This window comes from Oncorhynchus kisutch, linkage group LG14, assembly GCF_002021735.2.
Source record: "Oncorhynchus kisutch isolate 150728-3 linkage group LG14, Okis_V2, whole genome shotgun sequence".
In the NCBI taxonomy this organism is placed as follows: domain Eukaryota; kingdom Metazoa; phylum Chordata; class Actinopteri; order Salmoniformes; family Salmonidae; genus Oncorhynchus; species Oncorhynchus kisutch.
Genome location: NC_034187.2, coordinates 31,992,324 through 32,047,847, shown reverse-complemented (window position 1 = coordinate 32,047,847; position 55,524 = coordinate 31,992,324). Strand labels below are relative to the sequence as shown.

The window sequence follows — 55,524 nt, the reverse complement described above, 5'->3', positions numbered from 1 at the left end:
GTTTGTGAGTCTGTCTCGGCAGTTTAACTGGAGTTATACATCAGACATCCCACTATAAGTAATAAGAAGGGTTCTGGTCATGGTACACAATAGCCACGGGAACGTCTGCCCACACTGGATATCCCGTTTTTGTTTGAAAGGCAAATTGACCCCTTCACTGTGAAATAAGACTCACCGACAATCTGTCCTAGAGATAGGCGCGTGCTGTGTGTAATCACTGCCCGAGCGCGCCCAATGTTGCTCTGTCTGGAATGTGATATGGATGTCACGTGCAACGATAAAACATTTTTATGTCTGTAAAAATATCCTTTTACAAACTGTTCTTGTTTGATAAGGTTACGTTCTTGTTGGAAACAAATCCATGCATCTGTATCCTACTATTACTCATTTTGTGAAATATTAGTTGGTTTTCAAAGTTTTACTCTGAAGTTTACATTTGGAATTAATATATCGTCTACCTTCAAATCAAGATTGGTTTGATGTTTTTAATTTAGGCACTTTAAGTTGCATGTAGGCTATTATAAAACACTTTCAGAAAATCAGAAATCTTGCATGGTTCAATTATTTGAAAATGTTTTTCCAAAGGATATGTAAATTGAACATTTTCCTACTGTGTTTTGTAGTCAGGGTTATTTCTGATAATTTATTGTCAGTTTTGTGCATACATTACATTTAAATGTAGGCCTATACAATGTTACAGCCATCAAGTTTAGAGAGTACGCTATATGCTTACAAGATCGATCATCTAGGATTATTTTTGTCTAGTAGGCCTAGAGTTATGGTTGCCTGCGTTTTATAATAATATCTTCAGATGAGCGTGCATGCATCACTTGGCAGAGCGTGCTTTCTTTTTCTCTACGTGGGGAAGCAAGGCAAGAATAATCGGGGAGGCCTATTGTTCTCCTAATTTGCATAAAGCTGCTGTATGACCAAGTCAAATAATTACACCATCTTTAGTTGAAACATGCGCCTTTTGAATGGGTGGCTCTGTTCTGATGCGCTTTCGCTTGTTTGAATGCAAACCGTTAGCTTTGTGCAATTCACATTTTGTCTCTCTTAAATTATACATATATAGCAACGTCTTTCTACGTTTAACGTTTTACATTAACAAGTTTAAAAACTAGTTTTCTCCCCTTATCAGGCCATAGTGTTGTAAAAATGTGAAATAGTCAACAATATCTAGGTCTAGGCTAAAGGCCAGTCACATTATAGGCCCACGTAGGCCTACAACCGTTCATGAATCGGCCCTTATACATTTGAAGTCGGAAGTTTACATACACCATAGCCAAATACATTTAAACTCAGTTTTTCACAATTGCTGACATAAAATAAAAAAAATCCTGTCTTAGGTCAGTTAGGATAACCACTTTATTTTAAGAATGTGAAATGTCAGAATAATAGTAGAGATAATGATTTCTTTCAGCTTTTATTTCTTTCATCACATTCCCAGTGGGTCAGAAGTTTACATACACTCAATTAGTATTTGGTAGCATTGCCTTTAAATTGATTAAATTGGGTCAAACGTTTTGGGTAGCCTTCCACAAGCTTCCCACAATAAGTTGGGTGAATTTTGGCCCATTCCTCCTGACAGAGCTGGTGTAACTGAGTCAGGTTTGCCTCCTTGCTCGCACACGCTTTTTCAGTTCTGCCCATACATTTTCTATGGGATTGAGGTCAGGGCTTTGTGATGGCCACTCCAATACCTTGACTTTGTTGTCCTTAAGCCATTTTGCCACAACTTTGGAAGTATGCGTGGGGTCATTGTCCATTTGGAAGACCCATTTGTGACCAAGCTTTAACTTGACTGGTGTCTTGAGATGTTGCTTCAATATATTCACGTCATTTTCCTCCCTCATGATGCCATCTATTTTGTGAAGTGCACCAGTCCCTCCTGCAGCTAAGCACACCCACAACATGATGCTGCCACCCCCGTGCTTCACAGTTGGGATGGTGTTCTTCGGCATGCAAGCCTCCCCCTTTCTCCTCCAAACATAACGATGGTCATTATGGCCAAACAGTTCTATTTTTGTTTCATCAGACCAGAGGACATTTCTCCAAAAAGTACAATCTTTGTCCCCATGTGCAGTTGCAAACCATAGTCTGGCTTTTTTATGTTGGCTTTGGAGCAGTGGCTTCTTCCTTGCTGAGGGGCCTTTCAGGTTATGTCAATATAGGACTCGTTTTACTGTGGATATAGATACTTTTGTACCTGTTTCCTCCAGCATCTTCACAAGGTCCATTGCAGTTCTGAGATTGATTTACACTTTTCGCACCAAAGTACATTCATCTCTAGGAGACAGAACGTGTCTCCTTCCTGAGCGGTATGTTGGCTGCGTGGTCCCATGGTGTTTATACTAGCGTACTATTGTTTGTACAGATGAACATGGTACCTTCAGGTGTTTGGAAATTGCTCCCAAGGATGAACCAGACTTGTGAAGGTCTACAATTTGTTTCCTGAGGTCTTGGCTGATTTCTTTTGATTTTCCCATGATGTCAAGCAAAGGGTCACTGAGTTTGAAGGTAGGCCTTGAAATACATCCACAGGTACACCTCCAATTGACTCAAATGATGTCAATTAGCCTATCAGAAACTTCTAAAGCCTTGACATCATTTTTTGAAAATTTCCAGGCTGTTTAAAGGCACAGTCAACTTAATGTATGTCAACTTCTGACCCACTGGAATTGTGATACAGTGAATTATAAGTGAAATAATCTGGAAAATTACTTGTGTCATGCACAAAATAGATGTCCTGACCAACTTGCCAAAACTATAGTTTGTTAACAAGAAATTTGCTGCGTGGTTGAAAAACGAGTTTGAATGACTATAACCTAAGTGTACGACTTCAACTGAATATGTTTTGGCTATAGTCCGTGTTTGTTCCGCAACGTTTTTGCTGGCAGTTATATTATTACTGTTTCGTGGAGCTACACGCTTTGATGGCATTTTAAGGAGTTCCTCTCCACCCTGTGATCAATTCTAAGAGCGCGTGGGCCTGTATGTTGGGGTTTCAGCGGATGCGTGTGCGTGTTTGCTCAGTGGCGCGTGCTGCCCTGCAAGAGTGGAAGCACTGAAGGATCGGCGCATCATTAGCATACAGCTGCCTTTCCATCCATACATAAAGTCATCTTAATCCGCCCCTAAATAGACTATATATTTGGAGCCCTGAGCCCTATGCCACAACATCACTCGGCCTGGTTTAATGTTGGAAAGGGGGTCTTCTCTCTAAATGTCAGATAATGTTTAGTGATGTGGGGAACCATTCATGTCCAGAGTTTCTGCTTGTTAATGCTGCTCTCTTGATTGACTGATGTAGGCCTATTTAACAAAACATAATTCCCTAATGTGCTGCAAGTGGCAACTTTTAATAAATTACACTAAAGTTAAATATCAAACATTGTATGCCACTTTTGTACAGCATGATGATACAGGCCTACAGCATTTACCCAGAATGAACCTCTTTCTGTGTTCATTAAATTCAGACTCAGCTCACAGTCTGCCTATTTTATAGCACCACCTACAGGTGAAATTAGGATGCAGAAATTGAAGCAAGGGGGATCACCCTGAATAACTGTTGGCTCCCTTTCTGGTGGAATCCTTTTGGGTTGCGAGATATGAAACATAATTTAAAAATATCGCAAAAACTATCAAACTATATTTCTCTTTATGATAAATAACACCCTCTTAGGCCTCACTCCCCCCTATCTGAGATATCTACTGCAGCCCTCATCTTCCACATACAGCACCCGTTTTGCCAGTAACATTCTGTTAAAGGTCCACAAAGCACACACATCCCTGGGTCGCTCCTCTTTTCAGTTCGCTGCAGCTAGCAACTGGAACGAGCTGCAACAAACACTCAAACTGGAAAGTTTTATCTCAATCTCTTCATTCAAAGACTCAATCATGGACACTCTTACTGACAGCTGTGGCTGCTTTGTGTGATGTGTTGTTGTCTCTACCTTATTGCCCTTTGTGCTGTTGTCTGTGCCAAATAATGTTTTGTGATGCTAGCATGTTGTGTTGCTTCCATGCAGTGTTGTCATGTGTTGCTGCCTTGCTATGTTGTTGTCTTATGTAGTGTTTTGTTGTCTCTCTTGTTGGGATGTGTGTTTTGTCCTATATTTATATTGTATTTATTTATTATTTTTTATCCCAGACTCCCGTCCCCACAGGAGGCCTTTTGCCTTTTGGTAGGCCGTCATTGTAAATAAGAATTTGTTCTTAACTGACTTGCCTAGTTAAATATAAAATAAATAAATGATCCCCGAGATATCCATTTCACCTATTCCGTTCGCCCACTGTCTGAATCTCACCCACCCCCATCCTGTTAGAATGCTCAAAGGACGTCACTGTAATTTACGCTCATCATGACATGGGCTCCATGAATGGCATTGTCAATCAATGATTGTCATGGATGAGCTGTAGGGCCATTGTGCTTGTGTGTAATCTGCTAGGGAGAATCCATTCAGCATTAAGGACAAGGCCAGTGAGGAATCTAGATTTAATCAGGGACTTGGGGGTTTCTAAGAACCAGGGCAGAAAGACTTATAGACTTTGTCTCCTTGCAGGTGGACAACATGTCTCTCCGACATTTCACCTATTAGATCCTGAAACAATATTTAGGAAAACATTGTTTTTTCTACAATATTTTACGATATACAGTACCAGTCAAAAGTTTGGACACAACAACTCATTCAAGTGTTTATCTTTATTTGTACAATTTTTTCAACATTGTAGAATAATAGTGAAGACATCAAAACTATGAAATAACACATATGGAATCATGTAGTAACCCAATTTTTTTTTTAACAAATCCAGATGTATTTTATTTTAAAAAGTAGTCACCCTTTGCCTTGATGACAGCTTTGCACACTCTTAGCATTCTCTCAACTAGCTTCACCTGGAATGCTTTTCCAACAGTCTTGAAGGAGTTCTCACATGTGCTGAGCACTTGTTGGCTGTTTTTCATTCACTCTGCGGTCCAAACCATTTCAATTGGGTTGAGGCCAGTTGATTGTGGAGGCCAGGTCATCTGATGCAGCACTCCATCACTCTCCTTCTTGGTCAAATAGCCCTTACACAGCCTGTAGGTGTGTTGGGTCATTGTGCTGTTGAAAAACAAATGATAACCCCACTAAGCTCAATCCAGATGGGATGGCGTATCACTGCAGAGTGCTGTGGTAGCCATGCTGGTTAAGTGTGCCTTGAATTCTAAATAAATCACAGACAGTGTAACCAGCAAAGCACCCCACACCATCACACCTCCTCCTCCATGCTTCACGGTGGGAACCACACATGTGGAGGTCATCCGTTCACCTACTATGCGTCTCACAAACACATGGCGGTTATTACCAAAAATCTCCAATTTGGACATCAGACCAAAGGACATATTTTCACCGCTCTAATGCCCTTCGCTCGTGTTTCTTGGCCCAAGCAAGTCTCTTATTATTATTATTTATGTCCTTTAGTAGTGGTTTCTTTGCAGCAATTCAACCATGAAGGCCTGATTCACGCAGTCTCCTCTGAACAGTTGATGTTGAGATGTGTCTGTTACTTGAACTCTGTGAAGTATTTATTTGGGCTGCAATCTGAGGTGCAGTTAACTCGAATGAACTTATCCTCTGCAGCAGAGGTAACTCTGGGTCTTCCTCTCCTGTGGCGGTCCTCATGAGAGACAGTTTCATCATAGTGCTTGATGGTTTTTGCGACTGCACTTTAAGAAACTTTTAAAGTTCTTGCCATTTTCCAGATTGACTGACCTTCATATCTTAAAGTAATGATGGACTGTCATTTCTCTTTGCTTATTTGAGATGTTCTTGTCATAATATGGACTTGGTATTTTACCAAATAGGACTATCTTCTGTATACCACGCCTACCTTGTCACAACACAACTGATTGGCTCAAATGCATTAAGAAGGAAAGAAATTCCATAAATTAACTTTAACAAGGCACACCTGTTAATTGAAATGCATTCCAGGTGACTACCTCATGAAGCTGGTTGAGAGAATGCCAAGAGTGTGCAAAGCTGTCATCAAGGTAAAGGGTGGCTACTTTGAAGAATATATTTTGATTTGTATAAAACCTTTTGGTTACTACATGATTCCATGTGTTATTTCATAGTTTTGATGTTTTCAATATTATTCTATAATGTAGAAATTAGTACAAATAAATAAAAAACCCTTGAATGAGTAGGTGTGTCCAAACTTTTGACTGGTACTGTACAATGATTTCCTAAATAACATCTTCCAAATATTGAGTTTTGCCTTCAGAACATTCTCAATTCGATGGGGCAGCATCCCTCAATTCGTTGGGGCCCATCCCAACATGGGCCAGCATCCCTGTGGAACGCTTTCAACACCTTGTAGACTCTACAAGGTGTTGAAAGCATGTCGACTCCAATCAAGTTGGCTGGATGTCCGTTGAGTGGTGGACCATTCTTGATACACACAGGAAATTGTTGAGCGTGAAAAACCCAGCAGCGTTGCAGTTCTCGACACACTCAAACCAGAGCGCCTGGCACTTACTACTATACCTCGTTCAAAGGCACTTATATCTTTTGTCTTGCCCATTCACCCCCAGAATGGCACACATACACAATCCATGTCTCAATTGTCAAGGCTTAAAAATCCTTCTGTAACCTCTCCTCCCCTTAGCTAGCATATGGAAATGGTTCCCGGAAACATGATGTCTCCTAGCCCTGGGGCATAAATTAAATCATCTGAAACTTCCGAGAGCTGCTCAGAAATCTCTCCAGTCCGTTGGTTGTGTTCCACCAGAGCCTCCTGTCACCAAGCCCTGGAATGTTAAATTGTTAAACGCTAATTCACCTCAGAGCCATGTAGGTGGATCAAGTGATTGTTCTATCTGGGCTGGTTAAAATGTGATGCCCTGTCTCTCTCCTCAGGGTTCACCTCTGTCATTCCACACATTCCTTTTCTATATTCATGAGCAAACCACAAAGAGCAAGCGGTGCGACTGCTGTGTTACAGATAATAAGGACAGCAGGCGCCAAGCTCCCCACTGCAGGTTTTCTCTCTGCTACAGCTCATTCAATTATCTGACAAGAGTTCTTTGAGACAGAGCTGCACTATGGGGGTGCAGAGAGGGAAATTGAGGTACATACGGGTGGAGACACACACACACACACACACACACACACACAATCCAACCATTCTCCAAATGCATTTTGAAACAACAAACGCGCAGGTTTTCTTCCCTGGTGGATTCTATTAACAGATGTTTACTCATGACTGTAGATATTATTGTCTGTAGTGCGGCAGCATGGTGACCTAGTGTTTTTTTTGTGTTTTTTTTATGGCTGTGTATTTCTTTTCCTTTAAGATCAGAACGTACTGTGATGTCCATTTATACACCCCAGGTCATGAACAACCAACCATAATGACCGTAGTGACTCAATGTACAGAAATGAAACTGGAAACATCGCTCATATGGATTCTTTTTTGAGGTCACCATTATCTTGATGAAACTGCTGAAGACAGAGGCATCATCAAGAAAAAGCAAGAAAGATGGCCGCTCAGAAACCTAATGAGCCACATCCTCCCTCGATTGACAAATGGAGCCCTCAGCACTTCATCTTACATTCTCTATTTTCCTGTGAACCATACATCAACCACCATCCCCTTTCATAACCTGCCAGAGAATCAGGTCACAGCTTACCTACCCCACTGAAGTTCAAGTTTAAAATAGTTAAGGTAAAGGTTAAGGTTAGGGTTGGAGTTAGGGTTAGAGTAGGGGTTCAGGTTAGGGGTTAGGGTTTAGGTATTTTGACCAATCACATCAGAACGCAGCCTATAAGTATGAATGTAGGCCTATTCAAATCAAATTGTATTGGTCACATACACATATTTAGCAGATGTTATTGCAGGTGTAGCGAAATGCTTGTGTTCCTAGCTCCAACAGTACAGTAGTATCTAACAAATCACACAAATCTAGAAGTAAAAGAATGGAATTAAGAAATATATTAATATTATATAGAGAAATGTTAGACTGGCATTGACTAAAATACAGTAGAATAGAATACAGTATATACATATCAAATGAGTAAAACAGAATGTCAACATTATTAAAGTGACTAGTGTTCCATTATTAAAGTGACCAGTGATTCCATATCTATTTAAATGGGGCAGCAGCCTCTAAGGTGCAGGGTTGAGTACCCGGGTTGTAGCTGGCTAGTCTCAGTCCCAGCTTTGATGCACCTGTACTGACCTCGCCTTCTGGAAAATAGCGGGGTGAACAAGCCGTGGCTCGGGTGGTTGATGTCCTTGATGATCTTTTTGGCCTTCCTGTGACATCGGGTACTGTAGGTATCCTGGAGGGCAGGCAGTGTGCCCCCAGTGATGCGTTGGGCAGACTGCACCACCCTTTGGAGAACCCTGTGGCATATTCACCTATGACTTGTTTGCAATGTTTTGATCGATATCAGAAACTGTTGGTATTAGTTTTAGTGCTTTGACCTGAGACACCCACCAAGCTGTTAAAGGCTAGAGTAAAGGATGTCACTTCAGAACCCTCTGGATGGAGAGTGGCACTGTGGTAGCTGTCCATGGTGCTGTATCTTAACTCGTGACTTAGAATGAGGGTAGATGGGATGAAGACGACATGACTGGTGTGTGTTGTAGGATAACCTTAGGTCAGTCGAATCCATTTAATTTATTCGTAGGTGATTATTAGGCTTACCCTTTTTCTACTCAGAATACTTAGTATTCATTTGTCATTATGATTTACAGAGGGGAAAACCCTGATATCAAAGAAGCCTAAATGACTTCAGCGGCTAAGAAACGGATGAATGTTTCATGTTAATTAAAGTTTGTACTAATGTATCAATGAGATGATTTATTCAGCTGCTTTGTCATGAATCATTTGTATATCTGTTGCAAACTTGTCATCCTTTGTTAATTAATTCATTTTTCCAGTAAGATGTTCTTCAATGCACGAGAAATACAACGATTAGATGGAATAATTTGAGACTCAGACAGTCCTCAAGTATACACAACATATACACACACACAAAAATGACCATGTGTGATGAGTTTTCAATGTCACATTTCCCAAAGCTTGTCCAAAATGGACACACTCCTGATTTAGATGGCATAATTAGCATTCTTCTTTGATTATTAAATGATCCCCCTAATTAGTCACTATAATGGGGTTAATCAGACTCTGCTCATCACACTTATTATTTTCTCCCAGAAAAAAAATACTTAATTAATTATATCAATCTTTTCATCAGCAAGGGCACCATACCTCCCTCCGAAATTAATATCATGTTGTAAATGGAAGTAAGGAGCAGGCCGGATCCAGACAGATGAAAGATTCCTCTCATGTTAATTAAGTCCTAATTATGCAGTGGGAGTTGGGAGCCGTTTGCATAATAAACTAGATGAGATCAGTCATGGAGTGGCCTGTGGAGTTGCTCCGAGACCCCCTCCACCACCTACCCCTACTGCCTCCACCACCTACCCTTACTGCCTCCACCACCTACCCCTACTGCCTCTACCACCCACCCCTACTGCCTCTACCACCTTTCCCTACTGCCTCCACCACCTACCCCTACTGCCTCCACCACCTACCCCTACTGCCTCTACCACCTACCCCTACTGCCTCCACCACCTACCCCTATTGCCTCCACCCCACTACCTCTACCGCCTCCACCACCTACCCCTACTGCCTCCACCCCTCTACCCCTACTGCCTCCACCACCTACCCCTACTGCCTCCACCACCTACCCCTACTGCCTCCACCCTCTACCCCTACTGCCTCCACCCCTCTACCCCTACTGCCTCCACCACCTACCCCTACTGCCTCCACCCCTCTACCCCTACTTCCTCCACCCTCTACCCCTACTGCCTCCACCACCTAACCCTACTGTCTCCACCACCTACCCCTACTGCCTCCACCCCACTACCCCTACCGCCTCCACCACCTACCCCTACTGCCTCCACCCCTCTACCCCTACTGCCTCCACCACCTACCCCTACTGCCTCCACCACCTACCCCTACTGCCTCCACCCCTCTACCCCTACTGCCTCTACCCCTACTGCCTCCACCACCTACCCCTACTGCCTCCACCCTCTACCCCTACTGCCTCCACCCTCTACCCCTACTGCCTCCACCACCTACCCCTACTGCCTCCACCACCTACCCCTACTGCCTCCACCCCTCTACCCCTACTGCCTCCACCACCTACCCCTACTGCCTCCACCACCTACCCATAGTGCCTCCACCCCTCTACCCCTACTGCCTCCACCCCTATACCCCTACTGCCTCCACCCTCTACCCCTACTGCCTCCACCACCTAACCCTACTGTCTCCACCACCTACCCCTACTGCCTCCACCACCTACCCCTACTGCCTCCATCCCTCTACCCCTACTGCCTCCACCCTCTACCCCTACTGCCTCCACCACCTAACCCTACTGTCTCCACCACTTACCCCTACTGCCTCCACCACATACCCCTACTGCCTCCACCACCTACCCCTACTGCCTCCACCACCTACCCCTACTGCCTCCACCCCTCTACCCCTAGTGCCTCCAACCCTCTACCCCCTACTGCCTCCACCCCTCTACCCCTACTGCCTCCACCCCTCTACCCCTACTGCCTCCACCACCTACCCCTACTGCCTCCACCACCTACCCCTACTGCCTCCACCCCTCTACCCCTAGTGCCTCCACCACCTACCCCTACTGCCTCCACCACCTACCCCTACTGCCTCCACCACCTACCCCTACTGCCTCCACCCCTCTACCCCTACTGCCCCCACCACCTACCCCTACTGCCTCCACCCCACTACCCCTACTGCCCCCACCACCTACCCATGTACTCTGTGACCCTGTAGAGAGGCCTGTCAGCCAGCTGGGAGTGATGAAAATGTTAACATGGAGCTTAGCGGTTCAGCTAGTTGGGCTTCTGCTAGTATTAGGTAGGGTCAAAGAATCTGGAGGATATTAATAATGTACATACAGTATATATGTGTTTCAATGTATCTTGAGTGGCTTGAGGTCCTCCTTTAAAACAATGCTCCATTCTGGGTACAGGGTAGTGAACCTTATTGTCCCACCTAATCACAAACAACCTGCATGCATTTGCCAGAGGATTAAAATACCCCAATACTGCCTGCACTGGAGGCCGGCTGTGACTGAAATAAACGCTGTACCTCGTAATTGTGTGGTTAATCACTGCCATTCTGTAGTGTATGGACTTAGGTTCCTTGAGCTGATTTGCTCCATACCCTTAACAATCAAGGGTTGTGTGATTGGAGTCCACAGTCATGCGTTGCCCTCCACGGCCGAGTGGGATTACAAAGAGTATGATTAGTTAATCAAATCAAGATCCCCATTCTCGAGATTTCTGTCCTTTCTATGTTTGTGTGTACACCTTATCTAAATGGAAATTATACTGCGTTGCACTTCAGGGAGGATGAATCTGCATGTGAATGGTGATAGTAGGCAACAGACAGTGGTGAATATATGATAGGATCTTTCACTCTCAATCATAGTGTTATGGCATCATAATCCTATAGTTTAACTGCGCAATTATCCGTGTTATTCACAACTGAGGACTCATTCAATGGTCAAGAAAATCATAATTTACGAGAAAAACTGCACTTCAAATGTATGTAAGGATTCACAAGACAGAAAAGTGCATTACGTGCAATACGTCAAAAGATAGGGCCATTTCTCAGTTTAAGAACATCAAATAGCATGTGAAAGACACAATAGGCTGGCACAGTACTCAGCTCAGGGAAATCATGTTCATTCTATTGTATTGGTGTGTACCCCTGGGGTTCAGGACAGACTGTGGCGCCCAGGAGAACAGGCAGCGATGTCAACAGATAAATGGGGTTCTGTCCGGGGCCTTCTGATATTTCCTTCCAGGGGCAGCTAACTTGACCTGAGCACCATGCCTGGGACCAGCTCAATTATCTACCAATGACAGAAGCCCATTGTGAGAGCGTCTTTACCAAGAAGATACAGGGCCGTGGATGCCCCCATCCATCTCTGTCCCGGGGGCGATTGATTGTGACGTGGGGTAGGGAGGGGATTCCATTCTGATGACTGATGGGAGGACCCCTTTGACTCTCAGCACATGGTGAGTAGAGGCAGGGGTATGATGAGGGGTCAGGGCAGCTGGTGGGGGTAACAGGGGTTGGATAGGGGGTGGGGGTTGCCGGTATCACAAGATCGAGGGGTGCCTGGACAAAGCACCCCAGCCAACCCCCTGAGTCTATCAGCCACCCCATCCATCACCCGCTCGCTTTGTGATTAGCCTAGTGTCTGCTAATCGTTTCATCATCAGAGGGATATAATGGTGATGACAACAGACGCAGGCTGACAGTGAGGCCCTGCTAGGAGTGTCAGTCCACGGGGACCTAAGTGCCCGCAAGGTGCCGTATGCCAGCAGGCCAGCTGTATTAAACGTGTGTTCCTATATGCTTTCTTCCTGGGGTTTCTAGCAACTGAGAGTCAACACTGCAGCCACCACAGAAGGTGTATTCATGACCAGATAGGTCATACTGTATTGTGTTTGAAGAGTGGTTAATGGTTACACAAGGAAGAGGCCGACATAGGTATCTATTGAGTTTGGGTATTCTGAAATGAACACCTGCCTTGTTCAGTAATAACTGCTGAACCATTGCCATGGTGTTTTTGAGTTTCTCGAGAATATAACATTTAATTGAAAATCAATTTCCATACACAAGATTAGGAAAATGAAATAAAGATGATCTCTAAATCTCATTACACCTGAGCAATGTTCCAGCTTGTCTCCTCTTCGTCCTCCAGCGCTCCCAGAAATCTGCCAGTGAGAGTATGATATTAGAGTTAACCAGCGGAGAGAGGATGCCTTTGGAAGGTTGTTAAACACAGCCTCGCTCCACTGGCCTGCTCCAGCAGCTTAGCACCCTAATCAGCCTGAGAGGCCCTTATGACAAGCTCTGGAGCTCCACTCGGAAGACGGTGTTGCTGGAGGGATGTGGGGATACATATGAGATAACCTTGGGCGAGGCTAGGTGTAACCTTGGGCGAGGCTAGGCGAGGCTAGGCAGAAAAAACACTGGGCTCTGGTTCCAAATCAAGTGTCATTCATCTATCTCTAATAGTTGTCTGTAGTTTTGCGCACATAAGAAATATCAACGGACGCAGAGAAGCTCGAGATTGAACTTCACTCAGTTTTCCCCATTAGTTAACACTATCAACATTTCCCTTTACTGTGGGATTTGTGATTGAATCAACACAATATTAATCACTTTCAATACATTTCAAAATGTGAGATATTTGGTTCCAACCGTTGTGTCTTTGTGAGATGCAGAGAAGGTGAACGTGTGATCTCTGCATGTGTGGTTCCACCGTGAAGCATGGAGGAGGAGGTGTAATGGTGTGGGGGTGCTTTTCTGGTGACACTGTCAGTGATTTATTTAGAATTCAAGTCACACTTAACCATCATGGCTACCACAGCATTCTGCAGTGATACACCATCCCATCTGGTTTGCGCTTAGTGGGACTATCATTGGTTTTTCAATAGGACAATGACCAAAAACACACCTCCAGACTGTGTAAGGGCTATTTGACCAAGGAGAGTGATGGAGTGTTGCATCAGATGACCTGGCCTCCACAATCACCCGACCTCAACCCAATTGAAATGGTTTGGGATGAGTTGGACCACATAGTGAAGGAAAAGCAGCCAACAATTGCTCAGCATATGTGAGAACTCCTTCAAGACTGTTGGAAAAGCATTCCTCGTGAAGCTGGTTGAGATAATGCCAAGCGTGTGTAAAGCTGTCATTAAGGCAAAGGGTGGCTACTTTGAAGAATCTCAAATATGAAATATATTTATATTTGTTTAACACTTTTTTGGTTACTAAATGTGTTATTTCATAGTTTTGATGTCTTCAATATTATTCTACATTGTAGAAAATAGTAAAAATAAAGATGAACCCTTGAATGAGTATGTGTGTCCAAACTTTTGACTGGTAATATCTATATATATGTGTGTATATTTTGGGGGGTTGGGGCCCCCCTTGCGGCCGAGGGCCCTAGGCAACCACCTATGTCGCTTATGCCCAGGTCTGGCCCTGGCTGCAAGCTGTAGGTGATCTATTAGACAACTACAGTAATTCAGAGCTCTGAGACTCCCTTCTGTTCTCCCTTACCTGGTTGCCATGCTACCACATTGCAATAAAGTTTATGTACCTTATGTTCACAGTAGATAGTTGTTTGAAACATGAATAAGGAGAATGACTGGACTCGACTGGACTGGAGGGGTTTAACATAGGTTGAAACTATGGAAATAACTTGTTAGTCACCCATTTCTCATAACTATTATATTTACTTGATTCACATAAGATAATTTGTTATAGTTAAAGGGACAACATCCCAGCATGTTAAAAAAATGTGTTTGTTCAATAGGCCTACAAATCAGTTTTTAACATCCAATCATATTCAGATCCATCAAAAAATATAATGGCTTAAATAGTCGATTGGATAACCTTGACAAATCTCATGATCAAACTCTCTTCCCTCTCCTTCCATTATCCCCTAAACAGCACCATATGCCAAATACAGGTTAACAGGCAGAGATGTGACATCTGCTATGTCCTGATTGGCTAATGGTGATATGATATGCCTCTCACCTGTTATCCACACACCAGTGCATGGTAAACACTCCCAGTCCCACCTGTAAGAGAGACCATCTGGCCCAGCGCATTAATACCACCTCTTTAACAATGGCTTCTGGGAAGGGAAAAGGGCAGATTGCACCACAACGCCCAATAAAAAAAAGGCTATGCATGACATTTAGCTCCTAATACAGGGCTTTAGCTCCACACAGGTTGCACTGTACTCTGTGCTCTACCAATAAAAGACAGGGCATTTCAGAGAGTGCAGGTTGCTTTGTGTAAAAGTCTGTTTTAGTCAAGGATGTCATATTTTTCTTTGCAGGGATGGCGGAAGATTATACAATTAAAGGCAGTGATGATTCTCATGTTGCTTTCAAATAAACTTCAGGTGATCTAATAGCCCATAGGTTTTGTTACAAAGGGTGAATATCATTATATTCTTCAATTGGGGTTGACGCATTCTGAAAATAATTAGGCACAAAAAAGTCAAAAAATTACTTTTTGGGTGAAATGTCATGCATTTACCTAGGTGGACAGTGTGTGGTTTGTTGATAACTGAACAGTGAATATTGTGGTCCTATAGGTGGATTGTATGTCAAATAAATGCAATTTTACCATGAAGACATGTCAAGATGTTGCTTTTGCAGAACAGTGCCCTCTTGTGTTAGATTTCACTTCCGAAGATGAAAATGTTCAATGTGTGTAGACGTTGGACAAAAGAATGATCACTGTTTGGTCGGTGTACGTCGTACAATCACATTCTAAATAAAAGCTGAAAATGTGACACAATTCAGCCACATCTCATGGTCAATCTAATCCTAACCCTTTGCACGTAAGCCACCTATGTCCCCTTAGTTATACCCCCCCCCCCCTATACCCACCTTTCTGAGGATTCTGCAAAGTATGGCAATATGAAGATCAACACAGCAACAAAAAAACAAAAAATCAGGTAAGAGAGCAAATTGCATTATAGCCTTGACATTTGTATTTGTGAGCTGCTAAGGTGGGAAGGAGAAATGTTTGAACTAACATCCTTGTGGGTTGCAATACTCTCCGATGAATTGATGTTCTCTGTTATTTTCTCGTAATTTGTGATGTCAGTAGTTGTCATTGTCATAAAATAGATTTAGGACTTAAAGCCATGGGCTGGTTGCCCAGACACAGATTAAAAGTTCTGGACTAAAAAACTGAAGATCCAGTGGTTTTTAGGCCCTATGGGCCCTATGGGCCCTGGTAAAAAGTAGTGCAATACATTGAAAATAGTGTACCATTTGGAGAGCAGCCAGGTTAAATGTGTGTTAGTCCTCAGGTCCTGCAAAGAGAAGACCCTACAGACTGGTTGCTGTCAGCTTTGGGCTGCAGTGTGTTCTGCACGTCACTCTGAACATCTCCTTGAGTCCAATATCTTCTATGTAGGGTGTGATCGCTAGATTGCAAAATGAAGACAAATATATGGCACAATGAAGAAAAAAGAATGTCCGTTTTTAAAATGAAGATACAGATCTGTTGAGCAGGGCTGTAGCGTGGAAATGTCACCTTTCTTTCAGATGTTCTCAAATAACTGATAAATAATAATAACTCACAGCTTATTTCAGGAAACTCAACCACAGCTTCCTGTCTTATTCAACCACAGCTTCATGTCTTATTCAACCACAGCTTCCTGTCTTATTCAACCACAGCTTCCTGTCTTATTCAACCACAGCTTCCTGTCTTATTCAACCACAGCTTCATGTCTTATTCAACCACAGCTTCATGTCTTATTCAACCACAGCTTCATGTCTTATTCAACCACAGCTTCCTGTCTTATTCAACCACAGCTTCCTGTCTTATTCAACCACAGCTTCCTGTCTTATTCAACCACAGCTTCATGTCTTATTCAACCACAGCTTCCTGTCTTATTCAACCACAGCTTCCTGTCTTATTCAACCACAGCTTCCTGTCTTATTCAACCACAGCTTCCTGTCTTATTCAACCACAGCTTCATGTCTTATTCAACCACAGCTTCCTGTCTTATTCAACCACAGCTTCCTGTCTTATTCAACCACAGCTTCCTGTCTTATTCAACCACAGCTTCCTGTCTTATTCAACCACAGCTTCATGTCTTATTCAACCACAGCTTCCTGTCTTATTCAAACACAGCTTCCTGTCTTATTCAACCACAGCTTCCTGTCTTATTCAACCACAGCTTCCTGTCTTATTCAACCACAGCTTCCTGTCTTATTCCAGCTAACTTATGGCAGGAACTAATAAAATGGTTAGAGGCCAATTATATCAACCTGACTAAAGAGAGAGATCAGCTACAGGTCAGTCACAAGAACCTGACTAAAGAGAGAGATCAGCTACAGGTCAGTCACAAGAACCTGACTAAAGAGAGAGATCAGCTACAGGTCAGTCACAAGAGCCTGACTAAAGAGAGAGATCAGCTACAGGTCAGTCACAAGAACATGACTAAAGAGAGAGATCAGCTACAGGTCAGTCACAAGAACCTGACTAAAGAGAGAGATCAGCTACAGGTCAGTCACAAGAACCTGACTAAAGAGAGAGATCAGCTACAGGTCAGTCACAAGAACCTGACTAAAGAGAGAGATCAGCTACAGGTCAGTCACAAGAACCTGACTAAAGAGAGAGATCAGCTACAGGTCAGTCACAAGAACCTGACTAAAGAGAGAGATCAGCTACAGGTCAGTCACAAGAACCTGACTAAAGAGAGAGATCAGCTACAGATCAGTCACAAGAACCTGACTAAAGAGAGAGATCAGCTACAGGTCAGTCACAAGAACCTGACTAAAGAGAGAGATCAGCTACAGATCAGTCACAAGAACCTGACTAAAGAGAGAGATCAGCTACAGGTCAGTCACAAGAACCTGACTAAAGAGAGAGATCAGCTACAGGTCAGTCACAAGAACCTGACTAAAGAGAGAGATCAGCTACAGGTCAGTCACAAGAGCCTGACTAAAGAGAGAGATCAGCTACAGGTCAGTCACAAGAACATGACTAAAGAGAGAGATCAGCTACAGGTCAGTCACAAGAACCTGACTAAAGAGAGAGATCAGCTACAGGTCAGTCACAAGAACCTGACTAAAGAGAGAGATCAGCTACAGGTCAGTCACAAGAACCTGACTAAAGAGAGAGATCAGCTACAGGTCAGTCACAAGAACCTGACTAAAGAGAGAGATCAGCTACAGGTCAGTCACAAGAACCTGACTAAAGAGAGAGATCAGCTACAGGTCAGTCACAAGAACCTGACTAAAGAGAGAGATCAGCTACAGATCAGTCACAAGAACCTGACTAAAGAGAGAGATCAGCTACAGGTCAGTCACAAGAACCTGACTAAAGAGAGAGATCAGCTACAGATCAGTCACAAGAACCTGACTAAAGAGAGAGATCAGCTACAGGTCAGTCACAAGAACCTGACTAAAGAGAGAGAGATCAGCTACAGGTCAGTCACAAGAACCTGACTAAAGAGAGAGAGATCAGCTACAGATCAGTCACAAGAACCTGACTAAAGAGAGAGATCAGCTACAGGTCAGTCACAAGAACCTGACTAAAGAGAGATATCAGTTACAGGTCGGTCACAAGAACCTGACTAAAGAGATAGATCAGCTACAGGTCAGTCACAAGAACCTGACTAAAGAGAGAGATCAGCTACAGATCAGTCACAAGAACCTGACTAAAGAGAGAGATCAGCTACAGGTCAGTCACAAGAACCTGACTAAAGAGAGAGATCAGCTACAGATCAGTCACAAGAACCTGACTATAGAGAGAGATCAGCTACAGATCAGTCACAAGAACCTGACTAAAGAGAGAGATCAGCTATAGATCAGTTATAAGAACCTGACTAAAGAGAGAGATCAGCTACAGATCAGTCACAAGAATCTGACAAACGCCAATGAATAGAAAGCAATTCACATTGTGTATTCTTATTGCTGTCTGAAAGAATGGAGGGAGTTTAACTCCAGCTGGTATTACATCTCCAACCAGTATAAAACCTAAATAGAGGAGCAGACAGGACTATCTGAAGAGAGGAGCAGACAGGACTGTCTGAAGAGAGGAGCAGACAGGACTGTCTGAAGAGAGGAGCAGACAGGACTGTCTGAAGAGAGGAGCAGACAGGACTGTCTGAAGAGAGGAGCAGACAGGACTGTCTGAAGAGAGGAGCAAACAGGACTGTCTGAAGAGAGGAGCAGACAGGACTGTCTGAAGAGAGGAGCAGACAGGACTGTCTGAAGAGAGGAGCAGACAGGACTGTCTGAAGAGAGGAGCAGACAGGACTGTCTGAAGAGAGGAGCAGACAGGACTATCTGAAGAGAGGAGCAGACAGGACTGTCTGAAGAGAGGAGCAGACAGGACTGTCTGAAGAGAGGAGCAGACAGGACTGTCTGGGCATTCAGGCAGATGGAAGAGACTTGGCAAAGGCATCCAAATATTACAATTATAGGGCGTAGATGTGTCAATTCAATGCAAAGAGCAATATCCCTCAATGGACAGTAATGCTGGGCAAGCATATCTGTTTTTTTGTAAAAAAATATATATATATTTGTGTACATGTCAAATCAAATAAAATCCAATGTATTTATATAGACCTTCTGATATCTCAAAGTGCTGTACAGAAACCCAGCCTAAAACCCCAAACAGCAAGCAATGCAGGTGTAGAAGCACGGTGGCTAGGAAACACTCCCTAGAAAAGCCAAAACCTAGGAAGAAACCTAGAGAGGAACCAGGCTATGTGTGTGTTACTATAAGTTAAATAGAAGGTTGGGTTATACCCGTTGAGATCTGCTCCTCAGATGAGCATTGGTGCACAGTGAAGAGAGAGATGGTTGGGGTGGGGTCTGAAGGGCTAGCCACACTGAGCTCTCTACAGCTGTTGTCACTAATAAGGATAATTACCACAGTAATGACATTACCGTATCTGAGGGAATGGATGGGAAAACAAGTGGTAGTGTGTGTGTGTGTGGGTGTGTCACTCGTTCTTTCCTGCTTTGAATTACAGTAAATTGACATAACTCTCTCTCTCTCTCTCTCTCTCTCGCTCCATTTGTATATATCAATCATTCTCTCTCTCTCTTTTGCTCTCTCCCTCTTTTGCTCTCTCTCTCTTTTTCTTTCTTGCTCTCATTCTGTCACTCGCTCCCTTAATCTCAATCTGTCTTTATTGGACTGCAATAATTGTATTTGTGCCTCATATCCGCTATATCAGATTCTAGTTTGTACAAGGTAATTAGCAGAGGAAGGGGAGCCTCCACACCATGAGGAGATGTCTCATTATGACATCATCTCTTTGCACGCAATCGGAAAGATTTTTTTTTCTATCTGGCTTGTCCCTTCAGAGATGAGTGTCAATGAAAGGTGGGAGAATGGAATTAATGAGAAGAGAATGGGAGAGAGGTAATACATGTGTGAGAAAAAGAGGGGACGAGAGAGAAAGGAGAGGTGGTGGGAAAAAGAGAAGGTTGGATGGACTGTGTCTCCCCCCAAGTTTCTGATCTCTTATCAGCATTGACTAACATAGAACCTTTCACAGCAGTCTAAGTGCTAATGCAGGCTGCTATTCAGATGAAGCCTATGTATCCAGCAGGGACCAGTGGATGAACTGAAGAGAGGAGAGGATTAACAAGCCAGGCAGGGAGTGGCACACACACACACACATTCCCTCTGGTGGGTCACATATTTCAGTCCTTCAGTCAGTCTCTCTTTCTCTTTCTCTTTCTCTCTCTCTCTCTCTCTCTCTCTCTCTCTCTCTCTCTCTCTCTCTCTCTCTCTCCCTCTCCATGTATTTTTGCCTCTTCCTGTCTCTCTGCTTATATTTCTCCCAACTTTATGTCAGCTTGATCTTATTTACAGCAGCTAACAACTGCTTGCCATATTTCTCGAGTGTGTGGAGAGAAAGAGAAGGATGACCAGCCTGTCGGCTGGAAAATATAGACTGCGTCCTTGTTTCAACAGAACCACTATGTCAATAGTATCTCAATGTAAACATATACAAGACCTAAACAAATATCAGATCTGCAAACACTAAGGACTTGGAACTATAGGAAGGGACCAGTGATTTACAAACTCCCAGTAAGTATTTACAGTTTTTCTCAATTGCTAAAACACTAAAAACCCATTGGCTGAACAAAGTTCTCAGTTGCCTGGACTCATTTAGCTAATTATGCAGTCTGTTGTCAATACCTTAAACCATTTGACATGGTAAAACACAATTTGCAGATCTCACTTAGACTTTTCAGCAAAACTCTAAACACATTCTCATTCTCAAAACACATTCTGCACTCTAATGTCCATGTCATCCATACTGGTAAACACAAGTGGCAACAATCAAATACAAATAGAGAACATATGTCATTGATTGAACACAACCCCTCAAAACTGATTTAACCTGTTTCAAATGATGCGACACAACCAATATAAGCCAGTTCAGAGAGCAAACAGGTTGTTGAAGGTGGGAAGGAGAAAGTCTGAGAATGGATAGAAGAAACAATGTGAGAGGACGAGGACGAGTGCGAGGTGGGCGACGAGGAGGAAGAGGAGGAGGAGGGCAAGAAAGAGGAAGAGGAGGACGAAGAGGAAGAGGAAGACAAAGAGTGGAAATATCTGATGAAATTCGAGCAACAGTTATAGACCATGTTCTTGTCCATGGACTGACAATGAGGGAAGCAGGACTTAGAGTGCAACCCAATTTGAGCCGATTTTCTGTGTCCACCATAGTAAGGACATTCAGAGAAGAGAACAGGTACAGTACACTACTGTATTTTTGTAATTGCACATTTACTGTACTACACTATATGCAGCTGTTTCAATAGACATGTGTAAAGTTAAGCACTGTATGTATTGTACTGCATGAATATGTTTTGGAACTGCACAACTACTTTTTGTAGAATTGCAAGGCTGCCACATGCAGGTGGAAGGACAGCTATATTCACTCAGGAGCAAGAGGCCGTTATAGTTGGCATGGTCCTTCAAGATAATGCATTACGACTCAGAGAAATCCAGGAACGAGGGATACAAGACAACACACACCTCCAGGGAATCGACAGTGTGAGCATTTCCACAATTGACCGTGTCCTCCATCGTAACAGGATGCGAATGAAACAAGTATACAGAGTACCTTTTGAGCGCATCTCACTTAAGGGTGAAAGAACTGCAAGCTCAGTATGTGCAAGTAAGTGTACATTCAGAAACAGTTACTGTAATCCAGATTGTCTACAGTACTAACGCCCAATTTTTCAGTTTTTGATTTGTTAAAAAAGTTTGAAATATCCAATAAATGTCGTTCCACTTCATGATTGTGTCCCACTTGTTGTTGATTCTACACAAAAAAATACAGTTTTATATCTTTATGTTTGAAGCCTGAAATGTGGCAAAAGGTCGCAAAGTTCAAGGGGGCCGAATACTTTCGCAAGGCACTGTATGTGATAGTGTGGGACAATGTCAGTTTCCACCGAGCTGCTCAGGTAAGGGAATGGTTTAACATCAATGGGCAGTTTATGAACTTGTACCTCCCTCCATACTCGCCTTTCCTGAATCCGATTGAGGAGTTTTTCTCCTCTTGGAGATGGAAAGTGTATGATAGACAACCCTACACCAGAATAAATCTGCTGCAAGCCATGGATTTAGCCTGTGGTTGTATTGTATACTGTAGTACAGTGCATTGTAGGCTGTATACTGTACAGTACTGACTGTATTACAGTTTTTCTCAATTGCTAAAACACTAAAACACAACTCATTTAGCTAATTATGCAGTATGTTATCAATACCTTAAACCATTTCACATGGTAAAACACAATTTGCAGATCTCACTTAGACTTTTCAGCAAAACTCTAAACACATTCTCATTCTCATTCTCAAAACACATGTATACGCTGTATATTGTACAATGGACAAATTGTATGGCCCTGAACATTGTGCTTTCCATTTACAGTTTTTCTCAGTCGCTTTGGTGCATTTCTTAGATCAAAAGTGCAATTCTTGATACTACTTGTACAAATTCCAAATCATCTAGTCACTTGTGCACATCATTAAAGCAATTTCTTATTCCTTTGAACAAATTGCAATTGATAATGTACAAGTGTCAGCTTTTTTCCACATTATCAATTGCTCATGTCATGTTGATCAAAATATAGTAGATGGTTCTCTGTTGAATAGTCTTACCCCTCAAAACATCTAGGCATTAGTTCCTTGCATAAGCCATTACATGCAAAATTGTTGAACTATTTGTCATAAACTGTCAAGCATAGTTTTACACATTTCTATTAGACCTTTTGTACAAATACGTGAATTGATGAATCGTGCAGGTGAAATTGACCCTCACTCATGAAGGAATGTAAAGTGTTAGTTCAACCAACAATCAACCAGTTGTCTAAATTGCTCAAAGTTGCATCTCATGAAGAATCAATTGGCAAGCATATATAGACAGACCACAACACAGAGTTGCAATTTTCCAATAATGGATGGACCAGGAAACGAACAGGGTCAACAGCCAAGAGGAGGAAGAAGAGGAGCAAGGATGCGTGGTGGAAGGCAAAACAGAGGAAGAGGCAGAAGAGGACATAGGCGCATAGACATAGACATATCTGATGACATAAGGGCCACTATTGTAGACCATGTTGTCAATCATGGCCTTACAATGGCTGAGACGGGTCGAAGGGTGCAGCCGTATATTGGGAGATCAACCGTGTCCTCAATAGTTCAAACGTTTCGAAGCGAGAACAGGTATGTCCACCAATGTACAGTGCACTGTTACTGTATATAAGCAGTATACTGTATACTTCTTACAATGCTTCATATTACAGTAGTCCACTTGTATTTCACAGCATACAGAAATATACTCTATACAGATACATACTGCACCTTACATGCACCCACCTGTATGTTTTACAGTAAAATGTGTGTTCGCATAGTTTTTGTCTATGTGAAAGTGTGCGATGCATCACTGCATTTCCCCACATAGGACTGCAAGATTACCTCAAACCGGTGGCAGAGGACGCCTTTTCACACCTCAACAGGAGGAGGCTATTTGCACCATGGTTCGAGTAAACAATGCCATGAGACTCAGGGAAATACAAAGGACCATTATAGAAGACAACGATGTCTTTGAAAACATCCATACGGTTAGCATCTCAACCATCGACAGGGTGCTGCATAGAAACCAGATGAGTATGAAACAGCTGTACCGTGTACCATTCCAAAGGAATGAGGACAGAGTTAAGGAGCTACGGTACCAGTATGTACAGGTAAAACATATCTATGTAACTACTTTACAGCAACATTTTATAGTGATACATAGTACAGTAAGCATAAACTGCACACATTTCCATTGCTGTGGAAGGAACATGCAATATATGTAAATTTTATGTCACTCTTCCTTACCAAAACAAATTCAACTGTGTGTTCTGGGATATAGCGTGTAATGGAGTTAGAATCAAGTGAACCCTCTCACAACTTTGTATACATGGATGAGGCTGGCTTCAGCCTGACCAAATACAGAAGGCGGGGTCGGAATATCATCGGTCACAGAGCTACTGTGGACTCTCTACAGGGCTCTCATCCCTGATGATGAGAGGGGTCTGTTTAGAGAGGATTTGCCAAAGTACGTGGTCATTTGTGATAATATGAGTTTCCATCGATCAAACATCATAAGGCAATGGTTTGTGACCCACCCGAGGATGCTCATAGAATTCCTCACACCTTATTCACCATTCCTTAACCCAATTGAAGAGTTATTTTCAGCATGGAGGTGGAAGGTGTACGATCGTCAGCCACACACACAGATGACCCTTCTGACTGCAATGGATGCAGCATGAGAGGACATCACAGTAGACGCCTACGTTGCATTGGAAAGGAAAATATCTGGTGTGATGTAGATGAGAATATGTGGGCTGACAGACAGGAACGTCTGGATGTGTAGAGACAGCACAACAGTGCTGCGGGCAAAGTTGTGCCTTAGGGGTGGTTTCCTGTGTTTCTTTCTAATTTCGTTTTTTTTCCTTTGTGCCCCTTAGGTTGTCCAGTCTCTTTCAATCAATAACCCACATACAGTAATATGTAAATAGTACTGTTGAAATTGATATATGCCATAGAAGTGCAGCCTTGTGCATTTTCAATACAGTAACTGTCACCCAAACTGTAACCTAAGTTTACATCAGGTAATACTGTCAAAGTACACAGTTACATTGACAACATGCCTAAACATTTTGACGATCTTGTTCGTGAACAATGACTCAATGACTTATCATTCTGATGACACTGACATGATCATTGGCATGAATATTTACTTTTGAGAGATGTACTAAGGATTTTTAGTGACTGACTAGTTTTAGAAACATATCTATTGTATATTGCAGTTTGTACAAATTGTTCTGAGAAATGCACATGTTAGGGATGATGTGAAAAATGCACCAAAGCAACTGAGAAAAACTGTAACAGTACTGACTGCTCAATAGATTTTGACTGGTTGCAGGTTCATATCAACAAAGAACAAGAATTACAGTATCACAGAGACGAAGGACAAGTTTGTGAGATGCAGGGTACAGTACTGTAAAAATAGGGGTACAAGGAGGAGGAAGAACAAAAAACAAAATTGCAAAGAGCAAAGCAGAGTAGTAATTTCTGATCAATTTTGAGCTACTATGATAGAACATGTTTTCGTTCATCAAAAGAAAATGACGGAAAAATATGAATATTTCTTTAGATTAAAAATGTACTTCTCCCTGAGAATTGTTTGTTTTGAACAATGTGTTTTCTATTTTTCGGTGTATTGTTTACTGAGTGCTTGAGAGTGTATATCATTTTGATCACTTTGTTTATGATTTGAGAGCAGTGTTTGATTTTGAACACATGTAAAATTGTTTTGAGGCGAATGTTTCATTTTGCAGAGGAGTCAGAGGTTATGTAAATAGTGTTTGAAGATGAGGTTTTCAGGAAATGGAGCAAGGTTTCAGAAATTGTGTTTTAGCAATTGAGAACAAGTGTAATGCATGGGCATAGCACCCTCTGCTGCTGTGATTCAGAACAACATGCAGAATGCAAATAGAAAACAAGTTGCAAATAATGACATACAAACATACAAAAAGTTAACAACAGTGTTTTATTGTCTTCGTGCTATGATAATGCGTGCCATAGTATGATACACTAATAGTAAAAACTAGTCTATTGATATGTGGTATTCTACGTATGAGGACATTTAGTTAACAAACGTCATGCTCAGACTACATGCTCTTGCTCCTCCTCTCCTTTGGTCAGTTGGTTCATTTTCTGTAAGTTAAACACTGTTGTTGTTATATAGACCCACAGTTCATCCCAGGTAGTCTCCAGATTCTGTCTGCCCATCATCGCTGCCTTCCTCAGTGTCATCATAGTAATACTCCTCTTCATCCTCCTCTTCATTCAGACGGCCTTTCAGAACCCTCAGCTCTGATGTAGAGACAGATCGGGGGGGGGGGGGGGGGGGGGGGGGGATGAAGAAGCCAATGGTGAAAACACCCGTTACAAATCATATGCAGTGTTGGACTGGGCTCTTACAGATGGAATGCTTTATGGATAGTATTAGCTGCCCTGTCTCACCCTGTCTGAGCACCGTGAGACGGGCGGACGCAGACGTCTCCCCCAGTGCATTGTGGGAGATGCAGGAGTAGATCCCTGCGTCTGAGAGGTGAAGATTCTGTATCTGCAGCCAGGTAGAGACTGTGTACCTCTGGGGGCCACCTCGAGCCTGGGAGGAGGAGAGGGAGGGTGGAGTCTGGGTATACAGGACCAGACACAGGCCACATAAATACACCAGATGTCACGTGCAAGTCCAACTTCAACAACGGAATGTAAACTTTGACATAAATAAATAGTAAAGTGGTACACTGGTGACATCATTAGACCTGGACAGAGATGTGTGGATCGTCCCCTGGCAGGAAGTTGTCACTGCCCTTCTTCCTCCAGCTGAGGTTGGGTAGAGGGAAGGCCGAGACCTCACAGCCAAACACAATGTCGTTTCCAGTGTAGTTGGACAGGTCTCTGGGGGCTCTGGAGATACGAGGAGCTGAGCCAGAGAGGAACGCCATATAGAGACCAGGGTTTACATTGTGGCTCTTTTCACAGAACATATCCACATTACTTTTTAAAAATATAAATAATGTAGTGAATCTTTAAAGCTGTAGCTCTGTTAAGACCTTAAAACCATGTCACAGCAGCAGTCTCTCTACTCTATTAATAGACCAATAGCTTTAACCTGACTGGTGCTATAATAAGATTTGACTATAGTCACCAGAGTAGCATGGTCCCTGTCCAGTGAGCCTCAGAGTGGTTCCTTTCCGGCTGGCTGCCTCTCTCAGCTGACACAGGTTGGGATAGGTGCGTCCATCAGAGCCACACACAGAGCCCTGTGCCTCACACACACACTTAGGTTCTGGTTCACCCCTCCTGCGGCCCCTCCGTCCTCTCCTGGTTCTCCTCTGGCAGACCAACCCCTCTCCACAGCGCCCATAGAACAACTGCGCCCCATCCGGGTCACATTGCTGCCCCTCCACGTTGCCACACTGCTCACAGCAGCCGCAGCTGTCCTGCACTTGCCCTGCTGGACAGTTAGAGGGCGCCAGAGGGCAGCGCTCCCTCTCACACTCCCCACAGCCCTCGCCCTCCTCCCATAGACGCAGCCAGCCGCGGTGCTGGGGGGGCACCCCAAGGATCAGATGGACAGATACACTCACACCGACACACATACACAACCACACCCCAGCCCAGGCCATGGTATGTACTTCCCACAACAAACACACAAGCGCAAATGCTCAGTCACTGTCAGAGCAATTTCTCCTTGGAAACTTACAGAAAGAGGAGACACTGCAGAACCCCAAACCAGCACCAAACTGCAAATGGCTCGTTTCTGTAGAACCCAAACCCCTGGCTCTGTCCAAAGCTGGAGAATGTTGATCTGGTTGTTATTGTGTAAAAGCCTGTGGCTGTGTTGTTCTTCTCTGAGCTGAAGTAATATAATAAATGTTCCCTTCTGTCTTCAGTTGCCACGTTGGGTTGGTCCTCCTCTAGATTGTTGGATTTCTGTGTTTGTTCCAAATGCCTTCTTCTTTTGTTCACCTTTCTCAAATAGTGTCTCCCGTTTGTGTTTCTCCAGTTTTAGAGAAAGCGATTCAATTCTGCACGTAAAGGAGGTGTGAGGAAATTGTACCCACCGAATACTTCTCTCTTCTCTTCTCCCGTCTCCTCTCCTCCGTCACAATGACTGCCTTTCTTCATGTGCCAGTGTTCCTCGGCAGGCCTGGAATGGTGCAAGAGTTTCAAAAATGCCACACCATATAAAAGAATGCCCCTCAATGTCTATTTCACATAGGCCTCCTCTCCTACAAATCTGTCATCTGCACAGACCATAAGTAATCTCCCATACACACTGAAACATGTATCTACGTTAAGATGGCACGTAAATGTCCATTTATGATGACATCCTTTCGATTTTATCATCCCTCTCTCTCTCACTTTCTATCAGAGCCACTCTGGCTAGTGGAGCCATGTGACATTCCTGGGTCTGGCAATGCTTTGTGACTGCCAGTGAATCTGTCTGCATTTTGGGAATACACATGCAAGAATGTTATTTAATATCTCTCAGTTGTTTTGTGCATTTTTGAAACACATGTTTTTTGTTATTATTTGGTAAACAAATTGTTTAAAGCTGAGATACAAAGAAACATATTGTTCTGCCTTGAGAGTTTGGGGGTATCATTTGCAACGATATAAAATCATCTTGGATAAGAGGATGGCTTGAATCATGTCCAAATTAGAATGGAAGTTTGCATTTTTTTATGTTTTTAAATATCTGTTCATAATGATGATTCATTACTTCCTCCTGCCCAAAAAATATGTTAACGATGCTTGTAAATTTTTTGTGTCAGGGCAATAATTTTTTTCTAACTCTGTAGTTTCTGTTCCTTCAATGTGGCCATAGCTGGCCAATCCAATGCACAAGCTCATTGCCACCACAATTACTGTACTGTCTCTAAATAGTCAAAGGCATGGTTTCATCCGGTGAATTCTGACGTCAGAGCATGTGAGGCTTCGTTGTTTGACGCCGTCCACGTATCAGTGCCAAGAAGTTAGCGCATGTGGTCCGTAAATGTTCCAACTGAACTGGGTGACGCTACAAAAATAAAAGTCCTCTCTGATAAATAGAAATAGAAAGTCAAATATGATCATTTCTGATAATACAATTATAACATCTTTAAGTCTCTAAGAAAATCGAGCTCTTCCTGCATTAATTATATCTGCTTAAAAAGTCATGGAAAAGGCTTTAAATGGGCTTTTAATTTGAAAGAACCGCGCATACGCTACCGGATGTAATTTGATTGTTCTGACTTACGCATGGTCCACGTATCTGAACAGGAAACAAGAAATATGTCCAAACAACTGCACTGGACAAGGGAGACTTATTTCAGGTGATATCTTTATGTTTTATTGGCAGTCGTTGACACACACTCTATCTCTACTGTATTCTTCGGACGTCATCTTTCCCGCGAAGACAATTCCTGGAGAAGAGGTTCAAGTAAGTATTTTAATTCATGTATGATCTCCTGGGTGAATGACAGTGGTAACTCATCCAGTGGTGACAGCTTAGCTGCAATAACTCAATCAGAAGAGTTTCATGTGAAGGTCTTTACCACATAAATAATCTTCTTGTTAACTGCCGATTTTAGTTGGACAATAGACTTCAGACTCTAGTGGCTGATGATTTACAGGCAGGATTGTCACGCATAATATAGCAGTTCAGTTGCTTTTTAGAATTGAATTATGTTGCTGATGTGAAAAAAAGGTTCTGCCTGGGCTCAGTCATATTCAGGTTATGTCATGGAGTTAATTGCAACTGCAGTATAATGTGATCTGGCAGAGACACTTTCTTCACTGCACCCTACAGTGCCTTCAGAAAGTATTCAAATATATTGAAAATGAAATAGAGAACTCATTTACATAAGTATTCAAACCCCTGAGTCAATACTTTGTAGAAGCACCTTTTGGGGGTGATTACAGCTGTGAGTCTTTTTGGGTACGTTTCTAAGAGCTTTACACACCTGGATTGTACAATATTTGCCCATTTATTCTTTAAAAAATGATTCAAGCCGATTTAAGTCAACTATAACTAGGCCACTCAGGAACATTCAATGTCATCTTGGTAAGCAACTCCAGGGTTGATTTAGCCTTGTGTTTTAGGTTATTGTTCTGCTGAAACGTGACTTTGTCTCCCAGTGTCTGTTGAAAAGCAGACTGAACCATGAAAAGTATACCCATAACATGATGCAGCCACCACCATGCTTGAAAATATGAAGAGTGGTACTCAATGATGTGTTGGTAGCTTTGCCCCAAACATAACGCTTAGTATTCATGACAAAAAGTGTATTTCTTTGCCACATTTTTTTGCAATATTACTTAAGTGCCTTGTTGCAAACAGGATGCATGTTTTGGAATATTTTTATTCTGTGCAGGCTTCCTTCTTTTCACTCTGTCATTTACGTTAGTATTGTGGAGTAACTATAATGGTGTTGATCCATCCTCAGTTTTCTCCTTTCCCAACCATTCATCTCTGTAACTGTTTTTTAAAATCAACATTGGCCTCATGGTGAAATCCCCTGAGCAGTTTCCTTCCTCTCCTGCAATTTAGTTAGGAAAGATGCATGTATCTTTGTATTGACTGGGTATATTGACACACCATCCAAAGCATAATTAATATATGTGGAAAAAGTCAAGGGGTTTGAATACTTTCTGAAGGCACTGTATGTTACCTTTTCATCATATGTTTCCTGGTTGTACAGGTGCACTAAGTGGTGACGTGGGTGGGGTGGGGCACTGAGATTGAATAGTGGAACTACATACCTCTTGCCATTTATTTTCTAGCTTTACAAGCACTCCAGGTTTTATGGGTTGTTATCTCTAAGACAAAAGGTAACCTGGGCTGTCCTGATATATTGTGATGGTCTCATTAAAGCCAGGCATTGATCTAAGGTAGATCTGAGGCCGAGCACAGCTCTAGAATGTTGCTATGTGCACTAATGATTGTTGTGTGTCGTGTGTTGCTGGTGTGTGATGTGTTTTTTGTCTTTGTAAGGCAGGGGGTCACGATGGCACAGAAGGTCCTGGTGACTGGGGGAGGAGGCTATATCGGCAGCCACTGTGTGGTGGAACTGATTGAGGCAGGATTCTGCCCTGTGGTCATAGATAACTTCAGCAATGCCGTCCAAGGTAAATGTCCTTAGTTTGCCTAGTGCGGCTTTGCGAGTAGGCTAATACGGCCTATGACACTCTATCTGTTTGACAGTTACTGTTTGTTTTGTGTGTGATGCTGATAACACTTACAGTCTAGGTGTGTTTTGTGTATGTGAGTTGATCATTGTTCCACATCCTTTTGTGTTTTGGAGGAGAAAGGGATGTCCCTGAGAGCCTGCAGAGGATAGAGAAAATCCTGCACACCAGCATTGAGTTCTATGAGCTGGACCTGCTGGACCGCCCAGGCCTGGAGAAGCTCTTCAAACAGGTTTAAAACTGCACATGTATCCCTGCTGAACAGTGTTCACAGGCTTCAACTAGGCCCCAGAGGATTTCCTCTTCAGGTCATGGAGTCAGGGACAACTCCTGGCCCTATTAGCATTTTTGCTCAAGACCTTTTGTCTTTGTTTCGGTTTCTACCTGTTTGTCTCTGTCTTCATGTCCTAACAGCATTCATTCAGTGCTGTAATGCACTTTGCTGGTCTAAAAGCGGTGGGTGAGTCCGTTGAGCAGCCATTGAGGTACTATCAGGTCAACCTCACTGCAACCATGAACTTGCTTGAGGTAAGCGAGAACACCTCAATCTTAACTTGCCTTGCATTTTTTGAAGCGACCTATTATGTAATGGCATTCACTGCTGCTTGCCTAGAACTGCTACCAAAGTGCATGAGTGCTTGTGGGTTGATTTTATAACTTTGTAGCACTGTACTTGTCTTTTACTTTTGACCCACTACTAGTGTTTGTGTCGCTTGCAATAATCTCAACCCGCTTCCTGATGTTAGTCTGCATGCTTAAGCGTGTGTGTGCCTTAGATTGCTGTCTCAAGGGCTGCTGTCTGTCCGTGTTTGTGTGTGTGTGTGCATTTGCATGCCTCCCAGGTGATGCAGACTCATGGCGTGCGCAATCTGGTCTTCAGCAGCTCAGCCACGGTGTATGGAGACCCCCAGCGGCTTCCCATAGACGAACAGCACCCTGTTGGGGGGTGCACCAACCCCTACGGCAAGACCAAGTTCTTCATAGAGGAGATGATTATTGACCAGTGTAAGGCAGAGAAGGTACTGTACCTACCCCAGGTTCTCTATTCAACATCACACACACCCTGGCCATCTGTTACATACGTCCCATGCATGATAGATGTCCTGAATAACAGTGTGTACCAATGTGTACAACAATACTACTATATGTATTCATAGGACTGGAACGCGGTGCTGCTGCGCTATTTCAACCCGATCGGGGCTCACTCCTCTGGGCTCATCGGAGAAGACCCTCAGGGCATCCCCAACAACCTGCTGCCCTATGTCGCCCAGGTAACCATAAGCAATGTTTATCCACCTTGAATGACGTGATATATACCACTTTGACTTATTCCTTTTCTAATCTCTGTTCTTGTCACTGGGATGTAGTATTGTAATTGACTTCACTTTATGTGCTGTGGTTCTCTCGTCGCTAACCCAGGTGGCCATTGGGAGAAGAAAACACCTCAATGTGTTTGGGAATGACTACGATACTATTGATGGAACAGGTAATGATGACTGACATTATGCTTAAACAAAAGTGGGTTGATTGACATTGATTGAAAACAACATTGAATAGAATTAAATCAAAATCATAACCGTCTGATGATAAATGTCAAGTCATATTTTTTGGGGGGTGAAATTCATCCAAATCGGAAAATAATCCTTCTCCTCTTTCTCTCTTTAGGAGTGCGAGATTACATCCATGTTGTGGATTTGGCCAAAGGACACATAGCTGCCCTCAAGAAACTGAAGGACAATTGTGGATGCAAGGTACAGTATACCGACTGCCTGAATTACCTGAACACACTATTACCTAAGTGATTTTTCCTGTCTTTCCTCATTCAGTCACAATTTCTCAGGTCTTGGCCATGTTCATATAGAAATGTGACATTTCCCCCCTCTCTCTCCCTCCCTGTATCTCACTCTCTAGGTGTATAATTTAGGAACAGGAACCGGTTACTCTGTGCTCCAGATGGTGAAGGCTATGGAGAAGGCCTCAGGGAAGGAAGTGGGTGACTTGAGACTCTTTTAAAAACTTCAGAGCCTTCATCCAACAGTATTTCTAGATGTATTTCCTCTTGATTGTAGGGAATGGTATCATTTTTAGAACTACATGTGTAGAAAGTGGCTACTTCAAGCAATGCCTGTCTGGCGGCTAATTTCAGATCAAACCATTTCACGTGGGGGTGGTTGTACTGTAACGATTGTCTTTGCCACAGATCATGTACCTGATCGCCCCTCGGCGAGGAGGAGATGTAGCATCCTGCTATGCTGACCCCCTTCTGGCTGAGAAAGAGCTGGGCTGGAAAGCTGACTTCGACCTGGAGAGAATGTGTAAGTACACTTATATTGAACTACTACTACCCTTTTACTTTCATTGTTACTCTGAGTCTGTACATCATTTGTCAACACAACATGACAGCTCCAGGCCTCAGTTCAATGCACAATCTTGATTACAAAGAGCAAATGTTTATTCTCATAATGTCATACCTCTGGTGGTCTCCAAAGGTGAGGACCTATGGCGCTGGCAGTCCAAAAACCCAACCGGATTCACTAATAACAGCCCGTCTTCAATATGATGTCCCTCAATGCTCATCTTCTTCACGTAGTCCTATGTTACTGGGCCAAAGCAAATCATAAAGTTCTTCATTTTTCTTTCGCGTACACACATGAAGAGACCTCAAGACAAAATGAATGATTTATATTTCATAATGACTTAATATTATGTTGTTGATTCCATACAGGTACTTCTCTAATGCTTAGGTGAAAAATACCATGTCTTATCTCTGTCTTGTCATTTGTATGTATTGTCATAGACATTTTCTCTAATGATATAATAGCTGAATCAATAGCCATAAAAATGGGGAAATAAATACAATTTCTAAACAAAGAAAATATATTGTGTCATTGTGAAATCATTTTTCATTGACCCTGGTAAGAGATGCTGTAGTGTATATGGTGCTTGATTGAATGGATTGTTTGATTTTACCATATAACTGAGTGGTAGCTATAGTGCTACAATATACATGTGGGAGGGCTATGTTTTTGGAACAATTAGTTCAAATTGTTTTTTTTTACAAAAATTAAGATGATCTGGTTGGACTAATCTTAGGAATGTTATTATTTCAATACTTCCAAATGTCAAGCCCTAAAAAAGGTGAGTATAGTCTCTAAAAGGGGGCACTTGTACTGTAAGTGGCTCCTTGGTCTCCGGCGCTCAGCACTGCCTGCACTGCCTTTTTTTAATCGTCTAACAAACGGGTTTCGGTCTTTAGGGCTGAGCAGGAAGTGAACGTGTAAAAGAAAAGAAAATTGCCCAATACTTTTTTTTTAAGTGGCAATGATGACAGAGATGGGGGCGAATAGAGCATATCGGGCACCGGGCGAACCAGGTCACCGTAGAATATCGATACCTTTGAAGTGGTAGAGCATTGGCAGAGACCGGGCAGGTGTAAGCAGGATATTGGGTATGGGGAATGATTCAGGCCAAAATTAAGCCTAGGCAACAGTACCACCATGTGGCTGTCGTCTACTATTGAATGTCCGGCTGAAATGAGGTGATACCAATGCCTTTCTAACGTCTGCGTGACGCCTGCGTATGAATAAAAATCCTATAGTTTTATATTTGTACCGTTTTCCCCATGCAAGCCAACATACCGATGTAGCTAGCCACATTGGCCTATGGTGTTGCCTACAGCTTGTGTGTTTCTGGCTATTATGGCCTAGAAAAGATTTACGTCTAATATATAAGTAATTTGGCTTTTCCTCAACACCTCATGATGGGATAGTACGTTATCTTATCTCGCTGTATACAGATCTAAACATTGTTAGCCAATCACATACTGTGTTGTTACCAGTTCCCACTGCATCAGACAACCAATAAGGTTTATATTTTATTTTTATGAAGGGTGGATCAGCTTAATATTGCGAAAAGATTGTTGCTTCCATCAATGTAATTGGCTGCATCATTTCCAATCCCCCATATATATATTTTTGTCAATATATATTTCCATATACATACACATATGTATACATACACATATGTATACATATACACATTTATACATGCACATACCTACAGTGGGGGAAAAAGTATTTAGTCAGCCACCAATTGTGCAAGTTCTCCCACTTAAAAAGATGAGAGGCCTATAATTTTCATCATAGGTACACTTCAACTATGACAGACAATGAGAAAAAGAAATCCAGAAAATCACATTGTAGGATTTTTTTATTTTTTTATTTGCAAATTATGGTGGAAAATAAGTATTTGGTCAATAACAAAAGTTTAACCACAATATGTAGAATAAACTGAAATTGCTGCCAACTTTCTTATGCGTGTTTAAAAAATGATGATATTTTGGAGATTATTTCCTTTTCAAACAACCGAAAGTGAGCAGGTGTAATCTGAATAAAGGGGAAAAGGCCATTCTTGAACATAGGATGAGGCATTCCTAATCTGTCTTTTTCTCAACAACTCATGGGATAGTACGTTATTTTATCTCGCTGTATACAGATCTAAACATTGTTAGCCAATCACAGACTGTTGTTACCAGTGCCCACTACGTCAGACAACCAATAGGGTTTGTGTCCATGACTTTCAGTCGAATAGACCAGTTCATAGGATTTCCCAGAGGGTCTGTGCTATCCAGGATCCTTATATGTCCCTATCTCAATCAAGTAAAAATGCAAGTGGTTAAGTTTAGTGTCACTGGGGATGGGAGGACATGGCACCCACACACTCTGGAATTGCATTTTTGTCCCCCCCAGTTTTACCATTGCACTGTGATACAAAAAGTGGTGTTGGTGTGGTTTAGGACCATGCGGACCCCTCAGAGTGGTCGGGTGGGCTGTTTGGTGGTTTGAGACTGCTGGATTTAGGACCACGTGGACACCACAGAGCGTGTGATCAGAGGCAGCTGTTGTCTGTGTGTGTTGTGCTTTTTCTCCGAGTTGTAACAGCAAGCAGAGAAGAAACTGGCTATTCCTTATTTGACTGATGTAGCTGGCAAGATAGCTGCTGTTTGACTTAATTGAAAAAAAAGCATTTATTCCCAGTGCTAAGCTAGTAGTGTAAGTGACGTGTAATGTTAGCTAATGTTTCATCCCTTCTCAACTGAAGTTTTGTCTTAATTTAGTAGCTAGTAGCTACAACAGCCAGTTCAGCTCTAGCTTCTAGCTATCTGTCAGGTAGCAATATATAACAGCTGTTTGTATGTATGGAAATGTTTTGTAGCCTTTGTTTTGTCCCGTCTCAATAGAAGTAAATGTTTTCGCCAGTTAATGTACCATTAGAGCTAGCCAAAAGTTGTCTAACATTAGCTATTACTTTACACAACACTATGCTCATCATGTCTTAGCAGGATCAAATGGTGAAAGGTGTCCCAGCAGGGTCAGACTGTCAGAGAAGACCAGTCTATGGAGCTCAAGGGAATTTTGCAGTTTATTATAACAGTCAGTGAATGGATACAACGTTCCATCTTGAGTTGATGGTCAGGCTACAGTCTGAGATGTGGGAATGATGGACATTTCAGTAAATGAACCATTGATTCTATTCTTGGATAATAAAATGTATAAATGTACACCAAGGTAATTATGCGTCTTGCCTCATCGGAGCAGGATCAGATGGTGACAGGGATCACAGCAAGGTCAGGCAACCAGGAAACACCAGTGTGTGACAGCGCTAAAGTGAACTTTTGCAGATGCAACACATTATTCTCTCTGTGCTGCAAACACTGGACAGGCCAGAAGCTTCAAAGATTTAAACTATTCTAAAGCAGTCTGACAAACCTCTAAAGTTGATTTACAAACTGTATCAAGGGTTGATAGAGGCTTTTCCCAATGACACAAAATATATAAAACAATAATGTGAGGAAGACCTGGGAGACACTATTGATGATGATGAATGGATACAGATGTGTTTGAATGCCCAGTCATATTCATATCATCTCAGACATACTCAGACATTACTGCAGTTTAAGACCATCCATAGAACGTACTATATGCCAGTGAAACTGAATATCACGCACTCAGAAATACAATTCCTCTGCTGGAGATGTGAAACACAAAAGGGGACATATTTGCATATGTTATGGTCTTGTCAAGGCTGGCTGAATTTTTGCAAAGAGTATGTTATTTTATCTCAGCATGTCTACAGACTCTACCCTCTCCCTGTTTTTGTTTGCTTGGAAATGTTGATACTGGAGACTGTTATCAGAAGAAACTGTGTAACCTAGCATTTATAGCAGCTAAGAAATGCATTGCCATTCATTGGAAGGTTGGGTATCCTCCCACAATGTCACAATGGATGGCAGAAATGTCAAGTTATGTATCACTAGATTTGAGTTATTACAAAATGTAGAGTATACTGTGCAACGTTCATAAGTTCTGGATGCTTTATGTGGAATACTGTACGACAAAAGGAGTCTGTATTGAAATCATGCCCAAATCAGGGGATATACTATATATATATATATATATATACAAACGTATTATACCTCTTCAAAATAGTGCATTCGGATATTTCATCCACACCCGTTGCTGACAGGTGTATGAAATTGAGCACACAGCCACGGCATCTCCATATTAGATTTAGTAGAAATGCAGGAAATTAGCTTTAGATGCCCAGACCCCCGCAACGTTATGCCCCCCCACACTTCTAAAACCAAAAACAGACACGGTATTTGAGAGCTCGCTAGCAACACAGACATTCATTGTTTTTTTTTGGGGGGGGGGGGGGTTAAACAGGAAAAACTATGGCAAAGAAATGGTACACCATACAACAAGAGAAAGGCGCGATTTTCGAGTCTGCCCCAGATAGACGATTAAAAAGAATTCACAAGATGTCCTTGATCCTATTGATGAGTGAGTATATTTAAGTTCTGATATTGTTATTAAATATTTAGGCCTACTGTGTTGGTAAGGCAAATATGGTTTATTTGAAAAGAAGTACTTTTTGCTGAGTTGACAACGTATAGTCGAAGGCACGTAGGCACATTTATTTACTGTGTCGATAGGGGAGTAGGCTAGTATACAATAATAACGTCATTTGATGTATGGTATTATTTATTTAATGGATTAATTAAATTGTAAATTTAAATATACACACGGGGTGCTATAGGACATGTACACGTTTTACATTGTAATACACTACCCCTACATGCCATTGTGTGCTGAAGCTATGGGACATTCACACCCAGACTTAATTGAATGGGGGATGCATAACTACTTTTCCATGAAGGACGGAAATGAGATACAACATACAACTTCGATTGAAGACCTAAGATCACGCCAGTAACATAACGGTATCCTATTACATTGTGGATACAGGAGTAGCCTATTCTACAATAATGTAACTGTATGTGCTTGTATTATTTATCTAATTGATCAATTAAATTGTAAATGTGGATGGGTACGCTACTTCATTCAATGAGTACAGCATTGTACAAGGTAGATACAGGAGTAGCCTATAGTCTACATAATAAAGTCATTGAATTAATTTATTTTAAGAATAAAGGTGTGTCCAAACTTTTGACTGGTACTGTATATAACGGAATTGATCGACATCAACAAACAAAGGGTAGCCTAAACAATTCACACAATGACACAATTAAAACGCACGATTTGTCAGGAGACAGAAAAATGCCTTTGGTGCTCTTCACCACACACCCATTCCCACCTTCTTGTCTAGACTTAGTTTTTTATTCCACTCAATACAATCTTTACAAGGAACAGGCCTAGGCGTAACCTTAACAACATGGTCAGGTATAAAGCAGTAGTCATTTATGGAAAACAAATGAAAAATCAAAGTCCATGCAGAGCATTGAAAACAATTATTGTTAATGGTGCCTGTTTAATAATAAAAAGCAGAAGATAGTAAATATAATTAATCACAATGGTTAACCTATGCAAATTAATCTGAAAACATCGCAGCCTTATTAACTGAAATTAATAGCCTGATTCAATGTGATTCTGAGAGATAAAAATGTTATCTGTTAAGCTCTTTGCTCTATGAATAGACCAATACTGCTTCTATCGTTTTGGTCTTTTGTTATAGGCATAGCCTACCACTAATATTCTAAATTGCTGAGCATTTAAAATAATCATATTTATCTTGGGATAATGACTCTTGCATTACATTTTAAAGTAAATGTTTTCATAAGCCCATAGGCCTACCAAGAACCCTTGTTGAGGCTGGGCAAGACCTTCAATAGGCTAGTCATGGAGTTCATCATTGTTATAGCCTAGATCGCTTTATATAATCTGGACTGTTGTTTTTTCTAAGGCGAAGCTAACAAGGGGTAACATGTGCTTTTTGCCCTGCCCTGCTTTTAACCATAAGACATCTCCATAGAAATTACTAGCCTAAGGACTGCATGGTGACAGTGACTGTGTCTGTTAAACAGGTAAACTTGTGGTAAACTGGGAACTCTGGGGGGGAAACGACGTCAGAAAGATGCCCGAGTTTGGATGACCGTTCAAATGTTTTTGCTTATTTTTGATTCCCAGTTGTCTTGAATACACTGAAGCCGGAATTCAGGGATTGCAGAGTTCCGAGTTCCCAGTTGTCTTGAATGCACTGAAGTCTGAATTCAGAGATTGCCGAGTTCCCAGTTGTTTGAACTCTGTGCTAGAGACATAGGCTACATCTTCTTTCTGAATAGGGCTCCATCCAACAAAGAAGCCCTCTTGTCCTTATTGATTTGAGAAATAGGCATACCTACACGGTAATCAAATCAAATTGTATTGGTCACATGGTTAGCAGATGTTATTGCGAGTGTAGCGAAATGCTTGTGCTTCTAGTTCCGACAGTGCAGCAAAATCAACAATTAATCTAACAATTCCACAACAACTACCTGTACTGACCTCGCCTTCTGGATGGTAAACGGGGTGAACATGCAGTGGCTTGGGTGGTTGTTGTCCTTGATGATCTTTTTGGCCTTCCTGTGACATTGGGTGCTGTAGGTGTCCTGGAGGGCAGGTAGTCTGCCCCCAGTGATGCGTTGTGCAGACTGCACCACCCTCTTGGGAGCCCTGCGGTTGTGGGCGGTGCAGTTGCCGTATCAGGCGATGACACAGCCTGACAGGATGCTCTCAATTGTGCATCTGTAAAAGTTTGTGATGGCTTTAGGTGGCAAGCCAAATTTCTTCAGCCTCCTGAGGTTGAAGAGGCGCTGTTGCGCCTTCGTCGCAACGCTGTCTGTGTGGGTGGACCATTTCAGTTTTTCCGTGACGTGTACGCCGAGGAACTTAAAACTTTCCAGCTTCTCCACTGCTGTCCCGTCGATATGCATAGGGGGGTGCTCTCTCTGCTGTTTCCTGAAGTCCACGATCAGCGAAGTGGAGATGCTGTTTCCTACCTTCACCACCTGGGGGCGGCCCGTCAGGAAGTCCAGGACCCAAACGAATAGGGTGGTGTTGAGACCCAGGCTCTCCAGATTAATGATGAGCTTGGAGTGTACTATAGCGTCGAATGCTCAGCTGTAATCAAAGAACAGTATTCTTACGTAGTTAGTATTCCTCTTGTCCAGATGGAATAAAGCAGTGTGCAGTGTGATGGCGATTGCATAATCTGTGGACCTATTGGGGTGGTACGCAAATTGCAGTGGGTCTAGGTTGGCAGGTAGAGGTGGAGGTGATATGATCCTTGACTAGTCTCTCAAAGCACTTCATGATGACAGAAGTGAGTGCTACAGGACGATGGTCATTCAGTTCAGTTACCTATGCCTTCTTGGGTACAGGAACATTGGTGGCCATCTTGAAGCATGTGGGGACAGCAGACTGGGATAGGGAGAGATTGAATATGTCAGTAAACACACCAGCCAGCTGGTCTGCTCATGCTCTGAGTACACGGCTAGGGATGCTGTCTGGGCCGGCAGCCTTGCTATGGTTAGCACGTTTAAATGTCTTACTCACGTCAGCCATGGAGAAGGAGAGCTGGCTGCAAATCAACTAGCCATATACATATTTTTTATATAGAGGTGAAATGCATATTTGGTGAGATCTTTAATGAAAACAAAACTTTCACATAAAATAATATGTGACACATAAGTATCGAGTGTACACAACGTGAAAGCATGATGTACACGTAGATGTTATGTAGATGTTGTTAAGGCTTTCAAGGTGAGATCTTTCATAAGAAACGTCTATATGATGTGTCACGTGACATGAGATGAACATGACATGAACGTGTCGGCGGTTTGATGCCATAGAAAAAAACTCCATTGACAATCCATGTTAATTGATGGCAGTATCTTATTGCGCTAGGAAGATGTTAGGGGACTTGGTGAGAGGTATCAGTAGCTTCACTAGGCTGAATTCTGTCCTGAATCACTCCCCATAGGCATGGGACAAATGATTGTGTAGTTTCAGTGGATAAAGTTGTGTGCGTCAACTGTAGGGGTGCCCATGTTGTTGGGGATTGGAAGTGTCCGGTGCGAGAGAGGCAGATTGAAATGCCCAGAGTCAGAGTTGTGCAGAAGGTGTCATGATGAGGCAGTGAAGAAAGTAGAGGAGGATGGGGTCAAGGGTGAGGGATCGTGAGAGTAGATTGGTGCCAGCATAGAGGGATAAGCCAACGACTGATATATGCTTCAGTAAGGTTGACTTCTTATCGTTCAATGGTTATCTTCTGTGCTGCAGAAATGGAGCACACTGTAAATCACAGGAAATAGATGTGGTGGCAGTTGCAGAGAAGTATTTGAGTTTACGAGATTTGACTTCAGAAGAGTTACAGGGTGTGTTGAGTGGTGGTGTCCCGTCCTCCCAGGCCTTTGGCATGGTTCAGGAGAAGTTAGGGTCAACGTAGTGTAATGGGGTAGTGGGTGTTTAATGAGTGTAGGTGACAGCTGCAAGAGAAGTACCTGGGTGTACGAGATTTGACTGCAGAAGAGTTATAAGATATTTCGAGACTGATTTTTATTATATTGTGGTATATGGGTGTAGGGTTGGTTGATGGTGCAATTTTTGTATCACAAATGTAACGTGATTGAACACACGCTACCGCACAGTAGGTGGCAGCATGCACAAACAAAATGTGTGAACGCCATGATACCAAAGAAGAAGAAGAAGAAGAAGAAGAAGAAGAAGAAATTGACGTTAACGCTAACGCTAATGTTGGACTAAAATGGCGGCTGTCATGAGATTTGTCAAAAGAAGCTGTTTTGGTTCAAGAATGGGTCTTCAATGTTTATCCTTGAGTCGTTCAGCAGCAGTGGCAAAATTAGTAAGTCCATATGTTTTTCTTTTTCAATGTCTCCTCAATGCAGTGGCTTGCTTTTTTGACTAGCTACATTTGATTGCAAATGAGTGCCCTTAAATAAACACAAGCGCCTGTTGTTAGCCTACGTTTGCTAGCTAGCGACTACAGTACCAGTATCATTGATACTAGGTTGGCTAGCTGTTTTTGTTAGAATTGATGATAAATGCCGATTTTTAAATGTGTGTGTGATACTATATTTTGGTATAACCGTCAATGTCATAGCCATAATGCGATATGGTTTGCCTTAATCTGAGCGTGTGTGTTGCTTTTAACTAACGTTACGTGCACTGTCTCACAACGCTCTGTTGACAGGTTCAGGATGGCGCGTCTGCAGGGAAAACTCTCCCAGAGAGGGTAAAGATAGTGGAGGTGGGACCCAGGGATGGCCTGCAAAACGAGAAGGTAATATTTCACTTTATTAAGATTTGGTCATTTTAAATCAGTCCACCAGTGAATTACATATTTTTGGCGGTCCATTGCATTGGATTGAGTGGGTGGGCGTGTCACTCAAACTCATGATGAAAAAGTTTGTCCTTCTAGTTATGGGGAACTGGGTCAAAAGCCACCGGTTGCAGATTTTATTGTCATAACTCCTGTCTCTCTCCTGTTGGCCCTGTCAGACTGTCGTTCCTTCTGAAGTTAAGATTCACCTGATTGACATGCTCTCAGAGGCGGGTCTTTCTGTCATTGAAGCCACGAGCTTTGTCTCCCCGAAATGGGTTCCACAGGTGAGCTTACTAGAGTGATTTGGGACCATGATTTGGGGGCTTTTTAACTAAATTGAATGCCATAGAAGGGTCCTTTGGAAGGATTGTTGACATATATTTGTATCTTAATAGAGAAATAATTAATTGAAGTTAGAACATTTTACATTTTGGCCTTACCCAGGCCTCCTTTAAGACTCCATAATGTTTAATCTGTATGTGCTACAGAGGAAAAATGTGTTTCATATGAAGCTTTACTACTTCCTCTGTAGAATGGGTAATATTTTCATTTCAATAACAATTTTATTACATTCATATATGAATATTGAAAAATATAAACAAAATTATAGAAAATATAAAACGGGGAATAGGTACAGGGGAGAGGGTGATGTATGAGCCAATTGTAAGCTGGGGATGATTAGGTGACCATGACGGTATGAGGGCAGGATTGGGAATTTAGCCAGGACACCAGGGTTCACACCCCTGCTCTTACGTGCCATGGGATCTTTCGTGAGCACAGAGAGTCAGGACACCAGTTAATGTCCCATCTGAAAGACGGCACCCTACACAAGGCAATGTCCCCAATCACTGCCCCGGGGCATTGGGATATTTTTGTTTTTGACCAGAGGAAAGAGTACCTCCTACTGGCCCTCCAACACTACATCCAGGAGCATCTGGTCTAAGCAGGACAAACCCTAATTAGCTTCAGAGACAAGCCAGCAGTGGGATGCAGGGTGGTATGCTGTTGGATTGCATCATTGCACATCCTGCAAATAACCAGCAGAGGGTGACCAATTTTGATCCATTTTCACATTCACTCTGTTGGAAATGCTTACAAATTGGAACATAACTCAAACTAGCAGAGATCCCACTCTAGAACTTTGATATGCCTGTACAGTAGATTATGTTCAATATATTGAGAATTTAGACAAATCAAATGTTTTATATTTTAAATATTCATGTTTATTTTTCAATATTGATTATTTGTAAGAAAATTATTGAAATCAAAATACTGCTTATATTACAGAGGAAACTGTAAAGCTTCATTTGACACCCATTTTTCCTTTATAGAACATACAGATGAAACATTAAACTCTTTCTGTTCAGGAGACTCTTACGTGTGTTGTGGTAGATTGTCGTTACAATTGCTTCACAGGAACCTGGTAAAATGAAGTTTGAACTGTGCCTAACCACTGGATGGGTCTAAATGCACTGCCAGCACGCAGTCAAAGCTACTAACCACTTTTCGAGCTTCAATGCCTTCAGAAAGTATTCATACCCCTTGACTTATTCCACATGTTGTTATAGCCTGAATTAAAAATGTTTTAAATATATTTTTTCTCTCACCTATCTACTCACAATACCCCATAATGACAGTGAAAAACATATTTTCAAATTTATTGAAAATGAAATCCAGAAATATATCATTTACATTGTGAAGGAAAATGTTATGTTTGTGCTTTTCTAATAACCATTTCGACTGGGTTCATGCAAGTGACTGATTGATCCGGCTCTGGAGGAATCCTCACTATTAGTATAAGCAATTTGGCAGTACACCCAGAACATTGGTTTGAGAACATAAATGGGTATATCAGTTTCAAGGTCTCCGCTTGGAAAAGAAGCCTCATGTGGTATTGGTTGGTCACATGCATGAACCAAAAGTAAATAATGAATCATGTAAATCATGCATATATAACTTGTCTGTGTAAGCAATATGTAAGAGAACTAACGGGACTGCCCCGAGGGAGCTCCTGACAGAGCTCCACAACAACGTATTCACACCCCTTTTACTATGACACTCCAAATTGAGTTCAGGTGGATCCAATTTCTTTTGATCATCCTTGAGAGGTCCCTACAACTTGGAGTCCACCTCTGGCCATTTCAATTGTTTGGACATGATTTAGAAAGAAACATAATTGAATAAATATGCAACTACTCTGAATATGCAACTACTGCCAGAAGGACAACAGTCTCTACCTCACTTCACCAATCTGGGCTTTATGGGAGAGTGGCCAGATGGAAGCCACTCCTGAGAAAAAGGCACATGACAGCATGCCTGAAATTTGCTAAATGGAATGTGAAAGACTGCGAGAATAAGATTAAATATTCTGGTCTGATGAGACAAAAGTTTTACACTTTTGGCCTGGATGCAAAGCACTATGTCTGGAGAACCAGGTACAGCTCATCACCTGTCTTAACACCATCCCTGCCGTGAAGCATGGTGGTGGCAGCATGCTATGGCGCTAATCCCATGGAAAGACTTGAATGTTGTTCACCGCTGCTTCCCATCTAACTTAACAGAGCTTGAAAAAATCTGCAAGGAAGAATGGAAGAAAATACCTAAATCCAGATGTGCAAATGTGATAGACATAGCCAAAACAACTCAAAGCTGTAATCGCTGCCAAAGTTGCTTCCACGATGTATTGACTCAGGTGTGAATACTTATGTAAATGTATATATTTCTGTATTTTATTTTCAGTACATTTAGCAAACATTTTGAAAAACATGTTTTTACTTTGTCATTATGGGGTATTGTGTGTAAACTATTTTATAAATTTTGAATTCAGGCTACAACACAACATTGGAATAGGTCAAGGGGTATGAATACATTCTGGAGGCACTGTAACTAGTGCACTCAGATCATATCCTGATATCGACAGCAGATGAGTTAGCTATATTATGAATATAACTTAGCTAGCTAACCTGAGCCAAGCTCACGTTTAAATTGCATGAAAACAGAGATTTTAATTTTAAATGTGTAAATGGTAATTGTAATTGAGCAGTGCACCAGGAGTACTTGCCATTGTGATTCCTGAAATGCAGAGCCTGTTGGAGTATTTTTCGACTCCTAAATTATACTTTTGTTACATAGTTTGCTAGCTCAGCTGGTTAGCTAGCTCTGTCTCATTGACCACCAAATGTTGCTAACGCTAGCTAGCCACTTAATATAACTTGTTTTCTCAAAATGTATGTTTAGCCAAGTTGTTATGAATACAACCCCCATCTGCTGTTAGTTCCAAATGTGTTTATAGCTTTGATTGCATGCTTACAGTGAATTCAGAGCCGTTCAGTGGTTTGCTATACTACAAACATTTTACCAGGTTCCCATGAAGCAATTGTAATGACCGTTCTCCACAACATACCCTAAGAGTTTCCTGATTTGCAAGTGGCCCTGAGGGAACACACTAAATGTATTGGGTAAAGTGTTATGAAATGTAATGTCGTGTAATATTTCAAATTGTAAATAACCGCCTTAATGTTGCTGGACCCTAGGAAGAGTGGGGATCCTTAATAAATACAAAATAGTGTGTTTAATAGTGTATTAGAAACACAGTTTGAGATCATTGTGAGGGGATTTTGCCAGTGGATGTATTTGACTTCCCGGAAAAATGTTGTCCAAGGTTGTAACAATAACCAAGGGTACCGGGACTTAGCGAAGACTCCATTGCATAGTTTGTGATGTGTCCTCAGAGACGGAAGAGGAAGTGAGACATCACACTCCTTCATTTCTTCAAGTTCATATACAGTCAATGAACTAAGCAGATCAGACCCAGCTGCTAATGCATTGGTGTCTATGGGAGAGCTACCCCCGTTAAGCAGACAGAACAATTTAAAATAAATTGTAAATGGCCTGAGTGGGACATCTTCATTTATCCATCATTGTTGATGTCTTTTCCCCCCTGATTGGCAGATGGCAGACCAGGTGGAGGTGATGATGGGGATCCACAGAAGGCCAGGTGTGTCCTACCCCGTTCTGACCCCCAACCTCAAGGGATTCCTGGCAGCTGTAAGTTCCTACCTGGGCTCCATGGCACTCTGCTTATGTCACCTCAATATCATATCTATACACAAATTACTTAAAAGCGAGAAGTTAGAATAACTAATGAATTCCATCAAGCGTCATCATACACTGTTGTAAAATCAGTGTCCTACTTTATATTGTAGGTATCGAGCAAGTATGTTGCTGTTTGTTTTCCCAGGTGAATGCAGGAGCTGCAGAGGTGGCCATATTTGGTGCAGCCTCGGAGCTGTTCAGTAAGAAGAACATAAACTGCTCTGTGGATGAGAGCCTGCAGCGCTTTGAGGTCGTCACCAAAGCAGCCAAAGAGGCCGGCGTGCCAGTCAGAGGGTAAGACGGACTGACAGACGGACAAAGAAGCCGAGGTAGAAAATGAGGAGCAGTGATTGTCAATGGAGAAAATCTGTAGGGTTGGTCACATTCCTCTTATGTCCATGCTCTGTTCCCTCAGGTATGTGTCATGTGTGCTGGGATGCCCATATGAGGGCAAGGTGTCACCAGACAAAGTGGCTCAGGTGAGTTCCTCTGACTCAGACCAAGCCTAGCATTCCTTCCCTTTTCACTGAGAAATATCTCATCTTCCCTTAAATGTCATTATTCTCCAAATAGATTTAATTGAACATTGTTATAGAGCTTTAAAACTGCTTGAGGATTTCACTTGTAACTCTTTAATGCAGGTAGCCAAGCGTCTGTACTCCATGGGTTGCTATGAGATATCTCTGGGTGACACCATAGGTGTGGGTACCCCAGGTGGCATGACTGAGATGCTGCAGGCGGTGAGCAGGGAGGTGCCTGTCAACGCTCTGGCAGTCCACTGCCATGACACCTACGGTCAGGCCCTGGCCAACATTCTCATTGCTCTGCAGGTACTGTATAGTCCCAGTTGGCATTAGATAGAACATTGCGGCCCCACTCGCCTATGGGGATACCAACCCGTGTTTACCCCATTGGCTCACAGCAAAAAAACGTGACTTGTTCTGCTTGTTTTAGTCAATTGCAAAACTACATTTAAGAAAGGTACAACATGTCTAAAGATGACTTTTCAACATTGCCTGCTCTAGAGCGTTCTCACATCTTACAAAAATGTAATGCTGTAGGGCTTCTCTTATGCCCCTTTTAATGATGGCGCTAGCTGCTACGCAGGTGCTAGCTTTTAAAAAAAAATATATATTTTACCTTTATTTAACCAGGTAGGCAAGTTGAGAACAAGTTCTCATTTACAATTGCGACCTGGCCAAGATAAAGCAAAGCAGTTCGACAGATACAGCGACACAGAGTTACACATGGAGTAAAACAAACATACAGTCAATAATACAGTATAAACAAGTCTATATACAATGTGAGCAAATGAGGTGAGAAGGGAGGTAAAGGCAAAAAAGGCCATGGTGGCAAAGTAAATACAATATAGCAAGTAAAACACTGGAATGGTAGTTTTGCAATGGAAGAATGTGCAAAGTAGAAATAAAAATAATGGGGTGCAAAGGAGCTAAATAAATAAATAAAAATTAAATACAGTTGGGAAAGGGGTAGTTGTTTGGGCTAAATTATAGTTGGGCTATGTACAGGTGCAGTAATCTGTGAGCTGCTCTGACAGTTGGTGCTTAAAGCTAGTGAGGGAGATAAGTATTTCCAGTTTCAGAGATTTTTGTAGTTCGTTCCAGTCATTGGCAGCAGAGAACAGGAAGGAGAGGCGGCCAAAGAAATAATTGGTTTTGGGGGTGACTAGAGAGATATACCTGCTGGAGCGTGTGCTACAGGTGGGAGATGCTATGGTGACCAGCGAGCTGAGATAAGGGGGGACTTTACCTAGCAGGGTCTTGTAGATGACATGGAGCCAGTGGGTTTGGCGACGAGTATGAAGCGAGGGCCAGCCAACGAGAGCGTACAGGTCGCAATGGTGGGTAGTATATGGGGCTTTGGTGACAAAACGGATTACACTGTGATAGACTGCATCCAATTTGTTGAGTAGGGTATTGGAGGCTATTTTGTAAATGACATCGCCAAAGTCGAGGATTGGTAGGATGGTCAGTTTTACAAGGGTATGTTTGGCAGCATGAGTGAAGGATGCTTTGTTGTGAAATAGGAAGCCAATTCTAGATTTAACTTTGGATTGGAGATGTTTGATATGGGTCTGGAAGGAGAGTTTACAGTCTAACCAGACACCTAAGTATTTGTAGTTGTCCACGTATTCTAAGTCAGAGCCGTCCTGAGTAGTGATGTTGGACAGGCGGGTAGGTGCAGGTAGCGATCGGTTGAAGAGCATGCATTTAGTTTTACTTGTATTTAAGAGCAATTGGAGGCCACGGAAGGAGAGTTGTATGGCATTGAAGCTTGCCTGGAGGGTTGTTAACAGTGTCCAAAGAAGGGACGGAAGTATATAGAATGGTGTTGTCTGTGTAGAGGTGGATCAGAGACTCACCAGCAGCAAGAGCGACCTCATTGATGTATACAGAGAAGAGTGTCGGTCCAAGAATTGAACCCTGTGGCACCCCCATAGACTGCCAGAGGTCCGGACAGCAGACCCTCCGATTTGACACACTGAACTCTATCAGAGAAGTAGTTGGTGAACCAGGCGAGGCAATCATTTGAGAAACCAAGGCTCTCGAGTCTGCCGATGAGGATGTGGTGATTGACAGAGTCGAAAGCCTTGGCCAGATCAATGAATACGGCTGCACAGTAATGTTTCTTATCGATGGCGGTTAAGATATCGTTTAGGACCTTGAGCGTGGCTGAGGTGCACCCATGACCAGCTCTGAAACCAGATTGCATAGCAGAGAAGGTATGGTGAGATTCGAAATGGTCGGTAATCTGTTTGTTGACTTGGCTTTCGAAGACCTTAGAAAGGCATGGTAGGATAGATATAGGTCTGTAGCAGTTTGGGTCAAGAGTGTCCCCCCCTTTGAAGAGGGGGATGACCGAAGCTGCTTTCCAATCTTTGGGAATCTCAGACGACATGAGAGGTTGAACAGGCTAGTAATAGGGGTGGCAACAATTTCGGCAGATAATTTTAGAAAGAAAGGGTCCAGATTGTCTAGCCCGGCTGATTTGTAGGGGTCCAGATTTTGCAGCTCTTTCAGAACATCAGCTGAATGGATTTGGGAGAAGGAGAAATGGGGAAGGCTTGGGCGAGTTGCTGTTGGGGGTGCAGTGCTGTTGACCGGGGTAGGAGTAGCCAGGTGGAAAGCATGGCCAGCCGTAGAAAAATGCTTATTGAAATTAAGGTGGATTTATCAGTGGTGACAGTGTTTCCTATCTTCAGTGCAATGGGTAGCTGGGAGGAGGTGTTCTTATTCTCCATGGACTTTACAGTGTCCCAGAACTTTTTTGAGTTAGTGTTGCAGGAAGCAAATTTCTGCTTGAAAAAGCTAGCCTTGGCTTTTCTAACTGCCTGCTTGCTACCAACAAGAATATTAAGCTAGCCAAGACCAACAACACAAACAAATAGATGATACAGCTACAAGAGTGAGTAGAGTTACAGACTATACAAGTTAAATGTCTTACCTGTGATGAAATGTTTTCCATACACATAGCTACACTACCGGTCAAAAGTTTTAGAACACCTACTCATTCAAGGGTTTTTCTTTATTTTTGCTAATTTCTACAATGTAGAATAATAGTGAATACATCACAACTATGAAATAACACATGGAATAATGTAGTAACCAAAAAGGTGTTAAACAAATTTAAATATATTTTATATTTTTCAAATAGCCACAATTTGCCATCATGACAGCTTGGCATTCTCTCAACCAGCTACATGAGGTAGTCACCTGGAATGTATTTCAATTAACAGGTGTGCCTTAAGTTAATTTGTGGAATTTCTTTCCTTCTTAATGCGTAATCACCCTTTGCCTCGATGACAGCTTTGCACACTCTTGGCCTTCTCTCAACCAGCTTCACCTGGAATGCTTTTCCAACAGTCTTGAAGGTGTTCCCACAAATGCTGAGCACCTGTTGGCTGCTTTTCCTTCACTCTGCGGTCAGACTCATCCCAAACCATCACCATTCAGTTGAGATCGGGGGGATTGTGGAGGCTAGGTCATCTGATGCAGCACTCTATCACACTCCTTGGTAAAATAGCTCTTATACAGCATGGAGGTGTGTTGTGTCATTGTCATATTGAAAAATAAATTAAACTAAGCCCAAACCAGATGGGATGGCGTATCGCTGTAGAATGCTGTGGTAGCCATGCTTGTTAAGTGTGCTTTGAATACTAAATAAGTCACAGACCGTGTCACCAGTAAAGCACCCTCACACCATAACACCACCTCCATGCTTTACGGTGGGAAATACACATGCGGAGATTATACACAGCGGTTGGATCAAAAATCTCCAATTTGGACTCCAGGCCAAAGGATAGATTTCCACCAGTCTAATGTCCATTGCTTGTGTTTCTTGGCCCAGGCAAGTCTCTTCTTATTGGTGTCCTTTTGTAGTGGTTTCTTTGCAGCAATTCAACCATGAAGCCCTGATTCACACAGTCTCCTCTGAACAGTTTATGTTGATGTGTCTGTTACTTTAACTCTGAAGCATTTATTTGGGCTGCAATTTCTGAGACTGGTAACTCTAATGAACTTATCCTCTGCAGCAGAGGTAACTCTGGGTCTGCCATTCCCGTGGCGGTCCTCATGAGAGCCAGTTTCATCAGAGCGCTTGATGGTTTTTACAACAGCACTTGAAGAAACTTTCAAAATTCTTGAAGTGTTCCGTATAGACTGACCTTCATGTCTTAATGAAATGTTGGACTGTCATTTCTCTTTGCTTATTTGATCTGTCCTTGCCCTAATATGGACTTGGTCTTTTACTAAATAGGGCTATCTTCTGTATACAAGCCCTGCCTTGTCACAACACAACTGATTGGCTCAAACACATTTAGAAGGACAGAAAATCCACATTAAGAAGGGACACCTGTTAATTGAAATGCATTCCAGGTGACTACCTCATGAAGCTGATTGAGAGAAACCCAAGAGTGTGCAAAGCTGTCATCAAGGCTTAAGGTGGCTACTTCGAAGAATCTCAAATAAAAAATATATTTCTATTTGTTTAACCATTTTTTTGGTTACTACATTATTCCATGTGTTATTTCATAGTTTTCATGTCTTCACTATTATTCTACAATGTAGAAAATACTACAAATAAATAAAAACCCTTGAATGAGTAGGTGTTTTAAAACTTTTAACCGGTAGTAACGTGTAGCCTACTTGGACACCGGGTCCCCACATTTCCTACTCTCCCAACCCGAATAGCCTGAAGCCACAGGGCTCTTCTCGCAGGCTCTATTTCCCTACGTGGGAGCATTGCAAACTGTAGTTCTGAATTTTTTACATTTTAAAACCTGGTTACATGTACTGTACATTGAACAACATACAGTGGGGCAAAAAAGTATTTAGTCAGCCACCAATTGTGCAAGTTCTCCCACTTAAAAAGATGAGAGGCCTATAATTTTCACCATAGGTACACTTCAACTATGATAGCCAAAATGAGAGAAAAAAATCCAGAAAATCACATTGTAGGATTTTTTATGAATTTATTTGCAAATTATGGTGGAAAATAAGTATTTGGTCAATAACAAAAGTTTATCTCAATACTTTGTTATATACCCTTTGCTGGCAATGTCAACCGCTTTCTGTAAGTATTCACAAGGTTTTCACACACTGTTGCTGGTATTTTGGCCCATTCCTCCATGCAGATCTCCTCTAGAGCAGTGATGTTTTGGGGCTGTTGCTGGGTAACACGGACTTTCAACTCCCTCCAAAGATTTTCTATGGGGTTGAGATCTGGAGACTGGCTAGGCCACTCCAGGACCTTGAAATGCTTCTTACGAAGCCACTCCTTCGTTGCCCGGGCGGTGTGTTTGGGATCATTGTCATGCTGAAAGACCCAGCCACGTTTCATCTTCAATGCCCTTGCTGATGGAAGGAGGATTACACTCAAAATCTCATGATACACGGCCCCATTCATTCTTTCCTTTACACGGCTCAGTCGTCCTAGTCCCTTTGCAGAAAAACAACCCTCATGCTTCACAGTAGGTATGGTGTTCTTTGGATGCAACTCAGCATTCTTTGTCCTCCAAACACGACGAGTTGAGTTTTTACCAAAAAGTTATATTTTGTTTTCATCTGACCATATGACATTCTCCCAATCTTCTTCTGGATCATCCAAATGCTCTCTAGCAAACTTCAGACGGGCCTGGACATGTACTGGCTTAAGCGGGGGGACACGTCTGGCACTGCAGGATTTGAGTCCCTGGCGGCGTAGTGTGTTACTGATGGTAGACTTTGTTACTTTGGTCCCAGCTCTCTGCAGGTCATTCACTAGATCCCCCTGTGTGGTTCTGGGATTTTTGCTCTGTTCTTGTGATCATTTTGACCCCACGGGGTGAGATCTTGCGTGGAGCCCCAGATCGAGGGAGATTATCAGTGGTCTTGTATGTCTTCCATTTCCTAATGATTGCTCCCACAGTTGATTTCTTCAAACCAAGCTGCTTACCTATTGCAGATTCAGTCTTACCAGCCTGGTGCAGGTCTACAATTTTGTTTCTGGTGTCCTTTGACAGCTCTTTGGTCTTGGCCATAGTGGAGTTTGGAGTGTGACTGTTTGAGGTTGTGGATCGGTGTCTTTTATACTGATAACAAGTTCAAACAGGTGCCATTAATACAGGTAACGAGTGGAGGACAGAGGAGCCTCTTAAAGAAGTTACAAGTCTGTGACAGCCAGAAATCTTGTTTGTAGGTGACCAAATACTTATTTTCCACCATTTGCAAATAAATTCATTAAAAATCCTACAATGTGATTTTTCAGGATTTTTTTTTCTTCTCATTTTGTCTGTCTTGGTTGAAGTGTACCTATGATGAAAATTACAGACCTCATCTTTTTAAGTGAAAGAACTTGCACAATTGGTGGCTGACTAAATACTTTTTTGCCCCACTGTATAACAAAAAAATCTACGACGAAGTTGGCTCTTTTACAATGGAGGTATGTTTACCCCAATTTCTGGGCTTGGTCGAGGGGAATTCCTTGTTATGACGTGAATATCGACTCTGAAGCTGAGTGCAATATAGAGGACTCTGATTGCTGTATGAATAGTACTGGAATTCTACTGGCATGCATTTGATGAAGATGCTGTTTGCTTTTTGCAGATGGGTATCAGTGTTGTGGACTCGTCAGTGGCTGGCCTTGGCGGGTGTCCATATGCACAAGGGGCTTCTGGCAATGTGGCCACAGAAGATGTGGTGTACATGCTGCACGGACTTGGCATTCAGACGGTGAGAATTCTCCTCTTCCCTCCTCTTTTTACCGGTCTCCCACTTTCACTTCCTCCCTCAGTTCAATGGAATCTGGCAAACTGTTACGAGATAGTGTTCTACTTCCTCTGTATTGACAGCATCATTGTCATCAGTGTTTACTTCGACACAAAGCGTTTTGATCTGTAGGAGAACCAGTTCTTTTTTAAACTAGTCAGTGCACACAATGAGTTCCCTGTTTGTGTGTGACTCTGTCCTTCCTCTCTATCTCAGGGAGTGGACCTGCCAAAGCTGATGGATGCTGGAGCTTTTATCTGTCGTTCCCTGAACAAAAAGACAAGCTCGAAAGTGGCCCAGGTCACCTGCAAACTCTGAACCTGGCTCCACAAAGGCCTAGAAGAGGGATGTCATGAGTGATTCCTACAGACAAGGCTAAAAGGCATTACTAAGGCAACACACACCTGTGCCACCGAGGTGTAATATATTTTGATTAGCTGTAGATAAAAATGGTTGTAAGAACTGTGTGTTCCATTATTTGAAGTCAAGTACCTCGCTTATAAATGAAGAAAATAAATAGTTGGAAAGCCTTGCTCAAGTGGTGCCTTATCATTCACATCATGTCCTACATAAACCTGGTGCCTTGCCCGCTACCTTTGTGTGTTACATGATTATTGCAAATACACTAATCATGGATGGAAATGTTATTCTGAATAAAGTATGCTGTTTTAATATAATTTAAAGTTACATGAACAACAAAGTTAAAAGAAGGGATTGCCTGACTTGTACTTCAGTTGCTTGGTGTACAAACAGCCTTGTTCTTATTTGTCAATCCTTATGTTTAGTCAGTTGTCGTAACAGTGGCAAACGGATGGGTCCTGCCAGTGTATTGCAGTAGGTATCCTAAACCGATCTTGATGTTTGCAGAGTGGAATAGAAAATACATGTATTGATAAGAATCAACCAATTGTTTTCTATTATGGGACAGGAAGTCACAGGATTTAGTCATTCTGATGTCATGTTTATTTCCATTTAAGCAAACTTCCAACTATCCTTACTTGAAAACCACTTAGGAGTTACAAGCCTACCATATTAGGACAATTAAAGTCCATTCCTGCAGTTTGAGTGGAATTTGTCTGTTTTTCTTTTTTTGTTTAATTCTTGGTTTTGGTGTGTCTCGTTGAATGTAAATATTTATTGTAAAAGGTTACACTTCTGAATTAAAGCCATTTGAAAAGTTTGTCTGAAATCTAAGGAAGCACATTTTTTTTGCTGTATTTTCAAAAAATAAATACTAACATTTTTAATGAATGTGTTATGCATATTTAACAGAACAGGTTATATAATCTAGTGCATTTACACAGCCAGTGTCTGTGACACGTCTACAGTGTAGCCAAAATGTCTGCCAGCACAACACTCCCGAACCCACTAGGATGAAGAAATGACTCACCTAGGGATCTGGTGATTATATAACAGACTAGTTGAGGATTTGACATTCATTCATAGGCACTACAAAACCAATCAAAGGTGGATCCATTGAGATATTTGTAAACCATTGGATTCGTGTATGTCCCTAATGGTTGAGGGATATAGAGGTTGAGAGGTTGTGATTTTGCAATTTTACTGGAA

At 42.2% G+C, this 55,524-nt stretch overlaps 3 protein-coding genes across 6 annotated transcripts; 2 read left to right on the top strand and 1 right to left on the bottom strand.

The window, feature by feature from the left end:
* Positions 1 to 25,699: 25,699 nt before the first annotated feature.
* LOC109903162 (kazal-type serine protease inhibitor domain-containing protein 1-like) lies at positions 25,700 to 28,103 on the bottom strand. 2 transcript variants are annotated; one of them, XM_020499803.2, is made up of 4 exons: positions 26,886 to 28,103; positions 26,500 to 26,660; positions 26,195 to 26,342; positions 25,700 to 26,044 (listed from the first exon to the last, which is right to left on the bottom strand). In XM_020499803.2, exons 1-4 carry the CDS (start codon positions 27,364 to 27,366, stop codon positions 25,926 to 25,928), a joined length of 909 nt encoding a protein of 302 aa, XP_020355392.1. In that variant the 5' UTR covers positions 27,367 to 28,103; the 3' UTR covers positions 25,700 to 25,925. The 2 variants fall into 2 exon arrangements, with proteins under 2 accessions (XP_020355392.1, XP_020355391.1); XM_020499802.2 differs by having other exon boundaries at positions 26,195 to 26,369; positions 26,886 to 28,102.
* A 557-nt stretch (positions 28,104 to 28,660) lies between these two features.
* Positions 28,661 to 33,781, top strand: LOC109903955 (UDP-glucose 4-epimerase). Of its 3 annotated transcripts, none has more exons than XM_020500988.2 (11): positions 28,661 to 29,165; positions 30,720 to 30,853; positions 31,030 to 31,145; positions 31,328 to 31,441; positions 31,756 to 31,932; positions 32,071 to 32,184; positions 32,333 to 32,399; positions 32,579 to 32,664; positions 32,825 to 32,902; positions 33,114 to 33,228; positions 33,403 to 33,781. In XM_020500988.2, exons 2-11 carry the CDS (start codon positions 30,733 to 30,735, stop codon positions 33,471 to 33,473), a joined length of 1,059 nt encoding a protein of 352 aa, XP_020356577.1. In that variant the 5' UTR covers positions 28,661 to 29,165; positions 30,720 to 30,732; the 3' UTR covers positions 33,474 to 33,781. The 3 variants fall into 3 exon arrangements, with proteins under 3 accessions (XP_020356577.1, XP_020356578.1, XP_020356576.1); XM_020500989.2 differs by having other exon boundaries at positions 28,967 to 29,165; positions 31,033 to 31,145; XM_020500987.2 differs by having other exon boundaries at positions 28,967 to 29,165; positions 31,027 to 31,145.
* Positions 33,782 to 41,946: 8,165 nt separating this feature from the next.
* Positions 41,947 to 55,135, top strand: LOC109903957 (hydroxymethylglutaryl-CoA lyase, mitochondrial-like). The gene is made up of 9 exons (XM_020500990.2): positions 41,947 to 42,115; positions 42,464 to 42,553; positions 42,772 to 42,879; positions 46,547 to 46,642; positions 46,836 to 46,984; positions 47,106 to 47,169; positions 47,332 to 47,520; positions 53,794 to 53,919; positions 54,172 to 55,135. Exons 1-9 carry the CDS (start codon positions 42,017 to 42,019, stop codon positions 54,271 to 54,273), a joined length of 1,023 nt encoding a protein of 340 aa, XP_020356579.1. The 5' UTR covers positions 41,947 to 42,016; the 3' UTR covers positions 54,274 to 55,135.
* The last annotated feature ends 389 nt before the right edge of the window (positions 55,136 to 55,524 follow it).

What these genes read in the sequence shown, in the direction of transcription:
- LOC109903162 (XM_020499802.2), bottom strand. Translation starts at nt 27,366, where the DNA reads ATGGCCTGGGCTGGGGTGTGGTTGTGTATGTGTGTCGGTGTGAGTGTA. An exon ending in ATCCACACATCTCTGTCCAG is followed by an intron (nt 26,370 to 26,499) that starts GTCTAATGATGT and finishes CTGTATACCCAG; the next exon opens with ACTCCACCCTCCCTCTCCTC. An exon ending in TCTCACGGTGCTCAGACAGG is followed by an intron (nt 26,045 to 26,194) that starts GTGAGACAGGGC and finishes TCTCTACATCAG; the next exon opens with AGCTGAGGGTTCTGAAAGGC.
- LOC109903955 (XM_020500987.2), top strand. Translation starts at nt 30,733, where the DNA reads ATGGCACAGAAGGTCCTGGTGACTGGGGGAGGAGGCTATATCGGCAGC. An exon ending in AGGACAATTGTGGATGCAAG is followed by an intron (nt 32,665 to 32,824) that starts GTACAGTATACC and finishes CTCACTCTCTAG; the next exon opens with GTGTATAATTTAGGAACAGG. An exon ending in CTTCGACCTGGAGAGAATGT is followed by an intron (nt 33,229 to 33,402) that starts GTAAGTACACTT and finishes TGGTCTCCAAAG; the next exon opens with GTGAGGACCTATGGCGCTGG.
- LOC109903957 (XM_020500990.2), top strand. Translation starts at nt 42,017, where the DNA reads ATGGCGGCTGTCATGAGATTTGTCAAAAGAAGCTGTTTTGGTTCAAGA. An exon ending in GCCGGCGTGCCAGTCAGAGG is followed by an intron (nt 46,985 to 47,105) that starts GTAAGACGGACT and finishes CTGTTCCCTCAG; the next exon opens with GTATGTGTCATGTGTGCTGG. An exon ending in ACGGACTTGGCATTCAGACG is followed by an intron (nt 53,920 to 54,171) that starts GTGAGAATTCTC and finishes TCTCTATCTCAG; the next exon opens with GGAGTGGACCTGCCAAAGCT.